This window comes from Heteronotia binoei, chromosome 7 (assembly GCF_032191835.1).
Source record: "Heteronotia binoei isolate CCM8104 ecotype False Entrance Well chromosome 7, APGP_CSIRO_Hbin_v1, whole genome shotgun sequence".
Classification (NCBI taxonomy): domain Eukaryota; kingdom Metazoa; phylum Chordata; class Lepidosauria; order Squamata; family Gekkonidae; genus Heteronotia; species Heteronotia binoei.
In genome coordinates, this window is record NC_083229.1 from 48,464,934 (window position 1) to 48,535,957 (window position 71,024).

Below are 71,024 nucleotides of genomic sequence, written 5' to 3' on the forward strand. Positions count from 1 at the left end.
CTTCCCAGAACAATTATCCAAGAACAGAAAAGGTTTTATGGTCAAGCACTGGACTCTTATTGTCATGATTTGGTACTATATCTATAAATGTTAAACATAGCTCTTTATGTTTGTTACAATTCCAAATAATTGAACTTTGAGTCTGCACATTATTGTCAAAGACTTCTCTGCTGTAGACAGTGTGTGACTTTAAATGTTTCCTACCTCTGTGGCTTTTTGTCTTTTTGAGTGTATTGCCGAGATGTGGGTTCAAGATCATTACTAGAATTTAGGCCATCAATTATTTCATTAAAAAAGGTTCTAATCCAAATTAGCCATTTTGAGTTCTTTGTTTAACAAGAAAGTGCTGTTTAAAGTGTATTGAAGGGTGTTATTTGGGAGGATTTTTGTCACACTGGAGGCACATGCTCAGATAACAGAATTGTTTACATTGTCAAATTCTTCCAAGCAGTCCTGGCTCTGGCCTTCTCTTCATCTGCAGTCATGGAGATGTTGCCATTCATCCAGCTGCCATTGTGAGTACAGTCTAGTTTGCAGTTCACATTGTGTGCTGAGTCATGTGAGAGAACTTTATGAATACTACAAAGCATACATTTATATACAGTTCAGGTTGCTAAAAGAAATCACTCTCCCTCCCACACCACATGGATTAGATGTGATGCCATTCTAATCTGCTTTAACAATTCAAAGTTGCTTAGTATACAATTAAAACTGAACTGGTACAACGTGGAATTTAGGATGAATCCATTAGACCAATGTGTAATGGAAGTGTTTGTACTTTCAGCACCATTTAGTTCAAAAGCTAGGCATCTGTAGACTAGTTCCCAGCCATCTTATTTTCAAAAATTTCCTTGCAGTGATTTCCTTCTGCCTTTGTGATATTTTATCTCCTGTTTTGAAAAACACCCTTTTGAGTCCTTTGAAGTATGGCAATACCTTCTGACTGTCTAGGCACCTAGGAAAAGGTTGTCTGGTTTGAGCTGAAATTTTGGGTTACTTTTAGTGTGGGTTGAGCATGCAGCATACAAAACTGCATCTTCTATGCATAATGAAGTTATAGATCCCAGGTCATCATAAACTGGATGCCATGAGCAAAGGAGCAGCTGACATGAACAGTGTGCTGCCCATCCTTTCATCAGTTGAGCTTCCTATCTGTGAAAGACAAGGAAGCACCTTTAAACGGGGAGGGGGTTCTGAATCTGAGTACCTGCCTGTAATGCATTGGTGAAATTCCCTACCAGATAGGATGATGCTGCTCTGTGAATTTTCCCAGCTCGACTCTTTGGCTGAGGATGGAAAGAAGCTCATTTGAATGAAGTGTGACAAGGTGAGTTTTACTAGTCATTATGGAGAACTGGTTTGCCATTTGGGGCAAATGATGCCATGGCATCCATAGCAGTCTCAGAACCTTAGTGTATCTTTCCAATCAATGGTTTGAAGATAATTCATGGGTTTTTTGGGAGGGGGTGGGAATAGCCTGAGAGGATAATTATATTATCTGCCCATTTCAAGTTTTACAGTGTATGGATAGCTGAATCTGAAGACTGATGAGTAGGCTGAAATTAAATCACGTGCTGTAATGGGATTTCCTCAGTCAACACAGAAACTACCTTCATTTCAGATTTAAATGTTCATAACTTTTGCTTGTTCTGTAGTCAGACTCTTCTACCAAGTTCAAGCTAAAATTGGCAAATGATCTAATTCTCATAGATGAAGGGAAAATTGGGGAGGGGCCATGGCTCAGAAGTAGAATATCTGCTTGGCATGCAGAAGGTCCCAGGTTCAATACCCATCTCCAGTTAAAAATACCAGGCAGCAAGTGATGTGAAAGACCTTTGCCTGAGATCTTAAAGAGCCACTGCCAGTCTGAATAGACAACACTGACTTTGATGGACTAATGGTCTGATGCCCTATAAGGCAGGTTCGTGTGGTAGCATGGTAATTCATATCTTTTATTAATGCACTGTTTCTCTAAGATTCTTCTGGATCAGTTATAAGCAAAGTAGGAGTATTGGTTCTATGTGAAATTTCTGAAGTGTGCTTGTATATATTTTGGCAAGGAGTTCTAAGATGCCATATTACTGTGTATGCAACAAATCTAGGAGCTGTGTTTCATAAAGCTGAGTATCAGGCACTCTAAATCTGCCCCATGACTCAGCCTTTCTGGATCTGATGTTTCAAAAGTGCAGAATTTTTGCTATAGTTACTTTAAATGCTGGCATGCTCTGTTAGCATAAACTTTTGGGGTTATAACCTCCTTTGTCAGATGCATAGAGTCCATCCTTAGATACACCCACGAAAATGTAAATAAAATGTGAACAGTGGGGTTAAAAGGCAAAAGTGGTATAGCCACTGCAGAAATTGTAAGAAAGGGGAAAAATAACCAAGGGCATGCAGGAAAGAGGAGAAAGTGGTGGGAGCACCACTTTTCAAATGATGTGGCACAATTAGAGATATTGCAAGTAGGTAAGTCTTAGTGGTGGGAGTGTTGAACTAGGGGTCTGGAAGACCAGGGTTCTACTTCCCACTCTGTCAGGCAAACTCTCCGAGTGACCTTGGGCCAGTTTCTTCCTCTCAGCCTAACCTAAGTTGTTTACTCTCAGCCTAACCTACTTCACAAGATAGTTGTGAAAATAAAAAGCAGCTTTGCATTCCTAGGAGGAAAGTGGGGATATAAATAAGTATGGGAGCCAACCAGGTTGGGCTTCCTAATAATGAAGAAGAGTTGTTTTTTATACCCTGCTTTTCTCTCCCTGAAGGAGTCTCAAAGTGGCTTACAATCACCATCCCTTCCTTTCCCCACAACAAACACTCTGTGAGGTAGGTGGGGCTGAGAGAGCTGTGACTGGCCCAAGGTCACCCAGCAGGCTTCATGTAGAGGAGTACTCTGCCACTCTTAACCACTACACCCCACTGGCTTGATGTGTGGTTGAGAGCAGGAACGCGAATAAACTAGAGTGATGGGAGATGAGCTGCCATAGGGAAAATGGAGGAAAGCACAACATAAATAGGTTTAGGGATCATGGTGATGTTTTTATTTAATGTTTTAATTTAAATGTTTTGTTGTTTTTATTATGAAATTGTGAGCTGCTCTGACCCAGCTTCATCAGGGAGGACAGGATATAAATCAAATAAACCTAAACAAAAAACAACAGCAAGTGCCCAGTGCAGTTTACATTATGTTCCTGTATAAAGTTGGAATCCAGGAGCACCTTTAAGACCAATAAAGTTTTATTCAAGGTATACATGAAAGCTTATACCTTAAGTAAAACTTCATCAGTTTTAAAGGTGTTACTGGACTCTAACTTTATTCTGTTGCTTCAGACCAACATGGCTACCCACCTGGATCTATATTATGTTCCTGTGTCTAACTGATACATAACTGGGCAAAAGTCCCATTGGCTTCATTGAAACTTCCCTCTGTGTAAATAAGCATAGGGTGGAGGTTTTTTTGTTGCGTGGTAGCAAAGTATGTACATTCTTCAGTAGTAGGATCTGTAGCAGCTGAACTCGTAACTGCAGCTGTGTGTGTGTTTCTTGGCAAGACTGTAGGACTACCCATGTCCCTCAGTGACGGAAGACTAGGGCATAGCATAGCTGGGTCTCCAGCTTCCCTGAGGAGGTGGTGGTGCGATTTGGCTACAGGATCCCATAATTTCCCCCATCTCTATAGTTGCTGTGTGGCAATGATGGCATTGTGGTGCCTGTAGTGCTTAAAGCCTTCTGCATCTGGCCTTTCTGTAGAATCTCTCTAGATGAGTCATGCTGGCATTTTCTCTATGGAAGTTACCCCATCACCATCTTCCAACTATAAAACTGTACTCTGGTTTTACAAACCTATTTTAGTATTTCTGAAACAAAATGCTGCCACTGCTGTTCCTTTTGTTCCTGACCATTATGGGATAGGGAGGGTTTCTTCCTTTTCATCTGAACTCAACCCAAGCTTTCTGAAGAACAGAGCCTGGGATAGCCAAAAGATCCAAAAAAAAATTCTGCTTATGTTTTTAAAATGTCAAAAGATTCTTTTTTGCATTTTCTGTAACGGGCTAATGATTTGATTGTTCTGGACTTTATGAAGTGGTCACCCTTGTATAGCTTGGTTGCAAGAAATATCGTATGCTCTCAAAAATACTTCTATTGGTATGGATTTCTTAATATGAGGAAGAAGATTGAGATTGCAGGGTTTTTGGGTTTTTTTGGAGAAAGTGAGCCTAGGGTGCTCCCCAGTGGCCAGAAAGGGCATTGCCTTGCATAATTTCTGATTTCTTTCCAGAATCCTATGAAACAAAGGCATAATGGTTTTTAGATGCTCACTGGTACCTTCTGCAGGTGCCATTCTGCAAATGGGCAAGATCAACAACTGCCTGTACCCACACACACTCTGCTGTAGCCCCTACCTTGTGGAATGGCCTGCCTGGTGAGGTCAGGAAGGTTCTCACTCTCCTGTTTTCCCACAAATTATGCAAAATTGAATTATTTTGGGGGGCATTTTCACATAGTTATAGGGCTTTATTATAACTGTCTCCTGGAAATAGGGTCAACTTTCCTATGCATCTAGAAACATGGTTTTAAAAAAAAAAACTCACTAAAACACTGAAAAAAATGTGAATTGCTACAGAGAAGTCATACAATTGCACTACATCTCTAAAACCTTCTAAATCAGATGTGTATGAAAATAATTGCAGGTAACCTACAGCAAGAACCAACAATATCCCAAAATTCTTGTACTTATCAAAAATAATGATTGGCACATAGTTCTTGTCACATGCTGTTCTAATCAGCCAGGTTGAAATTGTATCAGAAGTAAGGAGTCACAGATACATGAACTCACCTGGGAACAGGTTATGAACTCATAAGAAACAGAAGCAGTTTCCAAAAATATTCAGAGGGCAAACTAAATTGTTCCTTTTCTTGCACTATAACAATTAGCTTCGTCTATTCTTTATACCCACTAGATAGGCCCATGTTTTGAGCAAAATTAAGTTTAATAACAATTTCTGTGAATGCAAATGATTTGGGCTTACTCTTTTCACTGTATTAATGGACTTTTTTAGAATCTGAGGTTCTTATGTTCATGGAATCTTCCTTCTGGTCTTGTTTATTCTCTTTAGCAAATCCTTACGGTAGTATGAAAGAGTGACAAAATATTGACAAGTACCATGTGAATATATACTGGTCCAGACTCATGTTGTGTTTCAGTCTTTAAAGAAACTTCAGCCTTTAAGCACTTGCAGATCTGGGTCTTGGCTTTAGCATTGTGCTGCGTTTGGACCAATGAAAGACTCCTACAAGCTGTTTCTGAACTAGTCACCTAGAAAAGAGCTACCCAAAAATTGGCTGTGGGTTTGGATTTCCTGAAGCAAGCTAAAACTGTACAATTTCCAACCAGACACTAATTATACCTTGTGTCTTATTCTCTTTCCTAAACAACAGGCTCATGAAAATATCTTAGAGCAACTGCTAGAAATCCAGACACCACCACCCCTTTCATGGTTACACCAAGAAAATTAAAGCCCTAATTTATTATATGCAACACTGACACAGATTTGTGGTTATTGGGGCAGAAAAAATGATTAACTTCATTGTCATTACAGTCTTTCACTGAACTGGAAGGTCTGGATTCATTAAATAGCAGAGGCAGGACAATATGTCCTGGTCTATATCTTACTGCTGGGGTTGCCCTGGGAGCAGTGTCTGGGAATGGGATGGAGCGCAGTGAGAATGTGATGCCACGGAGTATAAAGCTGTCATTACCTCCAGGATCTGTACTCCACAGTAGTTGTAATTCCAACTGGACTCCAAGCACTATTCTTGAGGTTGGTGATCTTAGTTATTCAGGGTCTCAAGAGAGTGAAATATGGCCAGATTCTAAAAGGTTCTTTTTTCAGAGGGCTTCACTGATGTTTGAGGAGTAAAACTGAAGCTACTGTGAAAGGAACCCAGAAACTCTGAACTGTGGATGCATCAGCAACCTCATACTTCTGTAGACCCTGGGTTTCAGCATCCAAGGTGTGAAGTATTAGTTTAATGTTTGTCTTTCTCCAGCTGTTCAAGAAAATAGATTCTAATACTTGTGAAAATGAAATACATCATGTTAATTCAAATAGTATATATTTCAAAGAAGCATAGATGTGCATGTTTCCAAAAGGCACAGGTTTGCTATTGGTTGTTTAGTGCACTTTCACTTTATTTCCCAACAGCATCGCACTGGACATTTCCCAGCCCCATACTTACAGCATTGGCAAGGATATGGCAACTCTCAGCCTAATAGATATGATGTCAGGTGAAGGGGTGGGGTGGGGGGAGCAGGCTCCAATATTTGTAGACTAGTTCTTCCCTAAAGCATTACAGGTCAAGATCCATACTGAAAGTTGAGACAGCAAGAGCTTTTATACAATCTAATATGCTGACTAGTGTTTCTGTAAAAGAGTTCAATGGTGCTTGTGTAGACATGATAAAACAAGTCTTCTGTATCAAAGCACTATACAAAATTGCTGTCCTAGGGAAAAAGTAACCAACACGGATATTAGAATCCAGGGTTTTAGTTTATTTCAATAAGCATCTAAAGAAAGAAAAAATTTCCTAACTTGTACTTTACAACATGCCAGAAATACAACCTTAACTAAGGATGAAGCTGCATTCTTTTTCCTTCTACTTGCATGCTATTTGTATATATCCTCCCAAGGGCAGTTTTGAAATGTTTGCAATTCCAAGTGACTGGCAACCCAACCTCACAGAAAGTTGGGTGCTTAAGATCATAGCCATTATCCATGCCTATCGCCACATAGGATCAGACTATAAAATGTTAACCACTGCCACAACTGTTGTTGCCTTCTCTTTTCTTTTTCATCATCAGAAACGTTACATGGATTCAACCCCATATAAAATTGGCATCTTGTAAAAACCCTTAGGTTATGTAGCAGCCTTTTGAAAATTCTGTTTACAAATATGACTCAGGCATGTTTGCATTCTAGATTGAGGACTTTCTAAAACTGTTAAGTCACAACCAACTTATGGCACTGTCTGCCTTTGTATAGCAACCCTTGGCTTCCTTGGAGATCTCCCATCCAAGTACTAATCTGGTTGCGGATGCAGCATAGAAAACTGTTGATAAGAGTTCATTCATTTTTTTCAGCAAAAAACCCTAAAAAGTTAAGAGAAGTCTTACCTTACAGTATATTTTGTTCTCCTTAATTTATGCATGATTCTCAATATGTTTTATTATTTGTTACATTTGATTTTTATACTGCCCATTCCCTGTAAACAGGGCTTGGGGTGGTGTACAACAATAAATAAACACCATATAGGTTAAAAGATTATAATTACAATATCAGTCAAATTAAGCCCAAAACTGTTTTGCTGTTTTATTATATGCAGTATGCAACTGTTTTTAAAAGGGATCTTTATTGCCTTGAATTTTATATAACAAGGAAAACATCTTAGCACACCTTTTTATTTAATTTTTTTAAATTATGATATGCGGATGGTGGAGGCCACATAATTTTTAATGAAGTCCCAGTTTTACTTTAAATTATTGATAGGCTGAAATTAAATTGTAGAATTTCTGGCCATTATAAGAACTGTTACTGGTCTTCACAGGAAGTTTACATCTTCCACTCAGGCTTTTATATGAGTGGGTATCAACCCAGGACACTGGACCCAATGCCTAATACCCTCCCACCAACTGCTGGTCAGTTTATAGATCAAACCCAGATCAACACCTCATTCTAGGTTTGGTTCTTTAATTAACTTGTATTCAACAGCAAGATTTTATTTACATTTCATTTCCAGTTGCCAATTCCTCTGCACACACCTAGTTTTGTTCCCTTAGTCAAAAGGTAATTGGATGTGAAATATGGAAGATAAAATCAAAATAAGTTACTGCAATCCTGTAATTAAATAAAAGATTCATTCAAACGAACAAAAAATTTGAAGAAATGAGAGATAGCTATTTCAAAAAGCGACATTATTTTAAAAGCCTTTAAGATTGTTCCTTTCAACAACTGGCAGTGCAAATTGAAGTCTCCATGTGAAGGATTCAGCATTGATAAGGAAACTGAAGGGCAATAGCAGCAAATAGTCTCTTCTTTACTCTGGCCGCAATGAAAACTTGCCATGTCACACTTTATTTTAGCACAAGGCATCTGCCATCTTTTAAAAGGTTTGATAAATCACTGGGCCACACATTCATTCTAATCTAGATTTCTTCCCCATCACTTTTGCAAGCATATTAAAACTGAAGTAGTCTAATTCAAAGAAGAAATGCATGGGAGTTCCACTCTTTCTAGATGGTGCTCAGAGTAACAAGAGTCTTGTTACCTCAGGGACTAATTTACAATAGAGCTATACTGTTTAGTGATTTATGATTAATGTACCTATGTACGATTATGTGTAAATCATCTTTCCATCATTAATGCAAGGAGGTACTTGCAACAATAGTCTTTAAGGTGCCTAGAGTTTTCCCCTCTAATTTCTTATGACTGAGCAAGAAAAGTATTTGCATGAAGGAAGACTTCATATATAAGTACAGAAAGCCAACACTGCAAAATTATTACTTTCAATCCACTTTACAACTGGATTTCCACTGTGATTTTACTGTGTGCAATTGCAAGATACACTTGCAAACAGTCACTGGACTGAAACTGCCTTATTTGTAGGCCTGCATACAATAAGAGCAAAATGAGGGCCCAAATCTGAAAAGACCTCTAGAAAGGAGATTCCTGTGGCAACTGATTCCTTTGCTACATGAGATGGGAAAACCTAACATTTAACCAAAGCTCTTTACTATTAATAGAGCCCTGTGGCACAGAATGTTAAAGCTGCAGTACTGCAGTCCTAAGCTCTGCTCATGACCTGAGTTCAATCCCCGGCGGAAGCTGGGTTTTCAGGTAGCCGGCTCGAAGTTGGCTCAGCCTTCCATCCTTCCGAGGTCGGTAAAATGAGTACCCAGCTTGCTGGGGGGAAAGTGTAGATGACTGGGGAAGGCAATGGCAAATCACCCTGTAAAAAGTCTGCTATGAAAATGTGAAAGCAATGTCACCCCAGAGTCAGAAATGACTGGTGGTTGCACAGGGGACCTTTCCTCTACCATTGCTTCTACTATCCTGGGCAGGAAACCAGTTTTGCAAGGTTTGCCCTGAGCAACAAAGCTACCATGGACCAAAGGGAAAAGAAGCTCAGGAGTCTTTTAAGAACTAGATCTCTGCCCTGCTTGCTGCTGAACATTACTTCATGCTGACAGAGACAGACAGACAGAAATCCTTAAGGCCAAAGGATAATACTGTGATCACGCAGCAGTGTGTTTCATCTGGTTTCTTCAATACACACACAGAAAAGGCTACATCTGAATAAGAAAGAGTATTTTTGTTATCATTTTGGAGTAATCCCAGCTTTGTTTTTTAAAAAATGAATGTACAAAAAGCATCAACAGTGACCAGTTTTAGTCTGTATCAAACACAACAGCACTGTGTACAACAAATGAACTCTGGCCGTGGCATTTGCTATAGGCCTTTGAGGACTGTTAAGATGCCCAGGCTGCCAGCTGCTTCATGTCGTCATCCTCCACTCTCTTCCTTGAAGATGCTGTAGCAATAGATGAACAAACAATTCACTGTACAAAAGTAACAAGATACAAAGTCTATGACTCAATAGGAACTCTTACACATAAATTGCAGCCTTGATGCACCTAACCCAAATTCCAATGAAATCAGCTGAACAATGTTCTTGCCGCTGCCAAGAGAGAGTCTGGTGGAAAGTATGTACTAGAACCACTCAAAGAATTGGGCTTGGATTCATTGTCTAGATTTGGGTAGTTGCTGATATTTATACACTGTTCCTGTAGCTCCTACCCGTCAATGCTACACTACCAGTGCAGGTTTCTAATCATATTCCTGTCATAGGCAGTAATGTCTGTTGCTATTAAGTACACAAAATGGCCTGCATCCTGCAAACCGACAGAAAAGGACGCTGATGGTCCAGAATCTCCCCTCTTCCCCAGGAACTACTTCCAGCATGGAACATTTTTTTCCAAACATGGAGGGGCTCACGCATATTGCTATCTACACAAATTGGGTGACTGCAGTGCAGAGGTGTAAGGGAACAAAGCCTATTTGCCTGTCCCATGAGCAGAGCTATGCTAATAGAAGGGAAAGAAAGGAGTGAGTTCACCCTCTTCCCCCATGCTGCTGCAGCTGCCTGTGTTGCACAGCTGTCCATACATGTAAGTCCCTCTACACCAGAAATAAACTTCCCTAGGGTTGGAAAGGGGGCAGGAGGACAGAATGATCCCAGAACTCTTGCACTAGCAAGATCCAATCCGGTAAACATCAGTAAGGGATAATATCCTGGACAGTTGAGAAAATGAGGCCGTAACAGAAGAAGGAAGCACAACAGAGCACCTTTGCCATTAGTCTTCAGTGTTGGGTAACATTTGCTAGAAAGACCCTACGCTATCCCTGTGAAGTTATTGAACATCTGCCAGGTTGGTCAGATGACATCTGGTGGGCAATGCAGCCAAGTATCTTATCCAGAATTTTACTGCGTAGTTTGGCTCTAACCTACAAATGCAACAGTTCTGGCATTTAAAATCTACAGGTGCAGTAAGTTCAGTTTTATTTAAAAACACATTTTTTAAAATGACAGCAGTCACTGCATCTGTAGAAGATGATATTGGATTTCTATCCCGCCCTCCACTCCGAAGAGTCTCAGAGCGGCTCACAATCTCCTTTACCTTCCTTCCCCACAACAGACACCCTGTGAGGTGGGTGGGGCTGGAGAGGGCTCTCACAGCAGCTGCCCTTTCAAGGACAACCTCTGCCAGAGCTATGGCTGACCCAAGGCCATGCTAGCAGGTGCAAGTGGAGGAGTGGGGAATCAAACCCGGTTCTCCCAGATAAGAGTCTGCACACTTAACCATTACACCAAACTGGCTCTGTAGCTTTATAAATAATTAAACGGGGCTCTTCTTTTGAAGCAAGAGTGCCCAATAGCGTTTTAATGTTTTTCAGTACTCTTCAGTACAAAGTGCTCTTGAGAGAAACGGGAAAATGTCATTATTAAGTGTGAGCATTAAGCACAGGAAAGCTGCAGTGTTGGTCAATGCTGCTATTCAGCAAATCCTGACAGTATTACTGCTGCCATCCTGGCTTTCCATATCATTACTGTACACTGACTTCCTCCTCAATGAGGACTCAAGTAGTGTATCAATAGCCTTCCTCTGCTGAGAAATTAGTCCAGGGGGGTGGAGAAAAACAACTGGGCCAGCCAGCAGAAGGCTTGTGCCCTCTCCCTAAGGAAATACACCACCAATGACCACTAATGGTTATAGCAGGTTAGTTACTACAGCTCTCTAGTACCTTGCAGTCCTTTTATGCTAGCAGATAGGCCCATAAACTATCTTGATCTTCACACAAAGACAAAGTAGGAGCTATGAAGCCTGTAAGGTTGAAAGCTCTAGCATTCTCATGTTTAATCAACAGTGGCAAATATAAGAAACATTCATTAATTAGAGCTGAATCTAGTTATAGCTCATCTCTTGCCCCTGATTCTTTTATTTTTGTACTTTGCCAACTGGCAACTCAACACAACAAGCAGCTTACCGGGTTGTGAGGGCAGTGATGTAGTCGGTACACTCGGTAATCGGACATTTGTCATTTTGTTGTTGAGCTCTTCTTGCTCCAGTTCCTCCAATTCTGCCAGCAGCTCATCCTGAAAGTAAGATGTTAATCTGTTAAAGTTCAAGAAATAGGCTCAGTTATAAACTGGGCATCTGTGAATAACCTGTAACTGCATGGACAGGGCATAGAAATGAACTAAGAGGTTTCCCTCTAATTTAAGGTTTCCTCTCCAAGAGAACGTTGGGGCTTGCATGGGCCAGTTTCACGTCTCTGTTTCCTTTTCAGTTTGACATTCCATGCCTCCTAAACAGCAATAAATGTGCTTAGTCCACATCAGGCCGGGGGTGGGGGTGGGGGCGGGACAGTGGAGATTCTAAGTAATATTTTTTACATATTTGGGCAGTCTCCACAATGCAGAATTCCTGCAACTTGGGAGTACTACATTACTTCTTACTAGTAGGCTCTAAATGATCAATTTTGCCAATGGAAATAATTTTATCAAGGGTATCTCAATTTATACCACTCTTGTCAATAGCCACTCAGGCTGGGAAGTTTTTGTAAATGGGAAGATGGTTAGATTTTGCTACTACACACATACTTGGTATGTGTGAGAGAGCAGTAAATATTGTAGGCTAGTAATTTTAATGAAGGAAAGTTGTAAGCCGCTTTGGGCTCCCATAGGAGAGAAAATTGGGGCATAAATGAAGTATATTAATTGCAGGGTTGAATTAGTTTTTAAAAATCAATGCTGTATTAGTTTCTCAAGGGTAAGAAAACAGCTGTGTACAAGTTTTTGGATTCATACTCATTCTAAATGTTTTCCAGTGTGGAAGAGTCACATGGATCTCAGGTTCTTGCTCATTAAAGATGGATTGGATGGAAGTACAGCAACAGAGACCAATTTCTCACTAGGCTTGTTCCATGTGGAGAGTCCTTTTGCTCCCGGCGCTTCTCTCCAGTTTTGCACATGCTGGCCTGGAGCTGCAAGTTGGTGCGCTGCTTTTCCACAGCAAATGAAATCCTCTTACAAGTGGTTTCTGCTTGCCGTGGAAAAGCGGCAGACCAACTCACAGCTCCAGGACAGCTGTGCGAAAACCGAAAGAAGCATCAGGGGCAAAAGGGCTCTCCACCCGGAACAAGCCCTAGTGCAAAATCGTTCAGAGTTTGATACCAGTTGCTTTAAGATGTTGCCCCACCAGGTAATCAAGAAGAGGGCAGGGCCCCTTGATACCTCACAGCATCAGCAGAGTAGGCAGAGACAGAATGCCCCAACCACCAATTTTGCGCCCCCCCCCCCCACCATCTTGAAAGAGAAACATCTTGTGAGAGGCCAAAAGCCTCCAAGGAACATGTGCAGCTTGCTTTAAAAGGGACCAGGAACTGGCCAGTGAGGAAACACTCAACTGCCCACACTCCATACTGCAAGGTAGAAGCTAAGAGGAGGAGAAGGAATAGGGTGTGAAACACCTCCTTCCCTCTTTGTCTGAGGTTGCAGCTGTTTGGCATATCCCATAGGGCAGTGGGTGGGTGGACCCCACTGCAACACTGAAAATTTGTCTTCATATACTGCAGGACTATTCATTATTCCATTTGAAAGAGACGAGAATGTATAAATTTAGGGGCAAAAGTGAGGTCAATGTCCGTGTTGCATGCATCTGCTCTGGAGGCAGTCTTGTCTATAATATCTAATTCCACTACTAGGTATCACAGCATGGTGAACAGATACAGGCATAAATCTCACAACTGCATCAATGTCTTTTTTTTAATGAAGTAGTAACCCTGAGGTGGAAGTCATGCTACGGGGGCGGGGGGGGACCTCTTACAATACAGACTGAACTTCAGCAAATGGGAGTCAAATTTCAAATTCCTTCTGACCATCTAGCAAAAGTGGGTCACAACATTTTACTCCATTCCTGTAATTAAGCTTCCTTTGGGAGAAAATATATCTCTGGCACAGCCCTTATTCAGAGTTTAGAAGTCTGAAATCTAATTTTTCACCATTTCACTGCTTCTTAAGTCAACTGAGGTTTGAAGTACAAATGTGTTAAATGATTAGAAATGAGCTTGACAAGATTTGATCGAACACAAAAAAGGGAGTGATATTTCCGCAGTAGCCATGCTTTGTCCTTAATTTGGTTGCATTACCAACCTCATCAAAATCATCACCAACTTTTCTTGTAAGAGCTTCTGTTATCTCTTGAGCAATATCTTGCTGTTCAGTGATATCTTGCATCATTTCGTCAATTTTGTCCACATCCCTGAAGAAACAAACATTCCAATTACTTGATTTCTCTAAATGAATTCACGGGTCAGAACGTGATTTGGAAGAGGCCCCCCACTGGTAGACCCAATGTTGTGTACGCTGGGATCTAAATACAGTTAGAACATATGTGGCCTGAAAAATAGTCTTCAGTGAACTATGGCCCAGGTCATACAGAGGTAGAGCCGTCGACAGTATGGAGGACAAGAAAAATCTGTCTTGTTAATAGAGGCTCAATGGGATGTTATTTATATTTCCTTCCATGCCATGAAGTTTCAACTGCCCATTTTTACACCTTAAGCCTCAATCAAAGGACAGGACCTTATGCTCTAGGCCTGTTGACAATGCTATCCAGAGGCTGAACTAGTGTTGCCAGCCCAAGGTTAACAACCAGCTGGAGGCCTACCAGCATTGAGGAAGCTCGCCAGTGGCATAGTGACATCGCCAGAATTGCTGTGACATCATACCAGGCACAACCCAGAAGTAGTGACATACCAGGCGCAGCCCAAAAGTAATGTCATCACATGGGGTGATTCTGTAGCTAGAGTGTCATTCAGACATACAGCTTCCAGATCACACTAAATGGACATCACTACATTGCCATCACAGGCAAGTTCTCCCTCCATTTCCCCCCTCCAGCCCACCTAGTGAAGGAAGAAGATTGCAGATGGAAAGTCTCCTGCCTTTCCAGGAGACCTGGCAGCTGTAAGATGAACTGAATGTGGGACATGAAATAAAATGTTCAAACCCTGTGGCTGGCACACATAACCAATGGGTAACTTGAACTGAATTGGACACTAGCAAAAACCAGCCTCTATAGGGAAAACAAAACTTGCTCTTGCAAGGACTGACTCCCAGCATGTCCTAGAATGGAAAGCTGTACAGGCCAACAGCATCCATGGTTACAGTCCGCAATGCTACCACAACATTAGACTATCCAGCCAAAAAGGAAATCAAACTCCCAACAACAGCTGAAGATTGTAGCCATTATAACAAAGCCATTTCCTAAGAAACATTGGGGGTTTTTCTCCACTTACATATTTTTGTGTACTTTTTTCATTGCTTGGGCAGCATAACCCATGTTTTTGAATACTTCTGTGTTTGTATAAGAATTTTCAAGTGCTTCACGCTGGAATTCAATGGTGGAAAGCGTCCCATCGATTTGGCTCAACTGTTTCTCATACCTCTTTTTTCTCTTCAGTGCTTGCAGTGCAACTGTTTGTGTAACAAGGGAGAAGATGTCAGCTATGTATCATTTCATAATGCAATAGAAATACAAATGCTTCATATATTTAGTAACGAACAAGGAAGGAAGCAGGCAAGATGGAAAACCTGAACACTGAAGGGTTAATTAAAGAGATCTAGAATCTCTCAGTCCTTTATGTGGATCTTTTCTTGATGTAAAGAACCATGTGCTGTTCAGTCTCTGTCTATAAGTCTGAATGATTATCTTCTATTTCTACGTATCTGAGGAAGCGTGCGTGCCCACAAAAGCTCATACCTTAAATAAAATTTTGTTGGTATTAAAGGTGCCACTGGACTCTAACTTTGTTCCATGTAAATCTATGTTTGTATTCCATGCATGAGGCAGAAAACTTCACTAGAGGACCATTTTGGCTTAGGGGTCCCAACCCTCCCGCCCTGGCGGGGGACCCCAGGATTTCCACCCTCTTCCCCCGCTCCCCCAAAAAACGGAAGTGGGAGGAGGGGGGGAAATGGCGAGCCACTGCCACCCCCTCCCTGCCCAGTGAAGCCATAGGCGGCGGGCCCGCCGGCGCCCAGCAGCAGGAGGCGGCGGCGGCGCTGTCGGCCGAGGGCCTCGCTGGCAGCGTTGGCGCAGCAGAGGGGCAGCAGGAGCGCGGCGAGGAGATCGGGCGCACCGGAGCAGCGGAGGCGGCGGAGCCAGGCGCGGCCCAGGGCGGTGAGGGAGCTCTTGGAGGGGTGCAGCACAGCCCCGCCAGCACCAGCGTGGCAGCGCCGGAGGCCGAGGAGGAGGCCCCGAGCCCCTGGCCCTGCTCTCCATGCCCGCGCCACCGCCCTGCTTCACCCAGGCCTCCAGCCTCAGGAGGCCGCGGAGGGGCAGGGAGGACAAGAGGGAGGAGGAGGGAGGGACAGCTGCTAGTGCGGCTGCGGCGCTTGTCACAGTCTTGATATTGGCTCCACCCCCAAAGTCCCCAGCTATTTCTTCAATTGGACTTGGCAACCCTATTTTGGCTTGGGAAAATTTTATGGAGGGGAGGCAAGAGCCCTGACTCCTTCCTCATCTCGCCCACCCCCACCAAGAGTTGCCAACTCCAGCTTGGGCTTGGGAAACTCCTGGGCATGGAACCTGGGGAAGGGTGATTGAAGCTATTTCCTGGGGTACTGTAGTACTGGTGATGGCAGCACTATCCCCCCCCCCCCCGCAATATGATTTGGTCCTGAGCCAAATCAGACCCTCGCTGCTGTGGGGCTGCAGAGAAAGCAAATCCCTGGACCTGACTTGTTAAAAAATATATACTGCATAGCAGGGCTTTTTTTTTTAAGCAGGAACACAGTTCCCTCTGGCTTGGTGTCAGAGGTGTGGCCTAATATGCAAAGAAGCTCCTGCTGGGCTTTTTAAAACAAGCCCTGAGAAACAATGGCGATGTCAGAGGGTGTGGCCTAATATGCAAATGAGCTGCTGGGCTTTTTCTACAAAAAAGCCCTGCTGTGTAGTTTTGGCACTCTCTGTATTTTTTATTATAATTAATCCTTCGATGCACTGTCGTTATTACTGCCTTGTAATCTGTTTTAACTGCAACTTGGTGTAAGAAGGGAAAGAAATGCTGTCCAAGAACAAAAAGTGAAAAATTCCATGGAATGCACACAGATCTTTCATATTTGAAAGAAACAACTGTGTTGTGGCCCAGGCCCTTCATTTGCTCTAAGTCCTACTTTATTTTTTTAAGGGATGAACTGACCTATAAGTTTCTCTTAGATCAGGAACAAGGATTTCTATTGCAAGGAAACAAATCAAAATACAAGATTCCAGAATTCACAATTTCTTTGACGTTGTGTGGTTCTGGGACAGAGAGCTAAGTGTTTTGATGTCACATCCAGTGAACATTACAAATCACAATGGTGAGAACAGGTGGTTGTCTGTGAATGACACCACTACACCATCTTGTGTGGCACCCTAAAGATTATCCATTACCTTTCTATTCTATTCATACCCTTTTTCCCTCCAGCTCCAAGGAGTTCAAGGCTACATGGTACCTGACACCCAACTTTTGTCCTCGGAACTACTTTACATTATATTTACATTAGCCAGTGACCTTCATAATTGAATACAGATTTGATCATGGGCTTCCATAGTCCCAGTCCAGCACTGTAACCATTACACCACACTGTCTCCCACTGAAAATTATCAGAAGTCCTAGACCAGGGGTGTCGAACTCATTTGTTATGAGGGTCAGATCTGACATAAATGAGACCTTGTTGGGCCGGGCTATGTGTGTCATAAAATGTAATGCCAAGTAGTGGAGATATAAAATTTCTAAAGAACACAAACACATTTAAAAAAAAATTAAAACATGCTTAAAATATTAGCACTTTTTCAATGTTTTGTTCAGGTGTTTTTTCCCCTGTAAACTGCAAACCTACTTTTGATTTATTGACATTCATTACAGAAATCTCATGGTCAATGCTTTGAGCCTAAGACCCAGGGGAAAACATGAAATGGCTGGGCATTGCGAGCTTTTGTATATAAGTTGTTTTGTGTGCTGGTCAGCCAATGGAGAAAATAGAGGCTTTGCTCTGTAGCTCCTGTGCAACTGAGCAAGCCTGTTAAAGCAAGCTGTGATGCAGAAGGAAACGAGAGAGAGAAGGAAGCAGTTGACAGTGTGTTCCTCATGGGCTTGCTAGGAGCCCTCAGGGGGCCTGATCTGGCCCTCAGGCTGCACGTTTGACACCCCTATCCTAGACTTTTTATGGTACTATAAGACTCACAAACTAACATAGTTTACCCTGCTCCAAGAATTGGTTAAATATGGAAAAGGTAGTTGTCCAGTGTAATTTGCAAGGATCAGTGTGGCTTCAGTGGCACTAAAAGAGTTCCCTTCCAATAACATAATTCATATCAATAGATCCAGGTGGGCAGCTGTGTTGGTCTGAAGGAGTAAAACAAAGCAGTAGTCAAGTTTCACCTTTAAGACCAACAAAGTTTTATTCAGAATGTAAGCTTTCGTGCGCTCTAAGCACACTTCATCAGACAAAAGGATGGAATGGCAAACAGTCCTAAATATAGAGAAAGTGGGCAGTGAATTAGTATGCAAAATGTTTTTAGCAGATTAAAAGAATCACAGCTTGGGGTCTGGTAATTTGTTAGTTTGTGTTGATTGGGCTGCAACAACAAGCAGGCAGTATAAATCAGAATAGCAGATTAATGTCTATGTCATTGGGGGTGAAGTGTAATAAGAGTGTGTTGTAATGTTAGCTCTGGGTTTAATTAGAGCATTAGTTTCTCAGAGGTTTAATTTAAACATGTAACACACACAAACATTCTAGTTTGCCATTAGAAGAAAATAATACATTAAAATATAGTGAAAAATGGGTTAGTATATGAAATGAGATAAACAGCCAATTTCCCTTATTTGAGTATGTCAGTGCAAAAAAACCATTCTGATACACTATTCTAAAAGAGAAATACATTGGAATACTGTGGATATATAGGTATACTTGGTGAAAGTGGGTTTAGTATATGAATTGAAATAAAAAACCAATATCCCTGTTCAGTCCTGGGGAAGTGTTTGTTCCAAATTGCATAATAATTTGTAATTCAGCAATTTCCCTCTCCATTCTGTCCTTGAAGTTTCTTTGCAGCAAAACAGCAACTTTGAGGTTACCCATTGAATGTTCTGGAAGGTTAAAAAATTCTCCTATGGGTTTCTCAGTTTTGTGACTCCTGATATCAGATTTGTTTCCATTTATCATTCATTGCAGGGTTTGTCCTGTTTGCCATTCCATCTTATTGTCTGATGAAGTGTGCTTTTAGCACACGAAAGCTTACATTCTGAATAAAACTTTGTTGGTTTTAAAGGTGCAGCTTGACTCCTGCTTTGTTCTAATCATTCATATCAATTCCACATTAAGACTATCACTCCTGTGGAGTGGCTACTCACATTCTAAGGAGCCATTGATGCTACACAAGCTTTTGCTTTCACTGTTACATGCAAGTTACCATATTTTCTTATTGTCCTCTTAAGAAAGCATCCAAACAGAAATTGAAATTAAATGAAAGAATGCTCCTAAGGCTGCTAGAGTGGGCCCTTAATAATGTAATTATGAGGTAGAGGAGATACGCTGCATGGCTTCCAATTATGCTCAGACTCTTAAATCTGTTAGTCTTACAGTAATTTACTTCCATATTTAAGGCTTGCACCCCACAAGGACGTATTCAAAATCATATCTTCCTTTAAACTTCCTGTCTAGAACATCTCTCAATCCAGACAACAGCAGTAAAAACAAGCTTCTTGCACTTTAGTAAAACAGATCTAACACACCACTGACAGCATATTCTTCTATGTGTGTCCTGACTACAGTGCAAAACTAGCTATTTTTGAGTACTTGGATTCAGCAAGCCATCTGTTGTGCCCACTATATTTAGAAACACACACTATAAATTTAACTGATTATGCCTGTTCAACGGCAACCATCAGCCTCTCGTCTTGCAAACGATCAGTAGTATGACAGATAAATAACAACCTTGTAAAGAATGCAAGCCCTCTCATGGATTGCTGTCTTGTGGTGGCGAGAGGGCTTGTGTGGTTCAATGAGTCTGTGGGCTATGCCATGCAGGGCCACCCAAGATGGACAGGCCACAGCTGAGAACCCAGGCAAAAAGTAATCCACTGGAGAAGGAAATGGCAAACCACTCCAGTATCTTTGCCAAGAAAACCTCATGAACAGAAACAAAAGGCTAAAAGATATGGCGCTGGCAGATGAGCCCCTCAGGTCAGAAGGTGCCCAGTATGCTACTGGGGAAGAGCGTTCAAGTAACCACAGAAAGAGTGAAGCAGCTGGGCCAAAGCCGAAAGGACGCTCAGCTGTGGATATATCTGATGGTGAAAGAACAGTCCGATGCTGCAAAGAACAATACTGCATCAGAACGTAGATGTAAGATCTATGAATCAAGGTAAGCTAGATGTGTCAAACAAGAGATGGCAAGACTGAACATCCACATCTTGGGAATCAGTGAACTAAAATGGATGGGAATGGGTGAATTTAACTCAGAGGATCACTACATCTGTTATTGTAGGCAAGAGTCCCATAGAAGAAATGGTGTGGCCTTCATAGTTAACAAGAGAGTGAGGAAGGCAGTAATGGGATACAATCTCAAAAATGACAGAATAATCTTGGTCCATATCCAAGGCAAACCATTCAATATCACAGTAATACAAGTCTATGTCCCAACCACTGATGCAGAAGAGGCTGAAGTGGACAAGTTCTATGAAGATCTACAACACCTTCTAGAATTAACACCAAAAAAAAGATGTCCTCATCATAGGGGACTGGAATGCCAAAGTAGGAAGTCAAAAGGTGACTGGAACAACTGACAAGTTTGGCCTTGGAGAACAAAATGAAGACAGGCAAAGGCTAATAAGAGTTTTGCTAAGAGAACAAGCTGGTCATAGCAAACACCCTCTTCCAAAAACCTAAAAGGTGACTCTACACGTGGACATCACCTGATGGGCAACACAGAAATCAAATTGATTATATACTCTGCAGTCAAAGATGGAGAAGCTCCTTACAGTCAGCAAAAACAAGACCTGGAGCTGACTGCGGCTCAGATCATGAGCTACTCATCGCAAAGTTCAGGCTTAAACTGAAAAAAACTGGGGAAGAAGAAGAAGATATTGGATTTATATCCCGCCCTCCACTCCAAAGAGTCTCAGAGCAGCTCACAATCTCCTTTACCTTCCCTCCCCCACAACAGACACCCTGTGAGGTGGGTGGGGCTGGAGAGGGCTCTCGCAGCAGCTGCCCTTTCAAGGACAACCTCTGCCAGAGCTATGGCTGACCCAAGGCCATGCTAGCAGGTGCAAGTGGAGGAGTGGGGAATCAAACCCGGTTCTCCCAGATAAGAGTCCGCACACTTAACAACTACACCAAACTGGCTCTCCGAAGCCATTAGGCCATTCAGGTTTGACCTTGATCACATCCCTTCTGAATATACAGTGGAGGTGAAGAATAGATTTAAGGAACTAGAATTGATAGAGTGCCTGAAGAACTATGGAGGTTCGTGACATTGTACAGAAGGCAGCAATCAGCACCATCCCAAAGAAAAAGAAATGCAAGGAAGCAAAGTGGCTGTCTGATGAGGCTTTACGAATCGCTGAGGGAAGAAGGAAAGCGAAAGGCAAAGGTGAAAAGGAAAGATTCACGCAACTGAATGCATATTTCTAGAGAACAGCAAGGAGAGATAAGGAGGCCTTCCTGAAGGAACAATGCAAAGCAATAGAGGAAAATAATAGAATGGGCAGGACAAGAGATCTATTCAAGAAAATTGGAGAAATCAAGGGAACGTTTCATGCAAAGATGGCCATGATAAAGGACAAAAACGGTAGGGACCTAACAGAAGCAGAAGAGATCAGGAAGAGGTGGCAAGAATACACAGAAGAATTATACAAGTAGGATCTCAATATCCTGGACAACCATGACAGTGAACTTTGAGCCAGACATCCTGGAGAGTGAAATCAAATGGGCTTTAGAAAGCATTACTAACAGCAAAGCGAGCAGAGATGATGGTATCCCAGTTGAGCTATTCAAAGTCCTAAAAGATGATGCTGTTAAAGTGATGTCAACAAATTTGGAAAACACAACAGTGGCCACAGGCTTGGAAAAGATCGGTTTATATTCCAATTCCGAAGAAGGGTAATGCCAAGGAATGTTCAAACTATCATACCATTGCACTCATTTCACATGCCAGTAAGGTCATGTTAAAGATCCTACAATCTAGGCTTCAGCAATATGTAGATCGGGAACTACCAGAAGTTCAAGCTGGGTTTCAGAGAGGTAGAGGAACTAGAGATCAAATTGCCAACATTTGACGGATTATGGAGAAAGCACAGGAGTATCAGAAAAACGTCTATTTCTGCTTCATTGACTATGCTAAAGCCTTTGATTGTGTGGATCACAACAAACTGTGGCAAGTCCTTAAAGAGATGGGAGTACCAGACCACCTCACATGTCTCCTGAGAAACCTGTATAGGGGTCAAGAAGCAACTGTCAGAACAGAATATGGGATAACTGATTGGTTTAGAATAGGAAAAGGAGTTCGACAAGGATGTATATTGTTATCCTGCTTATTTAATTTATATGCAGAGTACATCATGCGGAATGCTGGCCTGGATGAAGCACAAACCGGAATTAAGATTGCCGGGAACATAAGAAAATAAGAGAAGCCATGTTGGATCAAGCCAATTGCCCATCCAGTCCAACAATCTGTGTCACACAGTGGCAAAAGAAATTATACACACACACATATATATATGGCTAATAGCACTGATGGACCTCTGCTACATATTTTTATCTAACCCCCTCTTGAAGCTGTCTATGCTTGTAGCCGCCACCACCTCCTGTGGCAGTGAATTCCACATGTTAATCACCCTTTGGGTGAAGAAGTACTTCCTTTTATCTGTTTTAACCTGACTGCTCAGCAATTTCATTGAAAAACATCAACAACCTCAGATATGCAGATGACACTACTCTAATGGCAGAAAGTGAGGAGGACCTAAAGAACCTCTTGTTGAGGGTGCAAGAGGAGAGTACAAAAGTAGGCTTGAAACTCAACATCAAAAAAACTAAGATCATGGCATCCGGCCCCATCACACCATGGCAAACAGAAGGGGAAGACATGGAAGTAGTGACAGACTTCACATTTCTGGGATCCAAGATCACTGCAGATGGTGACTGTAGCCATGAAATTAAAAGATGTTTGCTCCTTGGGAGGACAACTATGGTAATCCTAGGCAGTATAATAAAAAGTAGAGACATCATCCTGCCAACAAAAGTTCGTATAGTCAAAGCAGTGGTATTCCCAGTAGTAATATATGGCTGTGAGAGCTGGACCGTAAGGAAGGCAGAGTGCAGAAGAATAGATGCTTTTGAGCTGTAGTGCTGGAGAAGAATCTTGAGAGTCCCTTGGACTGCAAGATCAAATCAGTCAATCCTAAGGGAAATCAACCCAGACTGTTCCCTGGAAGGTCAGATGCTGAAGCTCAAATACTTTGGCCACCAAATGAGAAGGGAACACTCCCTGGAGAAGATCCTGATGCTAGGAAAGACAGAAGGCAAAAGAAGAAGGGGACGGCAAAAGATGAGATGGCTGGACAGTGTTACTGATATAACAAACACGAATTTGAGCAGACTTCGGAGGAAGGAGGGCCTGGCATGACTTTGTCCATGGGGTCTCAAAGAGTCGGACTCGACTGTGTGACTGAGCAACAAAAAAGAATGCAAGAGGAAATGCTAATTGGCAGCAGCAGATAGCGGGAGCTCTCAGGATCAAAGCAGCAAAACTTGGAGGACTCCCAGTCTCCCAGTTGGAGAAACTACCCAGTCTTGTTTGAGTGGCTGGGCAACTGCAAGGTGTTCCAAGAACATGTCATGAAATTCATTACAACCCCTTAGGTCACTGGAAATACACATTTTTAGTAAGAGTAACCCTAACTTTTATCCTGAGCCATTTAGACAGTTTTTAAAACACGCACATTTTGTTGATGCATATAAAATGCCCTTCATTTTGCAAAACTTAATACTATATGACATTAATACATTAACAAGAACAGTTCAGCAGCATCAGAAATCATGTGCTGAATGCATCCTTCATTACCAGCCAAACAAACAAAACAGTTTTATGGAATATTTTATTTATGCCATTTGCATTGATGTCAAGAAATATCTGGCACCACATGCTTGCTTGGTAGCACACTTGTGGGGAGGGACCTAGTGCTCTCATGGCCATCATGGAACCTTTGAGGAGCAGTTACTGAAACAAGACTGAAGAGTTTTTCTGCTATCTTTTCCCAGTACCAAGATCCTTGATTTGAATATGAGGGGGGCTATTTTCAAGATAAAACAAAAACCCTGCACAAACACACAAAACCTGTGCCATGTTCCTTCATCTCAGCATGTTTCTTCCAGCATTGTGTCAGCTTGGCGTCTTACTGAGGAGCCTTTAAATAACAGTTTTTGTAAACTCAGTAAATGCAGGTTTGTTCTTTATTTGCTGCACAGTCATCAACATTCCTTAAGCTTGAGGATGTATTGTACAGAATATGAACTTACTTCACAGACATTCATAGTGACAAGAAGAAGATCCCCATTCCAAAGAGTTCAGAAAAAGAACAGAGCCAGTAAAAGTCAAAGAGTAATCTGAGGAAATAAACATAATATCAAAGGTCACTTAATCTCTACAACTGCCATTATGATTTCAGAACTACAATAGTAAGAGAACCGCCAAAGCTCTTGCCTAGAGTTCTGTGGGGACTTGTTTTAAGGCAGCATTCATTATGCGGTAATCCAAAATGAAGGGGGAAGTCTTCCCTAAGAAGTTGGAGATAAAACTAGCATAAAGCCTACAAGGCATGCCACAGTTGCTGACACATGCATTGCTCAAATTCAGAGCTAGAAGCTAAATAAAATTTGCAGTACTCTTCATTAATGCCTCCAAGCATCAAACTCCAATTATTTCACCAATGCACAGTAATCACAGCATATGTAATGTCTGCAGGCTTAGAATGCATCTTTTTACAGTTTTTTTAAAATTAAAATATTTGTCATGTGAAGGTGAACACATTGTACCACCTGAGCCTGCTGCTCCTTGCCACCTCTCACCAGCTAAGGTCAGTGTGAGAAGCCCCAGTGAGCAGGCACAACTCAAAACACTGTCTTCACAGTAGGAGCATTAGGTGCTCCAGTTCCTAAGCAGAGGAGGCAGGTGGGCAAAGGACTAGAGATAGCAAGGCTTGGGTTAGAGAAGGTAACAAGGTAATGGCTGCTCTCCTCCCAAAATGTACCACTAGGGTTGCCTTCTCTGGCTTGAGAAATTCCTGGAGATTTGGTTGTGATTCCACAGAAATAGGGTTACCAGCCTCCAGGTTCATCTGGTGTTCTCCCAGAGTTACAACTGATATCCAGATTGTAGAGATCAATTCCCGTGAAGAAACAGCAGCTTTGTCCCGTGGACCCATGACTTCACATTCCTGCTGAGCTCTCTCCCCAGTCTCTGTCCCTACCTTTCCAGGAATTTCCCAACTCAAAGTTGGCCCTCTTACCAGGAAAGGCAGTGCTAGGGCTGCCAGTTCTGGAGCAGGAAGAAGTGTGCCTCCACAATGCCAGTACATTATGACATTTTCAACAGAAACTGAAAGTGATGTCATGATGATGTGGAGGACACTCTAGGCATCAGTCAAAACCAAAGCATCCCCCACAACATCATGACACCAAATTGAATTTTTGCTGGAAGTGTAATTGTGCACCTGCCATTTCTCCATTTTTCTCCCACTGGCCTTTGAAGCACTGGTGGGAAGACGGAGGAATCACCAGGAGATCTGCCCTACAAAGCTAATATTTCCTCCAAGGAAATTGATCTCTTGTCTAAAGACAATTTCAGGAGAACTCCACATCCCACCTTGGGGCTGATAACCCTTTGTACCACTGAGGGCACCTCCCATTAATGTGCAGCTGGTCGTGCTTATAACAGCTGATTAGATTGGGAGGAGGAGCCCCAATAGCCAAAGGTCAAACCCAACCTGGTTCTGCTATTACTTCAGACATGATCTAAGCAAGAAGAGAAATGCTATGAGATAGAGAAGAACAAAGTAAAGGAAGAAAAACAAAGTAGTTTAGCTCCCCTCACAGTCTCACCCATGCATGTGTTAAGTGCCATCGAGTCACTTCTGATTTATGGCGACCCTATGAATTAATGCCCCCCAAAACATCCTATTATTAACAGCCTTGCTCATGTCTTACGAATGGAGGAATATGGCTGCCTTGATGGAGTCCATCCACCTCATGTTGGGTCTTTCTCTTTTCCTGCTGCCTTATTATCTTTTCCAGTGGCACATGTCTCCACATAATGTGACTGAAGTATGGTAGCCTTAATTTAGTGATTTCAGCTTCTGGGGAGAGCTCGGACTTGATTTCTAAAACCCACTTGCTTTTCTGGCAGTCTGTGGTATTCATAAAACTCTCCACCAATACATTTCAGATGAATCAATTTTCTTCCTGTCAGCTTTCTTTGTTGTCATCACAGAGTTTGAGGTAAGAGATGATTGTAAGTGGTTCACCATTGTCGTCTTCTGTGCAGTACTAACTAGGGTTAGCTGTAGTGTCCACTGCTGTCAAGTCACAGCCAACTTTTGGCAACCCTGTAGGGTTTTCAAGGCAAGAGAACAAGGGTCGTTTTGCCATTGCCTGCCTCTGCATAGCAACCCTGAACTTCCTTGGTGGTCTCCTATCTAAGTATTACCCTGGACCGACATGGCTTCATTTCCAAGATCTGATGAGACTGAGCTAGCCTAGACCATCCAGACAGAAGGAGAAAAGGGAAAGACAATGGCTATTTCAGGGCAGATTATACCACAATCAACTCTTAAAACATTAAAAGCAATATATTAAAATGAATAGAAACCTCCTGGTTCAGAGCAGGAGACAGGGTGTCAGTTTAGTACAGTTTCCAGTTGGCCAGTAATTAATGATGTAATATTTCAAGTGTGCCATTGAAGATAAGATACTTCAGCAAGGGAGGCCAGTTTAGTTTAATTTGGATGCCCGCTACTTCACCCAAATACCTAGCAACCAAGGGTTAGTCAAAAGTCTAACACCAAACAACATATGGATCCCTTAAAATTCTGAAAGTAGGAGGAAAACATGGCAGCCATCACATTAACAGTACAGGAGACTCATTTTATCTGAATGTTATGTAACTTCACATGTATTGGAACTAAGAGCATGCACAATGGCAACAGGCAGTCTCTCACCCCTGCTCTCAGTCCTCCTCAATAATTTGAAAAGCAGGGGGGGAAATGGAATGCATGGTACAAAAAAATAGTGATTTTCCCCAATTTCTATGGTAAAGACCATGAAGATGGCGGGGCAGGGGAGTTACAAAATGTTACCTGGAAATACCACTCTATAAATTTCCCCAGTCTATGTGGTAAAGACCATTCTCTATTGTGAGGCTTTGATGGGTCTCCCCCCCCCCCCCCGTTATAGCTACTTTAGGAAAATGCTTTTTCCTCTTATTTCTCAGAGCATCACCTGGAATTACAATCATATTTCCCTGAAACTTCACCATCCTGATACACTGCCCCAAAATTCTCCCTGCATTTGTCAGCAAAGAGCTGGCATTGACAGCCATTAGCACTAAACTTCCCTCATAGATACCTCAACTTCTATCAGGTAAGGTCACTTAGATCCATTCACAGTAATCAAACAAACAAATAAATATTTATTTGTTTGATTACTGTGAACATACATACATATAGCATATAGATATACAGATATATACATATACAAGGGCTTTTTTTTAGCAGGAACGCCATTCCCGCTGGCTTGGTGTCAAGGGGTGTGGCCTAATATGCAAATGAGTTCATGCTGGGCTTTTCTACAATAAGTCCTGTGTTAAAGAATGGTGATGTCAGAGGGTGTGGCCTAATATGCAAATAAGGTTTTTTGGTAGGAAAAGCCCTGTAGATAGATATATGAATATGAAAACTCATCATGCTCTCACTAAAAGATCTTATGCTTTCAGTTTGTGACAAGCCAACTAGCAGAAAAAAGACCCTTCTACATGTAGCTATTACAAGAGGGGAAATTCATGGAAGCTCATGTGGGAAAGGAAGTCCCATTCTCCCCCACAAGTACCTAGTTTAATTCCCAATCCACATCTGAGTGTACTTCTCCACCTCCCTACTCAACATTTCCTTCTTTCCACTCCTCCTTGTCCAAGCTTCCGTCCCTCAGTCTCATCTTCCATTCCATCTCTTCCATTCCTGCCCTATGTTCAGCCAATGTAGGAAGGAGGAGGAAGGAAAGTATGCGTGCAAAGAAGGCAGGTCAGAGCCATCTCCAGATTCCCTTGCTCCCTGGCTGCTGAATGCCATCCCACCATATAGATATAAATGTATATATATTTGTATGACATTGTGTTGTTACAACTCAATATGCCATTGTTTATTGTTTTGTGGTCTGCACCAATTGTCTGCAACAGCATTACTGTTTGGGGGCTACCCTCCTTTTTTTCAGTATTTCAGATTTTCTGCAAATCCTGAAGGTTTCCCTAGCTTTTCAGAACGCTAAAGTATAGCCAGGGTGATCCCCATTTAGCAAATTTTGTGATCCATAGTTGGGATGCCAAAGTTGGGACCTGGATATTTTCCAGAATTACAATTCATCTCTAGCCTTCAAATATCAGGTATGCTAGAGAAAATGATGGCTTCAGAGGGAGGACTCTATATTACACCCCACTGAGGTCCTTTTTCACCCCAAACTTGTGCTCCCTAGGCTCCACCCACCAATATCCAGGAATTTCCAGCCCAGGTTTGACAACCCTATAACATTGTGCTGGGTAATGGCAAGCGCCTCACAGACAATGATACACACTCCTCACTTAACAAATATGGGAAGTTCTAAGAACAACACTGGCCAGGTTTGGTTTCCTTTGGCCTAGGGCACAAGACTTCTCATTACTTTTCAAACAATCTGAGAAATTTCTGTGCTCAAAGAAAAATTATATACTTATTACAAAACTTCTGAAAGAAAAATATTTGATATGTTGAAATCAGCTTTTAAAAAGTTTTCACCATAGTGATTGCTGCTGTGCAAATGATTACAACATTGCAATTAACTGAACAAGTCCTGCAAAATTACATTAAATGCTTAAACTCAGTAGTTTTGGCATGAAGTACTCTGCCATAAAGCACTACTGAAAATTAGGTAATATACAATATAGCCCAATGCTAACACTTCACCTATCTATACAAGGCACGGAACAATTCAAGATAGATGACTAGAGTAGTCTGAAGGCTCATGGACATGGGGACTGTCCAGCCGGAACATACTGAACAGACATATCTGATCCACAAAGAAAGCTAGGTCTTTGACACTGTTACATCTAGAGCTGTACACACATGCATGGGAATTCTATGCCAATAAATACACCATTCCCCTTGCATCTCAGCAATGAGAAGGGCTAAGGACTTATTCAAAATTAAAGCTGGAAATTCAGGTAATTGACAGTTCATGGCCAAAAGATCATTGTAGCACAATGTCAATTACCAATTTTATTAAACCCTCAAAATACCTGATTGGTACAGCAGGGGAAAGTGTGGGGAAAATGGCACTTTATGGAATAAACTGCGCACAAAACTCCCATGTGGATGCTCTGTTGCCTGTACCAATACCTCATTCACAATGGCCACAATACAGAAGGAGAATAGGGAAACAGGTGCAGCCTTCATTATTTTGGCTTCAGTTGACTAGCACAGCTATACTTCTGGTATATTGATGAAGCCACCATAACAACCAGCTAGGACAATGTACCAAAATAGCTAACACAACATACAGAAACCTCAGTTTGGCACAGACCAGAGGGAACAAATTGTATGGTTTGCACTAATAATTAAAAAGTGCCCCCCTTTTAGGTTTGTTTTAAAAGTAAAGTTAACAAGCTGCTCTCCAGAAGGTGAAAGCAACTGCAGCAGTCAAGATTTTCCCAGCCAGCCAGTCCAGTTCATGTCAGCCTTGATGCTGCAAGGTTCTTGCCAACAGGCTACTAGGCTTGTGTTGTGCTTACATGAAACTCTTGCATCACTGCCCAACTTTAAACAACAAAACCTGTCACAACAGCCAGGTCATTCACATGGAATGCTGAGACATCACCAGGAGAGGTGCATAAGAGAACCTGAGCCATTTTTAATGAAGCATTAGCAAAGCCACCAGAACTCATCACACCACATTTTCCTATGGTTTGCAGCACAAGCTTGCTATGCTCTTTTTTGAAAACTATAATTTTATATTTTCTGAACACTCCAAGAACAAATATTTTTGTTAGTTAACAGATCCAGGTACCATGGATTTGGGAAGCCTATACTTCATCATCTATATCAATGATTTGGCTCCCCCAAGCATATGCAGCAGTGGCTCTGGGAAGCATGCACAGCCTCCCCCAATCACCCATGCTTATTATGTTGGCCCCAGGCAGCACATGCTTGAATCAGGGAGTCTCATGTCTCTCCCCCACATCAACCACGCTGCTGCAGGCAGGGAGACAGCACCTGGATTTCACAGCCTTAGATATGTGCAATGGGGGACTGAGTCTGGAAGGCACATGCCTCTCTGCTGTCACCCAGACTTCCATCTTGGTTGTCAATCTGGGCAACACACACCCCTGTCCCAGTCACCCAAGCAGATGACAACAGGAGCAAGTCAAGATATGGACTCTGGAGGGAAGGCTGGTGGAGCTCACCATCTTGGATCCAGTCCTAGCACTCCTAGTATACCAAGTGGCTGCTTCAGTAACTTTTAACATCCCTGCACCAAGATTAACAATCCTTCAGCATCTGCTCCGTTCATATTGCTTTTGTTTAACACGTTAATTCTGTGGAGGTTGTTTGATTCTCTCCTGTATAAATCCAGTTCTGAAGCATCTGCGCAGCGATTATTGTAAAGGAGGCAGCCATAGCCACAAAGATTCCTACCAAGCAATCTGTTACCATTTTCATGGTTTAAAAGCATTGCATTATGATGCCATTAAAGGTTCGTTTGATTTCTTGATTGATTGATTTAAAAGCTATATACTCTCCTGTTCTGAAATCCCCATCTAAAGTTTAAATTAAGATTTGGCCCAAGACAGCATAGCTATCCTCTTCCTATGGCAACATCATGAAAAGGCTGCTATAGGCTTGTGCAGCTTGTGTGGAGAGAAGTCCAGGGAAAACAATTCATTATTCAAGTGAGAAATCTGAAGCAAGGCTAAGTCCCAATTACTTTAAAGGCTGCTCCCAAAGAAAACATAGATGTTAACATGGCTCTCATCTGGCTCCTTTTCTGATTAGCATAATAGAAGACTCCTTATCTGCAGCAAGCACACCTAAATCAATTTCCTATATTCATTTCCTAGGGAAAAAACCATGTGAAGTCTCAGGTCTTGCGTCTTCTCTCCACACACAGAGAGTGTATTTAAAAGCTGAGCTGTTATTAAAGACTTAGTGACCTGATGGTTGAAAAAAATGAAGCATTTGGGGATTGTTCCTGTTATTTTTACATACATACAAGAATGGGTCATAATTTTTCAGATCTTTTTTCTATACTCTTCCAAATGCCATGTTACCACAATCTTTTCTTTTTTTCTTTAAAGCAAGTACTAGATGGAGGGTTTGAGAATCAAAGCCTTCTGACTCCACAAACTAAATCATCTGTAGTACAACAACCCCAGCCACCAAGTCAGTGCTTACAGTGGAAACATACTATGCATATGATGTCCAGATTTGTGCTTAAGGCAGAGATCAGTTCCCTGACTTTAAGTCTAGTAATAAGCCCAGCCCTCTTTCTTCAATACTTGGGCTCCCCCAAGTACACCAATGCAACTTACGTGGCTGAATCCTAACCTATTTAGCTGTTCTAATAATATTTTATGGGGATGCTGTGGAAGTAAACACAGACAAATGTTTAGGACATTTTAAAAAGGGAGTGCTTCCCACACAGGCAAAGGGAAACTGGTGAAGAAACAAATGCACAGGCTGATTCTGTGCATGTTTACTCAGAATTGATTAAGCCACACCAGTTTTGTCAAGACTTAGCTTAAGGTAGTGTAATGATAGTCTTACCATAGGTACATTCACTGCTGAATTCAGTGGTTTTTACTCCCAGATAAAGTTAATTAGCTATTTCTTTTAGTCAATATATGTTACACAGAAAGATGGAATATGAGCGCTTACACCAAGCAGAAAACCATTTTTATTGTGTACTCTTACATAAATTTAGAACACACCTACATGACTTCATGCAGAAACATTTATTGGCTAGCTAGGGCGGGTCTCCTACAGTGCAGTCTTAAACAGAGTAACACCTTTCTGCATCCACTAAAGGCAATGAATGTAGGAGGGTGCAACTGTTTAAGATTGCCCTTAAATGCAATGCAAACACATCACAACAGACACAGGTAGTTCTACATTTAGATTAGCTCCTCATCAACCTCCAAGTGTAACATTCTAAATACCACAAACAAAACCATTTGGGAGAAGACAGTGACTTAAACCACACAATGCTCTCCAGTTTATTTTTAAACAACAGGATCAGTTTTCTGCATAGAGTATTCTTTCTATATTTTATGATGACATTGCGCATCATTATGTTGCCAAAACATGTGAGATTCCTTTAGACAAAGCATTTGAAATTTTAATGGATTACAAAAAAGCAGGAACACTTTATTTACTTAGCGTATTTCCATCATGTCAATGCAATAGTCACACCTCACTCCCAGGTCACCTACCTTCTGGCCTAGAGATAATTTGCAAATCCTGACTAGTTTAGCACTGACAGAGACATCACAGCAGAATGTGCAAGTAATGTGATCTGTATTCATGTGCCTCACAATATAAAAGGAACATGATATCATTGTTAATTATAGTTTTTAAAGTGATCTAATTCTGAAACTTTACAGAAGAATCCAATGTGCAATTCCTTTGCAGTAGTAATTTATTAAAACCAAGCAAGGTGAAACCTGCTGGATTCCTAGTGGGTATAAGGTTCACAGTATTATACAAGCAGGAAACAAGGGTTGTAAACAGAGACAGAGCACAACAGAGACAGTCCAAGGGAATCGATACTATAAAAATAATGGAGTCTTCTTCTGGGAACTATGGGGGGAAAGAATAGGTAAGAGACCTTTTCTTTTCTTAGAAGAGAAAAGATGTTCATATTAGTGCCGTGATCAAATGGTATGTTCACAAACATTAGGGGCCAGCTTTGGGTATAGGGATGGGGAAGCTGTTTCCAAAAAGGCTTCCAAGTTACATACATGGATTGAAAAATCCACAAGCACTTTAATAGCACATGAAGACAGATTTGATTGTCTACATTCTTTAGGCAGTTCTTTCTCCCGTTCTACATGACACAGAGTCATTTCTACAGAGCGGCTGATAAATATCTCCAAACTGGACAATTGGGGGAAACTCTGATGAGTGAGACATTCTCCACAAACTCAGAAATCTAGCCTAGGATTAAACGTTTTGATACTGAAGGTAGGTCTGGAGTGTAACTTTCCAGCCCCTAAACTGTCAATCGGAACTCACCCCGTTTGTCTCTGGTGCCGTGTTTCTTGGCCACTGCCAGCTCTTTCTCGATCCTGGCTTCCAGATACTCCTGTTTCTTGGTAAGCATCTCCTCTGTCTCCCGCAAACGGGCTAAGGCCTCCTGGGGCGTGGGGCCCCCCTTGCCTTTGCCCCCTCCGCTTTTGAAAAGCTTGTGGATCTTACTCATTTTTGCCCCTGTCGAGAACCCAGTCCCCTGCCCGCACTACAGCCGCTGAGAGAAAGCAATCCAGCGGGGTTGCCTCCAAACTCTCTCCCGGGGCTCAACAAAACGCCAGGAGCGGCGGCGGCGGCGGCTGCATTTCCTCACTCCGTCCGGCCGCGGCGGCTGAAGGAAGCGGTTGTTCCCGAGGCGGATGGCCGAGCCACGTGACCGACAGGCACCTGCCACAGGTGTTGCTACCTGAGGAATGTGGCCTGCCTCCGCCATTCACAGCTGCTCCGGGAGTGCACTCTGCACATGCCCAAAGGCATTCTCTTTTCCAAAAATGTCTATGCTGGAAAAGTGAGGCTTTAAAGTTGTCTAGAAATCACAGCCCCGTCTGAACCACCAGGTTGCCAACCTGCAAGTGGGACCTGGGTCTCCTGGAACTGCAGCTGACCTCAGTCTCCAGGCCACAGAAATCGGCTCCCCTGGAGAAAATGGCTGCTTTGGAAGATGAACTCTGTGACATTATACCCTACTGAGCTCCCTCCCCAGGTTCCACCCGCAAATTTCCAGGGATTGCCTAACCTGAAGGTGGCAGCCCTAACTATCTTACACGCCTTGTGAAGCTCGTAATTGTTTTTAGCAGTTGGAGGAGGCGGACACAAAATATTTTTTATTTATTTCTCAGATTTATATCCCACCCTCCCGGCCGAAGCAGGCGCAGGGCTGCTATATATAGCGAATGCAGATCCCTCCCCCTTTCTCTTACGATGAAAACAGCTGTTTCTAAATGACACTTTGTGCAGACCCCGAGGTGATTGCCTCTTAGGTTTTTCTGGGGTACCACCTGCTCCACAGAGGTAAAGGAAAACTGGGATTAGCTCTTTGGTTTGGGGAAGAAGAAAGTGGGGATTGCCTAATCTGGTGAGCATTAAGCACAAGGGTGGCCAAACTGTGGCTCAGGAGCCACATATGACTCTTTCACACATATTGTGTGGCTTCAAAGCCCCCACCACCCCATCAGCTGGCTTGGAGAAGGCTTTTCCAAGCCAAGGTAGCCAGCGGTTTGGAAAATGCATTTAAAGTTAAAGTTGCTTTATTTCAGCCTTTCCTCCCTCCTCATCTATTCGTCTTCCTTCCTTCCTTCCTCTGTCTGTCTTAGAGCTCTCGAACTTCTGACGTTTATTCTATGTGGCTCTTACATTAAGTAAGTTTGGCCACCCTCGAATAAGGGCTTTCACCAAAGGATTTATAGGGAGTTAGTGTATATATACACTAGCAGCCGATATAGGGAGTTAGTGTATTTGAACAAATTCCTTCCCTCTAAGAGCTGGTCTAGTGCAGGGGTGGCCAACGGTAGCTCTCCAGACGTTTTTTGCCTACAACTCCCATCAGCCCCAGCCAGCATGGCGAATGGCTGGGGCTGATGGGAGTTGTAGGCAAAAAAACATCTGGAGAGCTACCGTTGGCCACTCCTGGTCTAGTGCATTCATTCATATTAGAGCTGCAGTCCTGAGCATATTCACCTAGAGTCCTCCCCAACCTTTTTGAGCCTGTGGGCACTTTTGGAACTCTGACAAAGTGTGGTGGGTGCAGCCATGAAATAGCTGCTGCAGGAAGGAAGCAGAGCCAAACACAAAAAAGGTTGTTGTAACTTTCCTCCAATCACACAGTAAGGACCCTTGTGTTGTAGTGGCAGCTACTGCCAAAAACAATGTTTTTTGTTTAATCTGCCCAACCAAGCAAATTTCCAGGGGCAAAAAGCATCACCTGGTGCCACCCACTTTCTAAAAGCACTTGAAAGGCACCAGGAAGATTGTTAGTGGACACCACGTTGGGGACCCCTGATCGAGAAGGCCTGCTAATTCAAAGGAAGTAAAATTGCCTAAAATCAGGCATTCATTGCATACAAAAGGAAAGCTGGGCATGATAAAACAGGAGACTAGGACAGCCCATTCCATTGCACAACTTTTCTCAAAGTCTGAGTGCCCAAGCCCCACCTCTTGAAATGACTCGAAACTGCAGCCCACAGGATAAATCCATGCTTTATGCCAGGGGTGTCGAACTCATTTGTTATAAGGGCTAGATCTGACATAAATGAGACCTTGTTGGGCAGAGCCATGTCGGGCCGGGCTGTATGTGTACCAATGTAAGATTAGGTAGCAGAGATATATAAACTTTATAAAGGACACAAACAAACACAATGAAAGTTTTTTTAAAAAAATTAAAACATGCTTAAAACCTTAGCACTTGTTGGACTTAAAGTTGCTTTCTTTGTATCTCTCCCATGGGATCCAGGGAACTGGGCAAAGGGAGCTCTAGCTCTTTCCTTCCTTTCCCAGGGGGCCAGGATGGGGAAGCTTCAGCAAATAGAAGGAAGACTGGCTTGGCTTTGTTGTGCGATTGAGAGAGACTGGCAAAGCAAGCTCTCCCTCTCCCTCCCCCCCCAAGGGAGGAGCCCCAGCCAATGGAGAAAATAGAGACTTTGCTCTGTACTTCCTGTGCCACTGAGCAAGCCTTGCAAAGCAAGCCCTTATGCAGAAAGAAGCAAGAAAGAGGGAGAAGATGACAGCCAGTTGCTGGGGAGATTGATAGCAGCCCTCGGAGGGTCTGATTCGGCCCCCGGAGTGCCTGTTTGACACCCTTCCTGCATGCCGTCTTCCAACGTTCCAGCATACCCGATCCGGAAGATCGGAAACAGCGATGCGCGCCTGCGCATTATGCAAACATGGCGGAATTGGAGATTGGGCAGCACTGCGCGCTAAAACACTGCCAGCAGCTGGGTAAGATGGTTCGGAGACACGGACCGGAGACATGCGAGAGAAAGAGCAGGGCAATTGAAAAAAAAAAGTGTTAAACAGAAGCGGAAAGTCGAAACGCTTGAGAAAAGGGGTCGTGCCTCTCGGCAGTTCCCAAGTGCTTGTAGTCGTTCGGTAACCACAGACCTTCCGGTTCTCTTTTGAATGCGGGGCTGTCAACGTGAAGGCGCAAAACGCGGTATTGTAGAGATTTGGGGACACAGTGACGTTCTGTTTGGTTTGAGGTATCGACCCTGCATGTGTGTTGGCAAATGGGAACCCGAAAGAAATGCCTTTTTAACTCCTAGATCTTTTAAAAACTTTATGACTGATTCCAAAACAGGAGGAGACTATGCATTCAAGAGCGCGGCTTCTGAGGAACTGGGCGTGGATTTTGACTGCTAGCCATTGCTTAGTTCCTCTAGTCTTGTTTGTCCCGGTTTTCGTCGTAACTGGAGGCAATTATCCGGTGACTAACATGGAAAGGCGAGAGACGCGTGACGTCAGAACTCATGGCTGCTTGGTCACGTTTGCAGGAGCATATGGTGGTTTTGCTTAGTAATAGGAAAGGAAAGGTCCCCTGTGCAAGCACCAGTCGTTTCCGACTCTGGGGTGACGTTGTTTTCACAACGTTTTCAGGGCAGACTTTTTACGGGGTGGTTTGCCATTGCCTTCCCAGTCATCTACGCTTTCCCCCCAGCAAGCTGGGTACTTTTTTTACCGACCTCGGAAGGATGGAAGGCTGAGTCATCCTCGAGCCGGCTACCTGAAAACCCAGCTTCCGCCGGGGATCGAACTCAGGTCGTGAGCAGAGTTTAGGATTGCAGTACTACAGCTTTACCACTGCGCCACGTTTAGTAATAAGAGATGCTTAATTTCTAAGATTAAAATTAGATGCTCTGCAGTTCTTCTTTAAACCAGGGTACAGTAGGCTAGAGTAGATCAGTGGTGAGTGAAAGACACATTGTACAGGCATTCTATTTTGTAATTACTTCAGCGACTTAGGTCATGAAAGTTTTGGTGTACAGGGCCAGACTAGTTTGGGGGGGGACCCAGGTTCAAATTGCTATTTACCTGCTGTTGGGATAACCTTCCTTACGGGTTGTGAGGAACTGGGAAGAACATGCTGCACTACCTTGATATCATAGGAGGAAGGACAGTGTAAGCGCAGAGTTGATAGAAACTTTCTGATATCCGGCACAGCCTAGCCCTAGGCAAATGGATGCAGAAGCTCTCTTCCACTGTGTACCATTACTGAGAGGTTCCAGGGTTAAGAATCAGTTTCTGCCAAGTTGCACTGTTCACAGTTCTGCTATTTAACCCTCAGACCACAAGGAGCTAATTTTTGCAAGGTTATATCAAAGCTAATGATGTATGCAGCAGTTACAATGCATGTTTCCCTTTGATCTGAACAATACACATGACCCTATGCTCATGGTCAGAAAACCAAATATCCAGGGGACTCAAAGAAAATCTAATCTGGAGTGTGAGCCTATTTTTCTGTTAGCTGTTCATTCATTGTTAGTTAATTCATTGTTCCATATTCTCTTAAATGTCAAGTCTCTTATCTTTCCCTGTGTTATGTATTTATGAATGTTGGCAGGGAGAGACCAGCTCTAACAATAACCAGTGTTGGATGCTGGTATTAAATCTGTTGGATGGATTGCTGTTACTATCACAGGAACATGGTTCTTTGATTTTAACTATTTTTAAAAAATGTTAACTTTGAAAAATGGAGTTTGTTGTGTTGCCATTTTTGCAATCTTAGGTCTTACTCATTAAGTGACAGTTTGTGCTTACAGAGTGGAGTGTGTGCTGATGGAAAAGTACCTTCCCACTCTGCTTTTTACAATAGTCTCTTGTGAGCTTTGAAACTCTACTCATAGGTGGACTTCCTGGGCCTGGGGGTCTCCCTTAGAAGGGGAAGTGACAAAAAATCTTCCAAGAGTAATAAGGCACAGTATTCCGTATCAGACTGAATACAGTATACAGTATCAGACTGTATAGGAAAACCTTTGTTAGCATTACTTTCAGGGTGCGTTCCATAAACTTATTGAGATATTTATACCCCATTTTCCCCACAGCCGAAGGCAATTTATAGATTAAGATCTAACACATACAGAACACCTCATATAATCCCCTCCTTCCTATAACAGACATTTTTTCAGCCCACCTTTGCATACACTGTACAAACTTGTGTTTTCTTGTAAGATTAACTGAATCAGTGGGACTTACTGTGCAGTAAAGCTGCATATATTGTATTGTTCAAAAATCATGAAGGTGGGTAAGAATCAGCACCTTCTTCAGAAATGAGGGGGCAGGAATTTCTTTGAGAACCAAATGATAGCTGAAAGCTGAGACTTTTGTTGCAACTGTAGAAATGTATTGACAAAGATGAAAGAAGCATTTGGCAAATTATATCAGTAAGAGTTGGCAGCAGGGATTGATGGTCTTGCTTCATTGTAGATGTAGTAAATAAGGCCTCACTGAAAGATATACGTAACTATTATGGCTACAATCCAACACCAAAGTTAGCATTAACCACACTAGATCGTGGCCTAAAGCTGCTCTGTGTGATTAGCAGCACCTAGCTAGTCAAAAATGAGCCATAATGTTTCCACCTAGGTTTTGGAAGTGTTGTGATATGGCCTCTTGAAATGTACACTGATACAAACAACTAAAAACTGCCGTCTTTTTCATTTCAGATTTTCTACCTTTTGTATGTGATGGCTGCTCTCAAGTTTTCTGGTATGAAGCAATTAGTGTTTATGAATGGTGGTCAATTTTCTTGGAGCTTAATAGTAATATAGCTTGAAACAGAGCCAGGTGGGTAGCTGTGTTGGTCTGAAGCAGGGGTGGTCAAACTTGCTTAATGTAAGAGCCACATAGAATAAATGTCAGATGTTTGAGAGCCACAAAACATGAATGTGAGATGTTTCAGAACTGGAAGGAATGAAGGAAGACAGGGGAAGAGGGGGAGGTGGAAAGAAAGCAACTTTAACTTTAAGTGCATTCTGCAAGTCACCAGCTGGCTTGGAGAAATGATTTAAAGAGACAAGCCAGTCAACACACACTTTGAGAGCCAGACAATATGTGTGAAAGAGCCACAGTTTGACCTCCCTGCTCTAAAGCAACAAAATAAAATCCAGTAGCACCTTTAAGACCAACAAAAATTTATTCAAGGTGAAGCTTATACCTTGAATAAAACTTTGTTGGTCTTAAAGCTGCTACTAGACTCCAACTTTATTCTGTAGCTTAAAATGCTATCACAGCCCTGAGGAATTTAAAACCAGTGAGTGAAGAAGAAGATGAAGAAGATATTGGATTTATATCCCGCCCTCCACTCCGAAGAGTCTCAGAGCGGCTGACAATCTCCTTTACCTTCCTCCCCCACAACAGACACCCTGTGAGGTGGGTGGGGCTGGAGAGGGCTCTCCCAGCAGCTGCCCTTTCAAGGACAACCTCTGCCAGAGCTATGGCTGACCCAAGGCCATGCTAGCAGGTGCAAGTGGAGGAGTGGAGAATCAAACCCGGTTCTCCCAGATAAGAGTCCGCACACTTAACCACTACACCAAACTGGCAGAGGTGGCTGAAGGGGTGTTGGAGAGGCAACCAACAGAGAAAATATTTGGAATGGGAAAATACAGCAAATAAGCATTTTTGGGGAGTGGGGTATACCAATTAGCACAACTTCATTGAAAAAGAGCCAAGTCTCTCCCAGTAGTTTCTGTGTGCTATAGTGGTTAGAGCATCAATTCCCAATATGAAACCTATGGGCACCATGGTTTTTGTGGTACCCACTTGCTTCTCCCTCAAAGCAAAGAGCAAGCTGCGGCTTTCCTCTGCTTGATTGGAATAAAAAGTGCTTCAGAAGATCCAGAAGGTGCCTTGAGTCTACAAGAAACACCTATTTGGAAACAGCTGCCCCCACCATAAGAACCATTCAATATGTTGTGACTGGCTTCTCCACAGCAGCCATTTTGTGTTTCAGCCAACCTCCCATGAAAGTTGCTTTCTGGTTGATCCTGCTACTTACTGTCTCTTAAAATTCCAAATGTGATCAAAGACTCAACAGGTTTGGCAATCCAGATCAGAGTGTTGCACTAGGATCAGGAAGACATAGTTTAAAACTCCCATTCTTCACTAAAACAATGTGGCTTTGGATAAGTCCCATATTGTAGTTTTTTCTGTGGATAAAATTTGTAAAGGATAATCTCTGCTCTGAGGTTATTGGAGGAAGAACAGGATAAAAATATTCTCGATAGGTGTGTTCCCATGTTCTTTCATGTCACATGATACTTTGTTATGTAACTCTTAAGTCTTCAGCACAGAAGCCGGTCTGCTCATGGTTGCTCTGAGGTGAGTGTGTGTAATTCTTATTTAATTGTAGCATATAACATCTCTGGTTCATGGGAAGTTTAGTTCCTTTTATTCCATTTGTGAGTTTAGTTCCTTTTACTCCATAATACTTTACAAACTTTGGTTGAAAACACATCTACTTATCTCATGTATAAACCACTGTCACCACCCCACAACGAACTGGCCCATGTATTGGGATCCTGTAGAGAACATTCAGTATTAATAGGGCTGTTTATGGAAGCTGCCTGAAATTATTTCTGTCATCATAGTGGCCCAAATAATCTTCCAATTTATGGTGGAACTGTGCAGCCAGTTGCCTTTCTTCACTGAGCTTTCTTTACACAGTCTTGAACTCAAGGGGAATCATGTCCATTTTAAAAGTAACAGGTTTGCATGCAAGAGCCATGTCTTGAAATGTGGTGCTTCACTGTTAATTTGTACTGGAAAATGGATTTATATGTCCCACTCTGCTTTCTGTTGTTTTATGTAGTGTTATTTATTTTTACTTCAAACTGTCTTATGTTTTTTTACAAGTATCCTTTCCTTTTACAAGTATCCATTTATTATTCTGCCTGAGACTATAAAAATTTATTCTGGCTTCAGCATTCATAAGTTAATTGCTTCTTTTCTGTTTTAGTTTTGCTAATATTACTGTTAAGAAGATATATTACTTTACACATCTCTCATGGGTAAAGTCACACATGGGAAATATTCTTGGGAACAAGTCACATATGGGAAATACTCTTGGGGTATTTTTTATTCAGAAAGAGCTATATAAATTGGGTGAATGTATCATTGAAGAAAATGCCAGGATTGAGCCACCATTTCAGAAACTGTAGATTTTAGTTGACCTGCAGTGCATATTTATAAATAAGTCCAATCCAATCCAATTCAATCATACCTTTATTGGCATAATGAAAAGATATATACAGAGACTTGTCAACCAAACAACAATCAGATATGTCTGTTCAAAGCATAAAAGGCTAAACTAAGATCACAATAAAACCTTAGAATAATTTTTAACAATTTCAGCCAAGAATTTTGCAACAGCTTTTCTGATATCGGCAATCAATTCTATTTTCTTGAATGTAGGACAGTACGGAAAGACTATCTAACAGAACCTTCCGGAGATCAGTATACAGTTGGCAGTTCAATAAAATATGCTGGATGGAATCCGGCGAACTTGATCCGCATAGACAATGTCTCTCACTAAAGGGGACTTGAAGAACTCTCCCATAGAGAACATTGGAGGGAAATGCATTCATCCTAGCCAACAGTCGTCCCCTCTACCATTATAGATGCTTCTGTATTTTCTGATCTTCCTGTTTGGCCTCCTGTTGAACCTGAGGAAATCATTGAATTAATTGATGGTTTAAAAGTTGGCAAAGCACCAGGTCCTGACGGTCTCCCTGCTGAGATTTTTTTTAAAAATTGCAGTCTGGTGGTCTGAACCTTTGGCCAACTTATTTACATTAACTGACCATTACGGAACTGTCGCAAATTCCTGGCTTAACTTCATAATTGTTCCCATCTATAAAAAAGGTAATTTAAATCTTCCTGAGAATTTTTGTCCCATTAGTTTATTATCTATTATGGGCAAACTATATGCAAAACATTTTGAACGTCGGCTGACAGTTTGGATACATTCGGAAAACAATATTGGCCTAGAGCAAATACGTTTTTCCCCCCAAAAAAAATCTACTATTGATCATTGTGTCACATTGGCTTTTCTGGCTGACAAATACATGAATACAAGAAAGGGGAAGCTCTGTGTAGCTTTTATAGATCTGAAGAGTGCATTGGACTCTGTGGACAGATACAAACTATGGAATAAACTAAAGGCTCTTAATATAGATCCCCATCTGTTAAATCTATTAAAGAATTTACATACAAATGCAAATTTCCAGGTAAAATTCTCTTCTATAGGACTCCTAACTGAAAAAATACCAATTTGTAAAGGAATTAAACAAGGGTGTGTGTTAGCCACACATCTTTTAAATCTTTTCTTTTAATCTTTTCTTATAAATAAGTCATTTCTGTATGATATGTTCTTATGTCATTTTTTTTAAATTGGTTTAGGTAAATCTGAAAAGTGAGGAAGTGAAACCAGATCATCACAAATCTTTTTTGTGCTCATACAGAGGTTGTGATGGGAAAGAACTTGTACCAGTATTATGCTCATTTTGTGAAAAACAGTTTTGCTTAAGGTGAGCAAAAGAATGAACTGTTACTCTGTCCTTGCATTACCCTTCTGGTTGGCTAGTGAATGTTTCCTCAACTATTATCATTCACAGGCACCGTCATCAGTCAGATCATCAATGTGAGAAACTGGAAACCCCAAAGCCTCGCATGGCTATCACCCAACAACTTGTTAAAAATATTGTAGGCAAGTATAGTAAAATACTGTTTTCTACAGAATACCTTTTGGAGCTAGGCAGTAGAACAGAATATTGATGCACTTTTGAGTCTATTATGATTAATTTGTACAAGGGGAAAGGAAAAATCATGTCACAAACTGTATTTCCCCACTGACAAAATGTTAACAGTTTCAGTGCTTAGAAAACACAGTGCAGAAACTTCTGGATTCTATATAACAATTGACTAACAATTGTGTACTTGTAAGAAACCATTGTCTTGAAAAGTCCCTTAGAAAAAAGATGACTCTTCTCATGCATCTGAGCTGGCCCAGATGTCTTATCATTTCAGATTTGGTGCTGTGTAGTCTATCTTGGGTATAAAGAATAACGGCAGGCACACAGTGGTCAGAGGTCAAATAAAAAAGTTGTGTTCTGTGTATGCAAGCTAATGGAGGCTGTGTGTTCTTTTGGTATGCCATTCATTAAGCACTGGTGTATCATTCTCAAAATAAGGGGGAAATGTAATTCTTGTTCAAATGGGTTAATGCAATGTATCTTAGATTCCAAGAAAGAAACCACAGTGATGAAAAGATGCAGAGGAGCCAAGAATGCTGAAACAGCAGCAAAAGTGTCCCTAATGAAACTAAAAATGCATGCATGTGGGGATAAGTCCTTGCCACTGGTAAGTCATGATTGCTTCATTCCAACCACATTTGGGATTTTCCCTCCTGCCATTTTTAATTCAAGCAAAGCGGTGTGCATGATTAGCTTGTGTGAGATTACAGCTTTAATCATTTCGGTAACCAGGGCTTTTTTTGTAGCAGGAACTCCTTTGCATATTAGGCCACACACCCCTGATGTAGCCAATCCCCCTGGAGCTTACAGTAGGCCCTGTAAGAAGAGCCCTGTAAGCTCTTGGAGAATTGGCTACATCAGGGGTGTGTGTCCTAATATGCAAAGGAGTTCCTGCTACAAAAAAAGCCCTGCTTTCATTTCCTGCAGCCTAATACAGACTTAATTGCCCCTCATTACTATTGCTGATCAGTAGGAATATTGTTTTCCATTGGCATTTTAAAGAAATATCTTTTTCCGTAGATCTTTATTCTATAAATCTTTTATAATTGTATTGTTTTTTTCCTGTCCTTTGTGCAAACTGGGCTGAGCAGATGAGGATTCCATCTTAACTAGTAGGAACTCCATCTTTAGTAATGAATAACTCCACTCAAAACGGGGTTCCACATCCATGGCAAAGCATGAGGTTTGCCTAGATTCTGACAATTAGGATTGCAAGATCCTCCATAGGTCTTACATGTTTGTTCTTCGTTTATTTCAGTTTAGTACTTGAATGAGTTTTTCACTTTCTAAGCCTCATTGTGAGCATAATAATGCGTCTAGACACTGAAATGCAGCATGCAAGTTATTTCTTTTTACTTCAGATCATTGCAATTGTCTTGGGCCTTAAGGCTTACTCATCATTCTCATTCCTTTACAAGTGAATGGAGGAATGAGTTGGGAGAGGTAACTGAATCTCTCTAATGTAGCATGTGAACTGCCTTCTTTCAAATTTAGGGGGTTCTTAAATATGAGTTCTCTTAAATATAAGATTGCCTATTGTGACACTGCAGGACAGTAGTTTCTGTCCATCTTAATCTATGTTAAAATGGCTGTGTTCCTGTCTCTTAATAAGATGTGTTTTAAAAACTATCTTGAAAGTGGAACTGAAATGAAAGAAAACACGGAATTGGGTCCCACAGATCTATTCCAGTAGTAGAGGAATTTCCCAGAGAAAAGTTTGTGCCAGAGGGAAGCGCATTTGTTAGCTGTATCCAGTCTAGAGTTGCTGTAGGGAGGATAGGGAGGGAGTTGCTTTCTAGATAAAGGAGCAGGGGGGAAAGAGGAAACTTTAAGGGATCATTGACAGCATATGCAAAGGAGAGTATTAAAACCATGTCTCCATATTTATATTTTCAAACATTTCTTTTGTAATGAGGCCTCTTTATTTCAAAGCAGAATGTGTACAAGGTGTAAAGTTGTAATTTGTGCAGACAGAACAGCCAGCTTCCAGATAAACTCTAATAGATGTTGAGTCTTTTGTCATGCCTGTGTGACTAGAAACCCTTATTTTAAAATTGTGTATTTGGATTTTTTCTGTTGTAGACTGAGAGAATCTACTTCCAAGTATTTTTACCAAAAGGAGACAAGGAGAAAAGCAAGCCCATGTTCTTTTGTAGTAAATGGAGCATTGGTAAAGTAATTGATTCAGCAGCTTCCTTAGCAAACCTTAAAAATGACAACAACAAAAGCACTGCCAAGGTAACTCACAACTGAAGCATCTTCCCATATCCTGTATTTTTATTTGATTTATAATGCAGTAATGCCAGGATTTCTTTTTAATTTTTCAGAAATTAAGACTTTGCCACCCAGCATCTCGAGAAGCTATGCCTTTGGACCATACCTTGGCATCTTGGATAAGCAACAAAGAATGCCCACTCTATAATGGTGGAAATGTTATCTTGGAATATCTTGATAATGAAGCTCAGTTTTTAGAAGATACAAATTCATATATAGAATAATTACAAGGAGCTCTTGATATGTAATAATCAGATTCAGTACAAAACAAGGTTCTTGGACTGTTTAAAGCTGTGTGGCATAAGGGGAGGTGGTTTATTGACAGGAATCGGTTTTAGAAGCAGACATATTAGAATATAGCTTACTCCATTCTACAGGACAAGGATCTGAATAACTTGCACATATTTGTCCCTTGATGCTTCTTGACCTAAAGCGTGAACTGTCTCCATTGAAAAGTATTAAGTCTGATTTGACAATCAGGGCAGCTGTATTGGTCTGCACTAGAAAAGCTAGATTCAAGCCCAGTATCACCTTAGAAATGAACCAAGATTTTCGGATTATAAGCTTTCAAGAGTCAAAGCTCCCCTCACCAAAGTTGACATCGGATGCTCTGAAAACCCCACGGGTGATCTGTGCTGCCTCATTAGCACACACAATTCACCATAAATGCAGAAGCTAGCTTCTGATGAGCTTATGGGAAAAGCATCCAAACATTACTTCGATTCTTAACTCTACAGAGAAGCTGGTGTTTAGAGAAACTTCTAGAATGTGAGATGGTGAAATGTGCAGGTACAAGTTAGTTTGTGAAAAGGTTACACTTTGTTGTCACCATGATTTCTTTTGTCTGTGTTGCAGAAGACCTTGGCATTTTCTTAACACAGATCTTGGTGACTGAAAATTTACTCAGAAACTAAGATGATGTAATCAAACAAGGAAATATGTGGTGATACAAAGACACTTTGTCTTCACCACCTTACATCTACTGCTCCTGTGCTGTCCTCCTGATCACTAGGCATAGCACCATGTGCACAGCCTCTGAAGCACTTCACTGTATCACAAGATGGAGGTTGAGAGGGAGCACATGTTCTTTCATTCCATCCTCTTACTTCAAAGCTAGTTGTTTCTCAGAGCTAATAGGAAGAATGGAAGTTGTAAAAACTGTTTTTATGCCCACCAAGTGTTTGCAAGCACATGCCTTGCATAACAAAGTTGGTGTATGAAAACTTTCTGCCAATGCAGTATGCAGTGTCTGTTACAGTATGCAGCAGAGAATTTTCTGTTGTGACCCTGATTTTATGGAATTACCTACAGAAGGAAAGCTGATTAACATAAGCTTGTTGACCATAGGCATTTTTGTTTTAAGGACAAGCTTTAAGGGAGACTGGGGTTTTGAACTGGTACTTGGTTCACGATTGCAGTACTTAAATTTTATATCAGAACAGCATTTGGAGTTTTGTGTTTGTTATCATTAGTTTGATAGTGTTTTTGGCATCTGCTCTACATTCATGATGCAAGAACTGAAAGACCACTGTTCTGTATTAGACTAAAAACTTCATCTTGTCCAGCATCCTATTCCACATAGCTGACAGCCAGATGATTTGGGGAACTCCACAAATGCTCATGAAATCTGGAAAGCCACTGGAGGAAAACCCCCCACAAACTATATATCCAGGAAAGCTTTGCATTTTACAATATCTTTGTCAATTATTTCAGTTGCAAACTTCTGGAACATGCAGAATTGTATTTCAGTACAATGCACAGTATAACCACATGCTGCTAGAACTATTGAGTTCTTTGATATCAGAGCACCAGCTATCTTTGGTTTGAAATAAAGTACATAGTTGTAATTTTGGCTATGGATAGAAAAGACTGATGGGGCTATTTGTTTACATGTTTAAATGTTTGGCACCGAAACTTAGATCAACCTGATAAATAGATACAATTTTGAAGCATTTACAATGAAACCATGGCATTCAAGACAAACACATAACCTATCTCTATGAATACTGGAATGACTCAGTCCCATGCAGGGAAGAATAAAGAGTAAGCAAGTACTTGGGGCTTAATCGCTCTCATGTTTATTTTCACTATATGGACAAAATAATGGGAGTCCTTTGGGGATTTAGCTTGATCCTTGCTATAGGGTAAATGAGCATACCTATCAACAATCGAAGCCTAACTTTTGATGTTGCAGCAGGGAAATTGAATCTCTCTAAATATTGTTATAGTCCATCTTTCCCTTTCAGCTCAGAGTTCCCCAGCGTAGTACCCAAGGGTGCCATGATGCCCACCAAGTGTTTCAGGACATGGGATGGGGCCATCTGGGACTTTTGCCCAGTAGGGCTTCTGATTGGTTATTGGAGATGATTGGCTGCAGATTTTTAAAATTATGCTTTGGTAGCAGCTGCCAAGCATAGCATGTCATAGTACAGTATGACTGTAGATAAGATGTATGCAAGAAAATATTTTTAAACAATATGTTCATTTGAAAATGGAGCTTCTGTCTGAAATGTTGGTTACTTTTAGTTACACATAGCCCCACTACCTGAGATTTTGTGGCAGCAATTTTTTCTTGTGCACACCATCCAGTGTCAGAATTTCAAGGGTCCCTCCGGCTCAAAAGGCGAGGGATTTAAACAGATGTAAATAGTGTGTTTAAGTACAACTGTGCAACCATCTTTTTAAAGAGAAAAGTTTGAGTCCAGTGGCACCTTTAAGATGAAAGTTTATTTCTGAACAAGGCTTTTTTGGTAGAAAAAGCCCAGTAGGAACTCCGTTACATATTACGTCACACCCCCTGATGCCAGCATTGTTTCACACGGCTTTTTTTAGAAAAAGCCCAGCAGGGACTCATTTGCACATTGGGCCACACCCCTGACACCAAGTCTGCAAGAACCATGTTCCTGCTCAAAAAAGCTTATACTCTTGAGTATTTCATCAGTTTCTACCCAGAATTAAAGTTTCTTGGTCTTAAAGGTGCCACTGGACTCAAATTCTGTTCTTTTGCTTCAGACCATCTAAATCCATTTTAAAAAAAAGAATGGGTGTCAAAGTGAAGTCCATTAAATTAGGATAATCCCATGACCAGGAACTTTGGCTACCTACATAACATGATAATTCCAGATGGATAGCCACATCAGGCTGTGGCAACAAAATAAAATGAGTTCAGGGGCATCTTAAATATGAACAAAATTTATTCCAGCCAAAGCTTGTGTGAATCAAGGAAATATGTGGTGACAAAAGTCACTTGTCTTCACCACCTTACATCTAATGCTCCTGTGTTTGTCGGATGCACCATACATTCATTATGTTGCTATTTTGATGGTCACAACAGGAAAGGCAGGGAAGATAAAATGCGGGGAAGAGTGGATTTACAACAAAATCTAATTTAAAAGGCCTGATCAGTTTACTCAGTGTTGGGAGAGTGTTAACAGTCTTGCTAATGAATTTCAATTCAGCAATTTTGTGTTGGAGTCTTTTGAAGTGTTAGTTTTGGGTCAACAACAATGCTCTGCAAAATTAAAATACAATTAAGCTTACTTTACCTGTCTTTTTACTGGATCTTGTTTTAAAGACCTCTCTAACATAAGAGCCCCATGGCACCAAGTGTTAAAGCTGCAATACTGCAGTCCTAAGCTCTGCTCACGACCTGAGTTCGCTCCCTGGTGGAAGCTGGGTTCAGATAGCTGGTTCTAGGTTGACTCAGCCCTCCACCCTTCCGAGGTCAGTAAAATGAGTACGCAGCTTGCTGAGGGGAGAGTGTAGATGACTGGGGAAGGCAATGGCAAACCACCCCGTAAAAAGTATGTCGTTTAAACGTTGTGAAAGCAACGTCACCTCAGAGTCGGAAACGACTGGTGCTTGCACAGGGGACCTTTCCTCTTTAATATCCACCTTGTGATGATAAAAGCATCAGGCTAACAGACACCAATGCATGTGATAAAAGTCAACTGTGATGTACAAAATCTTACGCTGGAATAAATTTTGTCATCCTGTAAAGTGCCATTGGACTCCTTGTGTCCCGTTTTAGTTTAACAATGCAGAGGAAATTTTGCTCCTTGAAGGACAATGCACTTGAATTCCTTCCGCCGTGCAATGCGAACAAAGCATCTCGGTCCGGCTTCGCTCTTTTGCTGCAGGCTTTGTACCTCACCGCTTCACCCATCCCAGCGGACTCCAGAGGGCGCGCAAATACCAACACAACACGAGCTCCCTTCTGCCTTCCCCTTAGCAGCGTAGTCGCAGTAAGGGACGGAACCCCTGAGGGTGGAGGGGGGGGGTTAGATTAGGAGGTACCTGCGCAGTGGGCGCGTTGAGGCTGTCACGTGCCAGACTTTGAGCCCGGCTTTAAGAGTGCGACAACTGCCTGAGCGCAGGGGCTGGTGGCGGGGATGTCCTTTCGCCCAACTGTCTTTTTCTAGCTCTGAGGAACTCTTCCCCCGCCTTCATCGGTAAGTTGCCACTTTGGGGGAAGCTGCGCCTGCCCGCCGTCGATGCAGCTAAGGGTGTTTTTTGCCAGGCAGGAAATGGTGGTTTTGCAGAGGAAAGGGGCTAGCCTTTGCACGGGGAACGAAGCGCAGGAAAAGCCGAAACAGCTCCGCCCTCTTCATCGTCACGCCCTCCTCCTGATGGGGGGCCAAAGAGCGGGCGGGAGGGGACAGAGCCGGTGCTGGCTCCTCCTGGCTGGGCGGGCTTCTCCATATCTGGGCTGGTGATGCGCCTTTCAGTACGCACGTATTTCCCGGGTTTGTCCCCACGCTGGAAGTGGATTTCTTATTTATGTTTCGGACAGTGTTCCTTCTGTGCTGAGTTAGTGTGAACTAACTTATAGTTTTTTAGTCTCCGGTTCACACATTTTTGTCTTAGCTTAGGAAAAATGGCCCCAGAGCAATTATGCAGTAGTTCGCAATTGTAATGCCAGTAGTTCCCAAAGTAGAATTTTTGCTCACGAGACTCCACTTCTTAAAGGGAGCATTGGTATGGAGACTGAATCGTCGCCCAAATTAATGACAACCGCAGGCTTGATTCGTATGCTGCAAGATCATGGTTGTTTGGAAGCGCTTATCTATCTCCTCTCCTTTCTTCCAGACATTCTTTATTGGAAAAGGGTCACATCCCTCCGCGGGCCTGTCCTTGAAGGAGGAAGGATTAGCTGAGGAAGCCTTGGTGAGGCCTGCACTGAGCTGTGAGCCAGGTGAGGCAACCTTTGCAAAGGAAGGGCAGCCCCATGGCCATCAGCCCTAGGACTTTCCCAGGTGGTCTTGCTGGCCAGTCCACACTTCTCCCCAGCTCATGCAAAACCAAGGAATCACAGATATATTTTTCTAGTTTACTAATAGGCATAATTTTTATGTTATTAAAGTAAGTGTGTGAAATGATAGTATGTTGCTGTGTAGGGATATGGTAGGCCTGATGAAATAACACTAGTGCTTCCTTGCCTGAGGTGCTTTAAGAGAAGAAGGCATATTTGTTTATTTTAAAAAAAGTCTTTTAAGGTTTTAAAAACTTGACTCAGAACTGCTACTAGGTGAGATGTGAGTGGGTGGTGATGATGATCTTCAGTACATAAGTAGGAATTATCCATTAGATTTCTTCTTTTTTGTATTTTTATGTGAATGCATGTGTGCACCTGGAAGTCATGTTGACCTCTGGTGACTGACCTTTACTTGGAGGCATGGAGGATATTTAGAGAGATGGTTGATTAAAGCCTGCCCTTGCCTCTGGTCCCTGTTGTGGAAGTTTGGTGGGTGACCTTAGGCTAATCACAAGCCCTCAGCCCCTCACAGTGCTGTTGTGATGATAAAATGGAGGTGAGAATGATGGTAGCTGCTGAAAGGGTGCCCATTGAGGAGAAGGGTGTAGTAGAAATAAAATAGTAACTGTTCACAGGTCATTAGCGAAGGAATCTACAATCAGTCATTCCTAATAACCCCTCAAAGCAACCTCTCGTTTTTATTTTTTTGCCAGCCAAAGTTGTCCAGTCTTTTACTTGATGAATCTCACTTGGGTACAAGTTCTCATATGTCTGCAAATGTGTGAACATGATTAATTGAAGCAGATTCCTGCCAATTGCAGGCATCTTTAACAATTTGCATCTGCCCAACATCATGCAACAAATAGAGAAAGGTGTAGTCCACACTTAACAAAACTATTCACATTTTGAAACCACCCCCCCACCGGTCCGCCTTTTCCACCTTGAAAATTTGGAGAAGCTGCAATGTGAAGAGAAATCTTACCAGACACAGAAACAGCTTTCCTCTTGATACTAGGATCCCTAGCTAGGTAGGAGAGGAAAACAGGATGGCTTGCTTCTGTGCCTTTAACAGAAGTTTGGTATTCAGTGGGTGAAGCTTTTCATGGCATAGAGCTAGAAGTTATTACATGATAATTGCTATTGTTGAAGGATTACAGGGACAGATGTAAAGGTGCTCCTCTAAATCTGTTCTGCCAAATGACTGTTTAAAGGTTCGTTGCCTCAGTGATTTTCATCTATGCAAAAGTTGGTTGCAAAAGAAGGTGAAAACAATATGGATGTTGCTGGCATTAAACTGAAGGCAACTATGTGTCACAGGCTTTCAGTGGAGGAGGTATGATGATTATATTAATTAAATGATTAATATACATTTCCAGAAGCAAGACTAGAACAGACATCCAGATTCCTGAGAACCAAGCCTACTTTAAAATTCTTAGGCATCATTTTTTTAGATAGTCATGGTTCTCCAGTTATTTTGGGAAGAAGGTAGTTCATTATTTACTCCTGTTTCTTGTATTATAATGTTGTATTTTCATCTTTCATTAACAGCAATTTCATGGGTTAACCTCTTCCTCTTGCTTGCTATTGAAACATGTTTTCCTTTAATTTGACTCTGCAAATTTTAGCAATGGAACCCTTGCTTATTAGCACTGGAAATTGTCCAGTCTTACTTGCCAGTGCTGGTCTTAAAACTTCTGAAATTGAATGAAGTCTTAGCTGTATAATGAAGACTAGCCTTAAATGGCTCAGGGCAGTAAAGTAATGCTGTAACATCTAGTTCTGATGGGTGCCTCCACTTTGCTGATCAAACAGTCAGAGAAGGGAATACTCAGGGCATAGATGCATGCCTTTCTGCAACCCTGGGACTATTCTCGGTTTGTACAAAATGCTTACCCATCCCCAAGGGAAAAAATAACTCATGCTTTTGTCAGAAAAAAATCTATATAGTGAGATATGTGTTTTTGTTTTGTTTTAAGGCTCAGAACCACCTGGGAGAGAATCGAAGCAAGTAGACATGTTGGGAGGGAAACTGGTTATTAGGAACAGCGCAGGGGGGGCGGGTGGAACCTGGCAGTCAGGGAGAAGAATGAATGAATAGATGGTTTGGACTGGAGGATGGGATTTGATAGTAGAGTAGTAGGGGAGAAACCAGGGAAGCAGAGACTGAGGAAGAGGGGGAGGAGGCAGAGATGGGATTTCTGGGGGCCACTTCCTTGTTATTCTGGTGTTTGGAAATGAACAGTAGTAGTATTGAAATATCTTTTCTGCCTAATACTTCCATTTTAGCAATTTACATAATAAGCCAAAATCTCCTGTCTGTTTTGAATCATTCTGATTCATGTGTTTTAATGTGTTCTCTGATTGGGTTTGTAGCTATACTTGGAAATAAACCCTATTGAAAGTGTGAGACTTCCTTGTGAGTAAATATGTTTAGGAGTATTATGCAAGTTGTGAAATTATATAGCTTATTTATTACATTCCATCATTTCAATGTCTGTTGGGAAAGTTTGACCAAGTGCATTTTATGCTTTTATAGAAAAGTTTCCCTGGTTAAAGAAATTTGATGGCATGGCTGCATGCTATTTCTGCTGGCCTCATATGTCAGTCACATTGTAGTTTCCCCATCTGAGCACTTTAAGAGTATTTGTGGTCTGACTCTGATCAGCACACTGACACCCCCACTCAGTGTTACCCCCACCCAGTGTCATTATAATCAAAGCCAAGCAGTTTCTATGCACATGCTGGGAGAAGTGAAAGTAACAGAACTGCCAGGTAGATCATCTAAGTGACAGAAGGTGGCTGGTTGCCAGATTGCATTAGCCTGGACAATGTCAGCATGACTCAGCAGCAAGCTGATTGGTTACCTGGGTGGATGATGTGTATAAATGTACAAAGACACTTTACTAGGTGTGGGATATGTATGGTGGAGTTGCAGCGGAGTATTCTGTCGGTTTGGAGAGTGGAGGTGTAAATAAATTGTAGATAGTGATTTTATCACTGCTGTGTGCAAGCCTTCATTCTTTGCGTCACTAAAGAACACCCTCACTAAGCACAGGCGCATCAACACCCAGGTGTATATAAGAGCGCCATCTTGAAACAGTTTTGAAAGACAACTCAAGCAAGCTATGGGAACCAAAAGTGTAGTTAAAGCACTGGTAAGACAAAGTATTTTTTTTCCTGGAATTAATTTTATTTAGAAGATTAATTTTATTTATAAATTGCATATTTCAGCAGGAATGAATCAAACTACTAAAGAAAGCAGAGTCTGTCCAAATTTTAATCACATAATCAATATTTTATTTTGTATATGATATTTTGCTTCTGCACATGGTAAAATATGTATTTTTACTTAGGTAACGATGGCTGATCCTTGGCAAGAATGCATGGACTATGCAATCACTTTAGCAAGAAAAGCTGGAAAGGTAAAGGAACAGAGTTTGAGTCCAGTGGCACCTTAAGACCAATGAAGTTTAATTCTGGGTATAAACGTTAGTGTGCATGCACACTTCTTCAGATGGAGAGGTCAAGATTATTTACCTTTCTGAAGGAAAAGTTTGATTGCAGCTGTCAATTGATTGCAGAGTGTTGTGTTGTTTATCTGTATTATTGGAGGCCATATTACCTGCTCCTTTCCAAAAAGTCACGTAAAGTATTTATTTTCAGATAATCTGTGAGGCACTGAAGGAGGAAATAGCTGTCATGGTTAAAAGCTCTCCTGCAGATCTAGTGACAGTCACAGATCAGAAAGTGGAAAACATGATTATTTCTTCTATAAAAGAAAAATATCCTTCTCATAGGTACGGAATGTTTATGAATTAAGTTTTATGAAGAAGCATCTGAAAAGTATGAATTATTGTGAAGGATGTGTATTATACATTCTTCCAGACAAACTATCTTCAACTCTCTCTTTTGAATATTTGCTCACTCATTCTAGTTTTATTGGTGAAGAATCTGTTGCAGCTGGTGCAGGAAGTGTTTTAACTGATAATCCCACCTGGATTATTGATCCTATTGATGGAACCACTAACTTTGTTCACAGGTATGTTTTTGCATCTCACACCACCCACCATGGGGAAACAATAACTGTACCATTTTTTCTTAGAAATTGAAAAATGTAATTTTTATATTGAGTGCAATGTATTGATCTTTTTTGTTTTCCAGGTTTCCCTTCGTAGCAGTTTCCATTGGTTTTGTAGTAAATAAAAAGGTAATTAGTTGCATTATTTTAATATTCAGGGGGGAAAAGTTTCCATCCTAGTTTATTTCCATAACATTAAAGAATATTGATTATTAAAGACACTAAAGCATTGCATTGCATTTTTCTGGTGGCAGATGGAATTTGGAGTTGTGTTTAGCTGTGTAGAAGACAAGATGTACACTGCTAGGAAAGGGAAAGGTGCATTTTGCAATGGGCAGAAGCTCCATGTATCACAGCAACAAGGTGAGGCTTTTATTTTGTGTTTTACTTTCTAAAATGTGAAGGAGGAATGACAGAATAATTAATGAAAAGCAGTGTTTGGACAAAATACATTTCAGCTGAAATCTAGCTGTCAACCAAGGAACCAATGGCAGGAGTGTTGTGTTTTTTTAAAACTGTCTTTCAGAACTGAGTCTAATAATTAAAACACAAAACAACATGGGATTTGTTTGTTTTTTGGTCTGATGGAATGAATTTGCTTTTGCATGCCTTACAGGCATCCTAACCTGCAAACTTATTCCTGGTTAACTAGTTTTCTTGGTACATTCCTCTCTTCCCATGCTGTGAAGGACTGTGCATCTTTAAAAAATAATTTTGTGGGGAGGGGAATGAAGGTCCAGTCAGTTGCATGTTTGTATCCTCTGCTTTCATAATTGGTTCAGTTAAAAAATCTGTTTAAAACATTTGTGTTGTGACATTGCAGGCACCAGCCACACAACTCTGTATATAGCCAACATCAAGGGCTGACAGGCAGAATTGGTTTCTCTGAGCTTGATCCTGGATAGGAAATAGCTTGTGTGAACAAAACACAGTGAGCGTAAATTCTAGTGCAGCCTCATTTGTCAATTTGTGTGTGCCTGACTGCAGCCCAGCACAGATTTTCAGGACAGGAGACAATGGGAGGAAAGAGGCAGAAGCTTGTGGGAAATAGTTGATCCTGGCTCTGTAAGTCAAATTGATGCAATAGGACTGGTTCTTATTAAGACCCATTTAGATCAGCTCTTCAGTTCCTTGTTGAATCACAAGGGGATTACAGCAAGAACATAGTAACAGTAGGTCATGGCAATCCAGATAAGTATGACATAAGGACAAACCATATTCTTGACAGCTCTTGTGGTTTTATGAACAAAATGGAAGCATATTTTGTTGGTACCTTTCTTAAAATGCTGATAGCATACTTTCATTATTCACCTTGTTCTGTTTGAATTGAATAACTAGTAAAAATAAATCAAAATTAAGTATACAGTAGATGCCTTTATGTTTGCCAATTTCCCCCCCAGATATTACAAAAGCACTCATAGTGAGCGAACTGGGATCCAGTCGTGAACCGGAGGTTTTAAAAACTGTGCTTTCTAATATGCAAAGGCTCCTAAGTATTCCTATACATGGGTATGTTATCTTTTAAAAATTATTTCTTAAAATCTAATTTGTATTTAACATTATACTTTTAATAGTGCTGTCTTAAGCAGCATCACACCCATCTGAGTCCATTGAACTCAGGAAGCATAACTCAGTTTAGAATAACATGACAAACTGCTTCTTAGGTTTGGCCCATGAATGAAAAATGGTATTGGCTAGGGCATGAAAGAATGCCCCCCTCCCATGTACTCAGGGACCCAAAGTCAGATGTTTCCAGTTTCAGTATGCTGCTTGCAGAAACAAAGCAAACTCCTTGTGCTTGGGCTGGAACAGGAGCAGCAGCATTATGCAGACTCTTCTCCCTTCATAAGATGCTTCCAGCAATGGTTTTTGATTGAGAGTGTGGGATAGAGATACTTTACTAGAAGACAAAACCCCATGAGTGTATGTGTGTGTATTTTACACAAGAGCGATTAATAGAAGTATATGGGATAGGAGACAAGGGAGAAGCAGCATAGGGGGCATTGCTGCAGCCATTGACTACTTAAAAGGTTTTGAATGAGCTCTTTCTTTCCTTGCATTTCTCAGGGCCATAGATGACATATTGACAGCATCATTAGACCTATATCTCAGAGCAGTTTGTTTTGAGTATGGCAAATCTAGCTCTAAAAATTGAATTTAAGATTGTATTGTCAGTATATTCTTATTTTATTCATAATTTGACCAATGTGGCTGCTGCTGTGACCAATATGCTGATAATGGGCTGGAATCAAATGTTTGTTGCCACTGTATAGGCCACCTCTGCTTAGGGGAGAGGTTTTCTTGCCAAGTTCTGTTACAGAACTCCAGTTCAGCCATTCCCAGAAGAAGCATTCCTGGATGCTTATGGGACTATGGGGAGATGAGCTCTTGTTCCATTGACTGAGAGTACTTTGGATCACTCAGACACACACATAAATGTTGTAAACTTTGGATAATTTTTCCCATTATTGGTATTTCCAGATGACTTCCACAGGTATAGTAATGCATGTTCTCTGTTTTAGGATTAGAGCAGCTGGGACAGCAGCTGTAAATATGTGTTTGGTGGCAACAGGAGGAGCAGATGCCTATTACGAGATGGGGATTCATTGCTGGGATATGGCAGGAGCTGGAGTCATTATTACAGAAGCTGGTGGAGTTCTGCTTGATGTCTCAGGTAACGTATGTGAAAAACATAAAAAAAACCAAATTGGAAAGGACACCTGGCATATCTCTTACAAACAATTAGCTAACAGCAAGATGTTGGATGCTATGCTTTGTTCCATTGGCTCAGCTGGTTCTTGGACTTACACACGATCTCAACCCATTATAAACACTTGGTGCGCACGCACACACTATTCCCCAGCATCCACTGACACATACACAGAACAAGATTTTGGTGAGCACAACATGCTGCTTTGGGGAAAAGACAGCAGGGAAGGTTCTGTAACTGCTGATGTGCTTCTAGTTTAAAATCTAACCCAAAATATACAGTTCATTGAATATCAGGACACATATGCATTTAACTGTGTCTTGGTTCCATTCAGTGGGGTTTGGACACATTTAATTTGTGCAGATGCTCCAGATTTGTAGTGGTTGTATGTGAAATGTTTGCTTTCCTGCGTCAGTGTACAAATGCATCTTTGCATGTTGAATATGCTCTGTCATATAATTCTTTGTGCACCACTAGTATTTCTGCGGAAATAAAAAAATAAATTAAGGAATTCAGGCCTCCTAAAATTTTCTTCTAGCTGATGCACACGTCCTCCTTTTAAAGGACAGGCTTATCTTCAAAGGCTGTGTTTCTCTTATCAGATATCTCTGCAAATTGCAGGGCTTCAGGTTGTAATGCTTGTTTTGAACAGAGTGATTTGAAGATTACTGCCAAAGTGCAGCTGCCTTGCTTTTCCTCATTGTGGGTTGAATCCTGTGGATCCATTCCACTTATGGTGGTGCTTTCGAGTTCAAAATTTATATCTCACTGAAACTCAAGGCAGATTTATACCATTGAAACAATGCAAGAACAGTATGAAACCTACAGCTAGTAATTAATAAAACTGGATTACGAAATTAGAACAGTGAATTTAAAACAGTATAATGCATTAATACAACTGTGTACTACAAACAGTGCAGCAGAGCTTTAGTTGGATATAAGGCCACAAATCAATTTTTCTGTCTTCTCACCTAGGTGGACCATTTGATTTGATGTCAAGAAGAATAATTGCAGCAAACAGCCAAGTTTTAGCAGAGAGGATAGCCAAAGAGCTTCAGATTATCCCTTTTCAAAGGGATGATGCGTCAAATTAAATGTTATCCTTTCACCCTACCTATAGCAGGTAGGTGGTTTGTGTCCACAAAAATAGCTTCCCTTGTAGAGGACACAGTTTTGCACTCGAGTAAAATAGCTGGCAAGTATAAGTTTGGTCTGAACATTTCAAAGCCTGATACTTGAATTCCTCTTCTCTCCTCTCTCCCCACCCGCCGGACTCTACGTGCATTTTGGATTTTAACCACTGTCCATTTTAGAACATATTTAAAAATATCTCTTGAGTGTAATTGTGGTGCTGGCATGAAGTGAGGTGGATTCGATCTGCTGCATTTTTGGACATATGCATAGCACATATGTAATTCATAATGAGTCTGTTCATTTCTGGACAATGTTCTAAAATTCAGAACTGTGGTGATAGCAATGCATGAAACTTGGACCACAGATAATGTTCCAGGATATTGGTGGAAAGTTTTTGAAGAAGAAATTAAGTTCTGTGTAGTGGAAGGCTCAGCTATACGTTACCTCAGAAAAGAATGATCCCAACCCATTGTTTTACTGATACAAATAGAAATTCAAGAACGAGTAATATTAGCAATATTGGCCTGTAGGTGGAGGAAGTGCTTAATCTCTCTTGCCCAGAAATTCACCCTTTTGCTTCTTCATAGTGTCTTAGCAGTGTTTACTCAGCTACTGTGAAGAAGCAAAACAACAAAAAGATAAATGCTGTAAATGAAACCAATCCTTCACACAATTACTCCAATTTAAGTCTGCTTTCATTTGTCTTGAACTGGAGGATCACACAATCAGACAGTTTATCAGAAGCTCCCTCCCCATTTATTTCTAATATGAAAAAGGCAACAAATTAATGGGGTAGATATGATTTTTTTTGTTCCAGAATCTGATCATCCTTCCTGTGGAACAGGAAGCTTGAGTCATTCTGATATGGTTCACTAATGGTTGTGCTTTCCTCTGGTGCAAGGAGCCTTCCACATCAGCCTTCTCTTGTATCAACAGAAGGCTTCTTGTATAGAGGGTATTTCTTGTAAATCTTTTGTAACAGATACAGGGTTGGAGTTCCAGAGTGTTTACATGGACCAAAGGATTTCTACCCACAGAAATTCTCACCTCCCACTTGAGCATGCTGCTTCTGGGGCTGCTCCATCGCCAAGAAACAGCATTTGAGGATGCTGGGAGAGGGGGAATCATTCTCTGTGGGTAGAAATCCTTCCCACAGAAATGTTCTGGTGGATCCAAGTTGCTATGGACCCATATATGGGCTAAAGCTATGAAGTGAGGTCAGGCCATGAAGGACTCCTATATTTTGTTTAAGGTACCACAACAGTTGGGTGTGTGTTTGTATTCTAGGCATATACTGTACATGGATATCTTATTTGGTGTACAGTGATTGTTGAATTATACGTTAGAGGAGTGACTGAAGAATGTTTTGCACTATTCAGTAAAATTGAGTTGAATCATACATATTTAGATTGGTGTAACTTAATCTTTGCCATCAGTGTTTTCAGTGTCCCACCTGCAGCCATACCTTTGTCATAAACCAGTTTGTGTTAGTATGATTCCTCTGAGGACAGCAATTGCATATTCTGTACTTTGTGTACTAGTCTGCTGGCCTTTGTGTTGGATCCTCTATTACATTTCAGGCTCAGCCATAGCAATGTCATCATTGTAAACCTACACTCTCCTCTAAAGATTATAATGAGATGTTGAATTAAATGGTAACCAATAAGGTTAATCTTTAAAGCTTCATTTATTTAAAATTACATGGATGTATAAATTAGTCAATATAAAGTTAAACTGTTCATTGTCCATGGCTAAGTTTCTTACTATGTTAACTTTAGTACTGGATGTACCCTTGGAGATGAGTAATGGTGGAAGTCCAGTGGCTCAGTTCTATGAACCTCTTTGGTGACGGTGGGTATCCCACAAGGTCTGGGGTGTAGGGCCTTTAACAACAGTGCCAGGAGATATCTGTATGAAGTGCCAAAAACCACAGAGCCCATTCAAAATGTTAATCAAATTGTCTCCAGATACTACTTGTGCCTCATCAGCATTCAGGATTTTACTTTTTCCAAAGTGTCAGAGTAATTCCTGGGTATATCAGGACAAATAGATGACTTCTTGGTTCCTGTATGAAGCTGTAGGTTAGGGTGGGGACGGAGAGGGCGGGGAGATCCAATGTGTGGCAGATTTGTCCTGTAAAATGAAAACTGTTTGGAAATGTTCTAAGTGTGCACTTAAAATAAAGATTACCTTCAGACTATTGGCCTTGAGATAGCATGAATATTTTTTGGCAGTCAAGTAGTATGTGTGTAAAACTTCAAAAACAAAAGTTAGCAGTCCATGAATATCAGGTTCTTTGTAAAAAAAAAACACATACATCACAACTGCAACAGTTTTATAAGGGTCAGTAGTGGTGCAGTGGTTAGATTATGTGTGGTGTAGTGGTTAGATGATCTATTCCCAGTTGTTTTATCTCTTATTGGATGATCTGGGCCCATCACTCTCTCATGCAGTGAAACCTACATATCTGAGGGAGGGAAACATGGACACTGTGGCCTCCTTGGAGCAATGGGAGATAAAAATGTACTATAAACTGTTGACACTGTACACCCAGTACTAGCAGCCTGCCATCTACTTCCCCTGTAATGTAACCAGGCAGACTATACCTCTTTACTGAGGGTTTGTTTGGAAACAAGCACCCTTCATTTAATAGCACCCCAGGAGTTCATATTCCAGGCATTTGAAACAAAATGCGCCCAAGATGGATGCCAAGATTGGCAGGCCTTAAAGACATGTCTAGGCAAGGGACTCTGGGAAGATGTAAGCTCCTGGTCTGACCAAGGTGCCAGTTTAATCCTCCCTTCATTCCAAGGTGTGCATCAGCTAAAAGTGAACTCGCCTCACTCCAAAGCTAGCATGCTATTTACCTAAGATTGTTAATCCTATTGGCCTCCTACCATTCCTCTTACCCACACTTTTCCTTACAAAAGAATCCTAACAGAAAAGTTTTCCCCTCTAAAACAACAAGAGTTTTGGTTAGGCTAAGTAGACAGTCATTAACACTCCAAACCACCAGAGGAAGCAATCAGAGTTTCAACTCAAACATTGTTTTGCATTAGGAAATCCTCTCAAACATCTCTTTTGTTCATTCCTGAGAATGCTATGTAGTCATTCACAGACACTCCAACTAATCTTATCAGAAGCACGTTAACACTTTAGATTACACCCATCTCAACTCCCATGCAAACTGTCACACGTTTTCCAGGTCTTTGTTTTTCCTGAGTATTATTTTGAGGCATAAATGTCAGTCTGCCTCAGGACACATTTTTCTTATAAAAATAGCACCCAGAGCTCAGTCTTTCTCTGTTTTCCTGGATCTGGACTGCACACCCAAGATGCTGGATGTCTTGCTCTTCTCTCTAGACCCGAGACCTCTTCTGGCTAGATATTCTCCAAAACCCCTAATATATTCCCTCTCGCTCTCACCCCTATTTTTCTGCTAGCTTGTGTGTTTGATTCCAGTGTGCATTTGTCCTCTGTATACTTGCATTATTTTATTATTTCCTCTCTCAATAAAACAACTTTTCTTGGTTAAACAACAGACTGGTTAGTTCTAAGAGTTCTCAAAGAGAAAAATCCCCATAAAACATAGGTGGAGAATCTTGCTAGTTACGTCTCTCTTGGAAGCTTGTCTCTTGCTAATTCCCCACAAAATAAGGGGCAGCCCAATTTTACCAAATAATAGCATCTGAGGTAACAATAACAGGCAAATGAGTTGTGTCCCACCCAGTATACTGTCCAGTGCAGAGTGTTGGATTGGGGAGACCTGGATTCAGATCCCCATTAAGCCCAGTTCAATAACCTATCTTAACAAGGTTGTTGCAAGGCTCATATGGAGAAAAGGAGAAGCTCTCTGACAGGAGTGGCCAAACTTGCTTAACATAAGAGCCACAGAGAATAAATGGCAGAAGTTCGAAAAAATACCAGAGAAATGGGATTGGATTGTGAAAGTTTTATCATGGAGTGAGATGGATAAATTAACAAGAACTTTAAGAGACTATGATTTGGAAGTGTTTAAAAGGGAATGGAAGAAATTTAGAGGATATATAGAAAAAGAGTGGAATTTGAAAGGACATTGGGCAATTTTTTAACAATGAATTTAAGAAAAGGGAGAAATTGAACCTTGATGGGTTAAGGGTACCTTTATAAGTGAACTTAAGTATATAACATCGGCGGAAGTCTAGTAAAGGAGGGAGGGGGGATTAGAAAAATATCATATGGGTTAGGGATAGTAATGATATAATTAGATATTGTTACCATATGTTATTAATAAATTGTTTTAAAACCGAGAATAAATGGCAGATGTTTGAGAGCCACAAGACATGAACAAATATTACACATCTTTCTTAAAAGTCTTAATGCTTTCTTTGTGCAGAAAGATTAAATACATATGTGTGCACTTGACAACGCAGCCATGCTAGAAGCAGACTTTTTAAAAAAAAAAAACTGGGAATAACAGTCCTCATGAGACCAGCATAGGGAACAGTTTAAAAAAGGTAAAGGTAGTCCCCTATGTAACAGTCCCCTATGAAACCAGTTGTTTCCGACTCTGGGCTGACATTGCATCATGATGTTTTCTTGGCAGACTTTTTACGAGGTGGTTTGCCATTGCCTTCCCCAGTCATTAGGGAATTATTTTTGGTGCCATTGGGGGAAGGAAACACACGTACCATATAAATCACTATCATGCATCTCTCTTTGCCTTGACATCAAGGTTAGTAAATACAGCTCCTACAAGAGCTATGAAACTAAGGCAGAACCCAGCACTGCCCTTTTTAATTCTGCCCCTCATTCCAGTGGCTCCCTCAGCTCTTGAGCTCTTTTCCTGTTCTAGGTCTCTGAGTGACCTCTGTGGTAGAGGCGAAGAGTTTGCAAACCTGCCTATTTCCCCCTCCTTCACACATGGTGGAAATATTTGCCTACCTATTGGTCAGCACCCAGAGGCTGACTGAGGTCCTAATGCAAAGCAAGCTTACTTGAGAGTAAGCCGTCATTCAATCAATCTAGTCTATTATGGTCAAAAGATGAGCAAGAATAAAAACAGGACAGTTTTTAAAATTGATACATAGAAAGTAGAATCACATTAAAAGGAGATTACTTTAGCATTTCCTTAGAGTTAATCAGATAAGTATTTGGAGTCTTGATAATATTCACAGTATAAGAATATATGTGTAATAGACTCAACCAGTGTAGCCGCCCTGAGACACTTCAGTGAGAAGGGCGGGATATAAGTCTAAATATAGATAAATAAATAAACCACATTACTCAAACAAGAATAGCGGCGCTGCTGAATAGGCAGGTGAGAAAATCTACCATGTAAAACAGCGGAGGGAAATGCATTGAATTGTGCTCTTGAGAAGCCCATCTGTATCTCCCATAAGTGATATCCAAAATGTATGAGGGTACTGTGTAGCTCAGTCCTTTTTTCAAGCTCCTGTAACTTAAGAGGAAGTATTGTCTCCTCGTTTTGGGACTCTGTATCAGTTAATCTTTGAGTGATTAGAGCTTTTGGTAAGCCTGTTATTAAGTTCCTCCTTGACCTCCAGGAGCCACACAATATTGTGAAAGAGCCACAGTTTGGCCACCCCTGTTCTCTGACCTCCTAGGAGGAGAGACAGGAGAAAAATGTTATAGGAATCCTTATGTCTTTTTGACCCCAAGGGAAATTTGTGCTGGAGAAGACTCTACTGAAATTAAATTAGTTTAATACCACAGTGAAGAAAAGGATCATAAAATAGGGAATGTGAGTGAATTTGCTGGGGAAGAGGGCACATCTGTGCTTGTGTGAATCACATTTTAAAAAAAAAAGCTGTACTGTAAGGTGTAGATGTTACCTCAAAGCCACTAGAGGGGCTCAGTTCACTGCACTGAAAAGCAACAGTGAGCGTATCCTTATACTTTTGAGCTGAGCTCTATATATGGATGTGTCTCTGTTATATTTATAAAACAGAAAAATGTAACTTGCAAATTTATTTCCTTGAGTCTTCTGCTGTAGAAATTACAAGGAATTAAAGGCTTTCTTTCTGCAGTCTTGACAAAGAGCATTCGTTGTTGCTCTTTCTATAAGCCATCTAAGGTGCTTTAGAAATGATGTTATCAGTACATTAAAGAAGTATGCCATGAATCCAAGGATACCCTCTTACCCAGCAGGCTGTAAGACACACATACACAAGTAAAGTGGTGTTCCTGTCTGCAGCTATCAAAATCTGCAGATTAGGGCCATGCTGACACTGAACAAATTTGCAGATTTAGGGGACCTCCCCAGTTTTGCAAAAGAATCTGAAATTAAAAAAAACTACACTGGGGAGTTTAAACTTCACCAAAAATAAAAGAGCTTTGTACATGCACAGACAACATGCATACCACCTCCATGCATTTTTGGCAATGGGCATGGCTGAGAGCTACAGCAGTCCCGTGACAGTAGCATAGATGGTGGGAGGAGTGTGCTGGATGCAGATGGTGGGGACAGAATCCTTTGCTCCTGCTCACCCATTTCAGCACTGCTTCTCCCTGAAGTCTGGTCAGTTAGAAGCTGTAAGTAAAGTTTGCTTGTGGCAATGGAGTAGAACCAGTCTGCTCAGGCACCTAAAGGCTTTTAATAGCCTGGAGAAGAAAATCAACATCCCCCTTAAACTAGTCCAGACTAGCCACATACGCACATCCCAGTGAATGTACGAACAATCCAGGTACAGTACACACTATTTTTCTTGATTCTTAAGCAATATGTAATACATGTACAACTGAACAGTGTAAGTTAAACTCCAAGTACTGGTTCCCATTTTTATTTCTAAAGTGTATGCACATTGGAACTTTGTTACACAGAGATGTAAGTGCAGCATGTGTGTGAGTTCACTGTAACATGAATGTGGTTCACACAAGCATTTAAGAACTCTGCTTAAAAATTACAATATCAATTGCAGATTAAGATTGAAGGTCAATGTTTCCTATAATCCAGACTAATAATAGACTACATTTTTCACACTGCAGAATACCTGGAAGCTTAAAGGATTCTGGACTTGGACAGATGTGCAAACTGGTAGGAGATGTTCTGGTCCAAGGAGAGGAAGATGAAGAGTACTTCAGTTTTCCCGCAAGGACACCGTTCAGGTGTGGGGCTACACAAGCACCAAGCTTCAAACTTGAGCAGCCGGAGCTATGAGGCTGTTGAACTTTGGCCTGCAGAATTTGTGGTTAGGGCTAGGTGGCAGGTGCTGCCTCAGCAGCTGCCATATGCTATTGTGTGGGGGGCAAGAAGAATCTCCCAGTTGCTCTCCCCATGATTCATAAGCCTTCAGAACAAGATGATAGCAAAACTGGAGGTCAAATGTTTATCGGTAGAGCCACAAGGTAGACACAATCACCTCTTAAGAACTTTTAGTATCTTTCTGAAAGGGGCTGGGATTGAGGCTTTCTCAGCCTTGCAATTCATTATGGGACCCCACACACACACGTCTGACCTAATCCAGGAGCTTCATTTGTAGTTATTTGGTTTCTGAACCAACATTTAATTAAAAAAAAAACTATGGAGGAAGCCAGAAGTTAGAATAAGGATTGCCTTTGCTCCTACTGTTAAATCACATTATCAACCGTAACTCATCCACACACGTGATATTAAAGTTCCAAACAGGGCTAAAGGTGCAAGGTCTAGCCTGAAGAATGGAAATGTCACTCCAGTGAGATGCTTCTAATAACACAAGTTTCCTTATCTAGCTGAGACAAAAAGTTCCATCCACATGCACTTACGGTGACGTGGAAGCTGATTTTCTGTGGTACAATTTCATACTGAATGGTGACAGAAAGTGCTGTCAAGTTGCAGCCAATGTATGTCAGCCCTGTATGTTTTCTAAGGCAAGAGATGAACAGATGTGGTTTGCTATTTCCTGCCTCTGTGTAATAATCCTGGACTTTCTTAGTGTTCTCTCATCCAAGTACTAACAAGGCAGACTCTTGACGAGATCCGGAAAGCCTGGGCCATTATGGTCAGGGCATATATGTGAATAGCAGAACTATCCCAGCAGATCCAGTCACATAGATCTTTCTCACTTGATTGTTGCTTGGCCAGAAGACAGAATCATAGAGTTGGAAGGGATCTCCAGGATCATCTAGTCCAACCCCCTGCACATTCACAAATACCTCCCCCCGCATACACCCAATTACCCCTGTTCTATGCCCAGAAGATGGCAAAAACCTTCCAAGTTCCCTGGCCAAGCTGGCCTGCAGAAAAATTGCTTCCTGACCCCAAAGTGACAATCAGTGGGTGTGTAAGAAATGGTCATGAGAACTAAACACTGATGCAATCCTTCCTGCCCTCCCTCTCATGATCTGCCTAAGTTCAAAGAATCAGCATTGTGTCAGAGGCCATCTAGCCTCTATTGAAAGACCTCCAAGGAAGGAGAGCCCACCACTGCCCAGAGCAGCCTGTTCCACTAAGATGCCACTCTGTCAGAAAGTTCTTCCTAATGTTTAGCTGAAAACTTGATTTAATTTTGATCTGTTGGTTCTGGGGCAACAGAAAACATCTCCGCACCATCCTCTATATGACACCCCTTCAAGTACTTGAAGATGGTTATATCACCTTTCAATTGTCTCGTCTCCAGGCTAAACATGCCCAGTTCCTTCAACCTTTCCTCATGGTACTTGGTCTCCAGACCCCTGGCCATCTTCATTACCCTCCTCTGGACACTCCCAGCATGTTTGTTGTTTGCTTGATTAGATTTATATCCCGACCTCCCCTTAATGGGCTCAAGGCAGCTATATTCTTACATTGTGGTGCCCAAAACTGAACACAATACTCTAGGTGAGGATTAACCAGAGCAGAGTAAAGTGATACCATCACTACATGTGACCTGGACACTATAATTCTGTTGATACAGCCCAAAATTGCATTCGCCTTTCTAGCTACCACATCACACTGCTAACTCATGTTCAGTATATGGTCCACTAAGACCCCTAGATGGTTATGTGGGAAAGACATACATGATCATCCATGTAAAGTAGCACAGTGGTAAGATGGTTAGAGCAGGTTCCTAAATGAAGATTTTTCTCTGGTTTCCTGGAGTAGGCTTAAGAAAAGAGTGGCTTGAATCTAGAACAGCGTTTCAATGGGGAGATTTCACAGACAAACTAAAGTCTAATTGTGGACAGGATATTTGTGTAGTTTGCCTCTTGTACACAAAACAAGCAGCTCTCCTACAAGTTTCACAAAATCTCACAATTTTATCTTTTGTTACATTAAAAGCCACTTTTTAATCTTGCGAAAATCTCAGTGAAGGCCCAGGTAAACTGTCACAAGAGGCATGATTTCGAGTATTCTAAATTGATCAGAGGGATCAAATTGTGATTTCTTTTATATCTGCTTTACGGATAGCAGCTCCCAGCCAAGGCAGCTGACATTCATCATTTTAATCCTGCTGTACTTGGTACTGTGAGTACCACCTCCTGCCTCTCATTTAGTGAAGAGATTAGTCACTCAAAAACCTTAGAGATAAATCCAAAAGAAGTACTATGTATTCAGTCTACTTAATTAGCTGATTCCATCTACACTAAGTTGCCACTGGCATATACATAGACAGTACACATTATTAATTATTCTTCATATCACCAGCATCTAATATTTAACCCTAACTTTTTAATGAACACTTAAAAAGTCAGAAATAAGTCAGATGAAGAGAGCTGATTATTTTAAATGCACACGCTGCTGAAAGGAACTCCAGCTGCTAAGTGAAACAATTTTGGGGTCAAAAGAATTCTATCTTAACTGCAGCTGGAGATTGTATGAAGTAGAGTTGTGATGGCCTGGAAAAAGAACGATCTTTTCCCATTCTTTCCAAGGATTGTCTCCCCCCCCCCCCCCGCCCCATTTCCTGGCAGGTGTAAATCAGAAGTGCGGGCACAGGGATCCAAGCAACTTCTACCCTGTGCAGAGTCACTCTACTCTCATTTCAATGGGCTTAGGGCACAGCTACACAATATACCCATGTGTGTAGGGTCACAGGAAAACCAGAAGCCTCTTCTTCCCACTCACAGCACTCCCTTGCAGCACTGACCAAACAAAGTCTTCTCCCTCAGTGTATGTCTGATCGGCTAGTCCAGTTGCACACCCATGAGACCCAAAATATGTCTGGTATATTATTAATTTGGCCCTTAGACTGGAGTCAGACTGCATAAGATTGGATTTATACACAGAATTTTAAAAGATGAGTCATCTCAATATCTGCACTCATTCTGATGTTCCTCCAAAATGTACAGTCTACTAATATTCCAAGGATTTTCATATAGGTTTTCTTTTCAAATTTCCACATCTGTGCCAAAACGCTTCCTTTTTATGCATCTAGAAGGTCACTTACTCTCTTCTAAGCCAATTAACTTCAATGCATTTAGAGGGGTGTAAACCAGAGTTGCTAAATTTGCTTTATGAAATTCCTGGAGATTTGGGGTGTTGACCCATATGTGGGTCCCCATAAGCCACCACCCCTCTAACTGGCCAGCAATGCTCAGACCTGTGGGTCCCTGAAGCTGCATGCACCAAGAAACCAGACCTTTTCTTTAGAAACAGAAAAAGGATTGTTAAAAAACAAAAAGGAAGAGAATACCATTAGGCAAAACAGCTTGCTTGAGTAAATAGCACAAAACCAATAAAAGCTGACTTTTTGCTCTACCACAGGGGTGAGGAATGTCAGGCCTGAGAAGGGCCTGACATTCCTCGAGATCACTTGGTCTGTCCCTCAGGGATTGCTGGGCCTCTCTCTTTCGTGGGCATTGTGAAGGATTGCTGCTGGGGTATATAGGTGCCTTTAAAGGTCTGCTGGGAGCAGCTGAAGAGAGGGAGGGGTGCAGGTGGGAGCCAGCTACCACCATTTCAATCTCCACATGATTATCCCAGATGGTGTGGCCTAATATGCTAATATTAGGGGATGTGATCTAATATGCCTGGACCTAGGCATTTGCCTAGGGCGGCAAGCCAGTGTGTGTGTGCTGAATTAGGCTCTCCCCATGTGAAAAACAATTATTTGCATTAATTTTGCCGGCCTTAATTGTTCTCCCTCAGCAGAGCACTGTTTTTTTAAGTTGATAATTTTGTATGACCCACAAATGATGTTATAAATATCCAAATGGCCCTTGGCAGAAAAAAGGTTCCCCACCCCTGGTCTAGCACATTGATACCTGGCATTAGATGGCATGGTCAAAATTAATACAATTCACCAGAGTCCACTCCATACCTCTGTCCTATCAAGTCAGCAATCATCTTTCCTTAATCTCGAGCCGTACTCATGGAACATAGTAGCTATGCTATGACAACTTCAACACTAAATACTAAAATGCCATGGCAGCTGTTCCTTACACTATGCAAACTGTTCCTTTCTATATCTTGGCTTCTTCAACAGTATGTGGCTTGCAGTTAAGGCTATTTCTGCCATTAGGGATGTGCACAAACTAGCTCATAATCTAAAGTCTGTGATGAATTTTGGCCAGTTCATGTTTGGTGAAATGAAGTTTGTGACAGGTCAACCAGCACAAACCTTCCACAAACTTTCAAGAGGTTGTTGTTGGCGTGTGAATCTCCACTCAAACTGTCTTTGCTCAGTCCAAATGTTCACCATTCTATACACTTTTGAACCTGAACCTGACATCTCCCTCAAAAGCACCTTGCTGGAAGCATCTCCTTTGGGGGCCATAACGCAGACCCCCTAAGTCCAATCTGCACATAACTTTGAGGGCATGTAGAGGAGCACTGGGGAGGTTTCTTGCAGGTTTAATGTCCCTAGTTTGCAAAGGGATGTTTCTATACACTCCTGAACCTGCGCCAGTCATTTCTCCAGAAATGACTTTCTGGGGGCACTTTCTTTGGAGGGTTGTAACTCGCACCTGCTGCTGCCATGTCCTCCTCCTCCAGCCAGAGCACATTGGGCTCCTGCCTGGGCTGCTGGAAAGATGGCTGGCTGTTCATGTGCAGCAGGCAGAATCTCTTTGACCTCACGTTCCTAGGCCCAGCCAAGCTGCTTCCCACTCGCAGGCAGCTGAGGGAAGGCGCCTGCAGGCACAGGTGCCAGTGGAAAACTACTGGTTAGCTCGCCCAATATGCCTGCTTACGTAAGCAAGAGAATGGAGCGACTGGCCAGGCCAGTTACACTGTGCATATCAGTCTGGGTGAGAGAGGGGGCAACATATGCAGAACGCCAAGGATCAGGGCAGAGGAGGCCCAGAGCTGGAGCCTGCTACCCCCCTGACCCAAATATTCATGGCTTGTCTCCTGCCTCCCTCCCTCCCTCTCTCCTTCAGCAGCATAGGCAGGATTAAATAAGAGGCAAAGCCGAAATGCATACATGCTCTCTACGTAGGGTTGCCAATCCCCAGGTGGGGGCAGGGGATCCCCTGGCTTGGAGGCCCTCCCCCCGCTTCAGGGTCATCAGAAAGTGGGGGGAGGGGAGGGAAATGTCTGCTGGGCACTCTATTATTCCCTAGGGAGATTTATTACCATAGAAAATAATGGAGAATTGATCCACGGGGCTCTGGGGGGGCTCTATTTTGGTGTAGAGGCACCAAATTTTCAGTATAGCATCTAGTGCCTCTCCCCAAAATACCCCCCAAGTTTCAAAAAGATTGGACCAGGGGGTCCAATTCTATG

At 41.7% G+C, this 71,024-nt stretch overlaps 3 protein-coding genes across 6 annotated transcripts; 2 read left to right on the top strand and 1 right to left on the bottom strand.

Moving 5' to 3' along the window:
• Window positions 1-9,425: 9,425 nt before the first annotated feature.
• Window positions 9,426-34,066, bottom strand: CHMP4C (charged multivesicular body protein 4C). The gene is made up of 5 exons (XM_060243575.1): window positions 33,195-34,066; window positions 14,913-15,090; window positions 13,765-13,873; window positions 11,598-11,706; window positions 9,426-9,582 (listed from the first exon to the last, which is right to left on the bottom strand). Exons 1-5 carry the CDS (start codon window positions 33,379-33,381, stop codon window positions 9,521-9,523), a joined length of 645 nt encoding a protein of 214 aa, XP_060099558.1. The 5' UTR covers window positions 33,382-34,066; the 3' UTR covers window positions 9,426-9,520.
• A 1,971-nt stretch (window positions 34,067-36,037) lies between these two features.
• Window positions 36,038-47,090, top strand: ZFAND1 (zinc finger AN1-type containing 1). Of its 2 annotated transcripts, none has more exons than XM_060243576.1 (8): window positions 36,038-36,143; window positions 38,864-38,906; window positions 40,478-40,517; window positions 42,597-42,724; window positions 42,812-42,903; window positions 43,435-43,556; window positions 45,032-45,187; window positions 45,277-47,090. In XM_060243576.1, the coding sequence occupies exons 1-8, from the start codon at window positions 36,089-36,091 to the stop codon at window positions 45,445-45,447; spliced, it is 807 nt and encodes a 268-aa protein (XP_060099559.1). In that variant the 5' UTR covers window positions 36,038-36,088; the 3' UTR covers window positions 45,448-47,090. The 2 variants fall into 2 exon arrangements, with proteins under 2 accessions (XP_060099559.1, XP_060099560.1); XM_060243577.1 differs by lacking the exon at window positions 36,038-36,143 and adding an exon at window positions 36,151-36,357.
• Window positions 47,091-49,534: 2,444 nt separating this feature from the next.
• Window positions 49,535-60,599, top strand: IMPA1 (inositol monophosphatase 1). 3 transcript variants are annotated; one of them, XM_060243580.1, is made up of 10 exons: window positions 49,535-49,674; window positions 50,312-50,417; window positions 53,831-53,899; window positions 54,141-54,274; window positions 54,412-54,516; window positions 54,639-54,684; window positions 54,810-54,918; window positions 55,956-56,064; window positions 57,078-57,229; window positions 58,241-60,599. In XM_060243580.1, the coding sequence occupies exons 3-10, from the start codon at window positions 53,837-53,839 to the stop codon at window positions 58,357-58,359; spliced, it is 837 nt and encodes a 278-aa protein (XP_060099563.1). In that variant the 5' UTR covers window positions 49,535-49,674; window positions 50,312-50,417; window positions 53,831-53,836; the 3' UTR covers window positions 58,360-60,599. The 3 variants fall into 3 exon arrangements, with proteins under 3 accessions (XP_060099563.1, XP_060099562.1, XP_060099561.1); XM_060243579.1 differs by lacking the exon at window positions 58,241-60,599 and having other exon boundaries at window positions 57,078-57,776; XM_060243578.1 differs by lacking the exons at window positions 49,535-49,674; window positions 50,312-50,417; window positions 58,241-60,599 and having other exon boundaries at window positions 53,791-53,899; window positions 57,078-57,776.
• Window positions 60,600-71,024: the final 10,425 nt, after the last annotated feature.

What these genes read in the sequence shown, in the direction of transcription:
- CHMP4C (XM_060243575.1), bottom strand. Translation starts at nt 33,381, where the DNA reads ATGAGTAAGATCCACAAGCTTTTCAAAAGCGGAGGGGGCAAAGGCAAG. An exon ending in CGGCACCAGAGACAAACGGG is followed by an intron (nt 15,091 to 33,194) that starts GTGAGTTCCGAT and finishes TTACACAAACAG; the next exon opens with TTGCACTGCAAGCACTGAAG. An exon ending in TTGGTGATGATTTTGATGAG is followed by an intron (nt 11,707 to 13,764) that starts GTTGGTAATGCA and finishes TCTTACTTTCAG; the next exon opens with GATGAGCTGCTGGCAGAATT.
- IMPA1 (XM_060243579.1), top strand. Translation starts at nt 53,837, where the DNA reads ATGGCTGATCCTTGGCAAGAATGCATGGACTATGCAATCACTTTAGCA. An exon ending in ACCACTAACTTTGTTCACAG is followed by an intron (nt 54,517 to 54,638) that starts GTATGTTTTTGC and finishes TTTGTTTTCCAG; the next exon opens with GTTTCCCTTCGTAGCAGTTT. An exon ending in CCATGTATCACAGCAACAAG is followed by an intron (nt 54,919 to 55,955) that starts GTGAGGCTTTTA and finishes TTTCCCCCCCAG; the next exon opens with ATATTACAAAAGCACTCATA.
- ZFAND1 (XM_060243576.1), top strand. Translation starts at nt 36,089, where the DNA reads ATGGCGGAATTGGAGATTGGGCAGCACTGCGCGCTAAAACACTGCCAG. An exon ending in GGCTGCTCTCAAGTTTTCTG is followed by an intron (nt 38,907 to 40,477) that starts GTATGAAGCAAT and finishes GTAACTCTTAAG; the next exon opens with TCTTCAGCACAGAAGCCGGT. An exon ending in ACTTGTTAAAAATATTGTAG is followed by an intron (nt 42,904 to 43,434) that starts GCAAGTATAGTA and finishes AATGTATCTTAG; the next exon opens with ATTCCAAGAAAGAAACCACA.